Below are 72,089 nucleotides of genomic sequence, written 5' to 3' on the forward strand. Positions count from 1 at the left end.
TTTATTTATAGCTTAAGTTTTACATAATTTTCACATGTCATAAATAATACTCTTCTTATTTTTTTCCTATCCATTTAAAAATATAAAAACTCTTCTTAGCTTGCTGAGCCTACAAAAACAGATAATGGGCCACTGTGGACCAGTTTGCCAATTCTTGGTCTTGAACTTTTTTTTATGTTAGACCCATTGAAATTGAAGTTATTTTGTCCTTCCCTCCCCCCCCTTCCACTTTTTCCTACATTGGTTTTTTTTTTCCTCACACCTTTCCTCCTACTCTGATTTACCAGTACATGACTTTTCCTTTAGCTTCACTTATTTGTGAACCTCACAAGAGAATAAAGACTATTTGCCAAAGACTTCCCTGTAAGCACCTATCACTGTGGTGGCACTAACAAAGTGGAAGACACAGAATCTGTGGCTGACCATGTTGACATGGTCATTTAACCATTGTCCTCTTTTTCTTCCTTCCTGGTATGGTCTACTCCCACAATAGAGGCTGGACACTAGTCATCACTTTCCCACCTTTCCTTAGAGACAAGACATGGATATGTCTGTGATCTACTCCTAGACAATAACACCTGAGAAGTCTGTTTGGGTGCTTCTGGGAAAGTTCCTTTTTTCCCCACTGGAATAAGAAAGAAAGAGAGAGCAACACCAAGAGTGAGAGTCAACAGCAGAAGCCTTATTTCCTGCTTCCTACTTTTGGACAATGTCATGTAAAGATGTTTGGAGCTGCAGCAGTTAACTTGTAACCATGAGAAAAGTCCAAAAGCTGATCTAGAGGCATAACATTGTTAATTCACTGAACTACCCCTGCAACTCCGTCTCTGGACTCCATGTTATCGGAGAGAAAATAAACCCCTGGGATGGGAATTCTGTTACTGTCTTACACAGACAGGCTTCACTCTTGTGAAACTGTTATTAGAGGAGTGATGGGACACATAAAATGAAAACGATGACAAGAAAACACAAAATATCAAGGGGAGGAGTTAAGATGGCAGAGTAGTAAGGAGACCCTGGGCTTGTCTCATCTCTTGAATGCAGTTAGATCAACATCAAACCATTTTGAACACCTAGGAAATTAATCTGAGGATTAATAGAACAATCTGCATAATTTGAGGGAGAGAATATTTCAGCTTCTCTTAAAAAGCAGACCAAAACATACCTACAATGTACCTTCCTTCATATGGTATTTTTAATTTTTTTTAATTTTTATTTCATTCTATTATTTTCGTTATTGTTTTTTCTTCCTCCAAAGTGACAAGATGGAGGAATTCACCTCAAAGGAAAGAATAGGAAGAAATGATGACCAGGTATTTAATCATGCAGATATAAGTAAGATGTCTGAGTAGAATTTAAAACAATGATTATAAGGAGACTAGCTGGGCTTCGAAAAATCATGGAAGACACCAGAGAGTCCCTTCCTGCAGAGATAAAAGAACTAAAATCTAGTTTGGCCAAAATTAAAAATCCTCTAACCGAGGGGCACCTGGGGAGCTCAGTCGGTTTGGCATCCAACTCTTGATATCAGCTCAGGTCATGATCTCAGGGTCGTGGGATTGAGCCCTGAGTTGGGCTATGCACTGATAGCCTGAAGCCTGCTTGGGATTCTCTCTCTCTCTCCCTCTCTCTCCTTCTCTCTCTGTCCCTCTCCCCCTTGCACTCACTTCCTCTCTCTCTCTCTCTCTCTCTCTCTCTCTCTCTCTCTCTCTCAAAATAAATACATAACGTTTTTTTAAAAGTTTTTTAAAAAATGCTATAACTGAGGTGCAAATCCAAATGGAGGCCATAAAAACGAGGATGGATGAGACAGAGGAGTGAATTAGCAATACAGAAGATAAAATTATGGGAAAAAATGAAACTGAAAAGAAGAGGGAAAGAGGTCAGGGATCATGAAGGCAGACATAGGAAACTCAGCAATTTATTAAAATGTAATAACATTTGTATCATAGGAGTCCTAGAAGATGAAAGAGATAAAAAGGGGCAGAAGGTGTATGTGAGCAAATTATAGGTGAAAACTTCCTTAATCTGGAGAAGGACACAGACATCAAAATCCAAGAAGCACAGAGAACTCCCATTAAATTCAACAAAACCCACCATCACCAAGACATATCATAGTCAAAATCACAAAATACACAGACAAGGAAAGAATCCCGAAAGTAGCAAGGGGAAAAAAAGTCCTTGATCTACAAGGGAAGACAGATCAGGTTCACAGCAGGTTCACAAAAACTTGGCAGGACAAAAAAAAGAGTGGCAAGATATATTCAATGTGTTGAATGGCAAAAATATGCAGCCAAGAGTACTCTATCCAGCAAGGTGGTCATTCAGAATAGAAGGACAGATAAAGAGTTTCCCAGACAAACAAAAATGAAGGAAGTTTGTGACCACTAAAATAGCCCTACAAGAAATTTTAAAGGGGACTCTTTGAGTGGAGGGAAAAAAAAGATCAAAAGCATCAAAGACTAGAAAGGACCAGAGAGCATCACTAGAAACACCGACTCTACAGGCAACACAATAACACTAAATTCATATCTTTAAGTAATCACTCTGAATGTAAATGGACTAAATGCTCCAGTCAAAAGACATAAATTGAATGGATAAAAAACAAAACAAGATTCATCTGTATGCAGCCTACAAGGACTCATTTTAATCTTTTTCAAAAATGTTTATTTATTTATTTTGTGAGAGAGCACATGAGGGACAGTGAGAGAGAGAGAGAGAGGGAGGGGAAAGTGAGAATCCCAAGGAGGCTCCATGCTGTCATTGCAGAGCCTGACATGGGGCTCAATCTCAAAAACCATGAGACCATGACCTGAGTTGAAATTCAGAGTTGGATGCTTAACCAATGGAGCCACCCACGTGCTCCAAGAGACTCATTTCAGACCCAGAGACAACTGAGATTGAAAGAGGATGGAGAACTATCTATCATGCTAATGGGCGTCAAAAGAAAGCTCGAGTAGCCAGCTTGTCATATGTCAAACAAACTAGATTTTAAATGAAAGACTGTAACAAGAAATGAAGAGGGCACTATATCATAATTAAGAGGTCTATCCATCAAAAAGATCTAACAACTGTAAATATTTATGCCTCCAACTTGGAAGTGTCCAAGTATATAAATTGATTAATCGTAAACATAAAGAAACTCACTGATAATAATGCAAAAATAGTAGGTGACTTTAACATCCCACTTACAACAATAACAAATCACCTAAGCAGAAGATGAACAAGGAAACAATGGCTTTGAATGACACACTGGACCAGATGGACTTAATATATCTGGAACCTTTCACCCTGAAGCAGCAGAATACACATTCTTTTTGAGTGCACATGGAACATTCTCCAGAATAGATCACATACAGGGTCACAAATCAGCCCTCAACAAGCACAAAAAGATCAAGATCACACCATGCATATTTTTAGATCATAATGCTATGAAACTTGAACTCAACCCCAAGAAAAATTTTGTAAAGCTCTCAAATACATGGAGGTTGAAGAACATTGAACTAGAGAATGAATGGGCTAACCAGGAAATTAAAGAAGAAATTTTTTAAAATACATGGGAGCAAATACAAATGAAAACATGACAGTCAAAAACCTTCGGGATGCAGCAAAGGTAGTCCTAAGAGAGATGTACATTGCAATTCAGGCCTATCTCAAGAAGCAAGAAAGATCCCAAATACACAACCTAACCTTACACCTAAAGGAGCTAGAAAAAGAATAGCAAATAAAGCCTAAAGCCAGCAGAAGAAGGGAAATAATAAAGATTAGAGCAGAAATAGGGGCGCCTGGGTGGCTCAGTCGGTTAAGCATCTGATTTCAGCTCAGGTCATGATCTCCCAGTTAGTGGGTTTGAGCCCCGTGTCGGGCTCTGTGCTGACAGCTCACAGCCTGGAGCCTGCTTCGGATTCTGTGTCTCCTTATATCTCTGTTCCTTCCCTGCTCACGCTCTGTCTCTCTCTCAAAAATACAGATTAAAAAAAAAATTGTTTTTAATTAGAGCAGAAATAATGATATAGAAACCAAAAATAAAAAACAGTAGAACAGATCAGTGAAACTAAGAACTGGTTCTTTGTGAATAAACAAAATTGATAACCCCCTAGCTAGACTTACCAAAAAGAAAAGAGAAAGGATCCCAATAGATAAAATCAACAAATGAAAGAGGACAGATCACCACCAACACCACAGAAGTACAAATAATTACAAGAGAATACTGTGAAAAATTATATGCCAACAAACTGGACAATCTGGAAGAAATAGACAAATTCCTAGAAATTCACAAACTACCAAAACTGCAACAGGAAGAAATAGAAAATTTGAATAGACCAATAACCAGCAAAGAAACTGAATCAGTAATCAAAACTCTCCCAACAAACAAGAGTCCTGGGACAGATGACTTCCCAGGGGAATTCTATCAGACATTTAAAGAAGAGCTAATAACTATTCTTCTCAAACTGTTTCAAAAATAGAAATAGTCATTCTATGAAGCTAGCATCACCTTGATTCCAAAACCAGACAAAGATCCCACTAAAAAAGGAGAATTACAGGCCAATATCCCTGATGAATGTGGATGGAAAAATTCTCAACAAGATATTAGCAAATTAAATTCAACAGTACATTAAAAGAATTATTCACCAGGTTCAAGTGGGATTTATTCCTGGGCTGCAGGGCTGGTTTAATATTTGCAAATCAATCAGTGTGATACACCACATTAATGAAAGAAAGGGTAAGAACCATATGACCCTGTCAATAGATGCAGAAAAAGCATTTGACAAAATACAGCATCCATTCTTGATAAAAAACCCTCAAAAAAGTAGGAGTAGATAGGACATACCTCAACGTTATAAAGACCACATGCAAAAGACCCACAGCTAGTAACCTCAATGGGGAAAAACAGACCCTTTCCCCTATGGTCAGGAACAAGACAAGGATGTCCACTCTTGCCATTACTATTTAACATGGAACTGGGAGTCTTACCTTCAGCAATCAGACAACAAAAAGAAATAAAAGGCATCCAAACTGGCAAGGAAGAAGTTAAACTGTCACTATTTGCAGATGACATCTAGAAAATGTGGAAAACCCAAAAGACTCCATCAAAAATTGCTAGAACAATACATGAATTCAGCAAAGTCATGGGATATAAAATCAATGCACAGAAATCTGTTGCATTCCTATATACCAATAACAAAGTAGCAGAAAAAGAAATCAAAGAATCGATCCCATTTGCAATTGCACCAAAACAATAAGATAACCTAGGAATAAACCTAACTAAACAGGTAAAAGATCTACACTCTAAAAACTATAGAACACTTGTGAAATAAATTGAAGAAGACCTAAAGAAATGGAAAAGAATTCCATACTCATGGATTGGAAGAACAAGCATTGTTAAGATGTCTATACTATCTAAAGCAATATACACATTTAATGCATCCCTATCAAAGTACCCCCAGAATTTTTCCCAGAGCTAGAACAAACAATCTTAAAATTTGTATGGAACAAATTTGTATGGACTCCAAATAGCCAAAGCAATCCTAAAAATGAAAAATAAAATTGGAGGCATCACAATTCTGGATTTTAAGCTTTGTTACAAAGCTTAACATACAAAGCTTGAGGTCAAAGAAGTTACTGCCTGTGTTCTCCTCTAGGATTTTGATGTTTTCCTGTCTCACATTTAGGTCTTTCATGCACATTGAATTCATTTTTGTGTATGGTGTAAAAAAGTGGGCCAGGTGCATTCTTCTTCATGTCGCCGCCCAGTTTTCCCAGCACCATTTATTGAAGAGACTGTCTTTTTCCCATTAGATATTTTTTCCTGCTTTGTCGAAGATGAGTTGACCATATAGTTGTGGGCCCATTTCTGGATTCTCTATTCTGTTCCTTGATCTTTATGTCTGTTTTTGTGCCACCAGTACCATGCTGTCTTGATGACCTCGGCTGCAGCAACTTCTTACTAGACGTGTCACTGAAGGCAAGGGAAAGAAAAGCAAACATCAATTATTGGGACTTCATCAATATAAAAACTTCTGCACAGCAAAGGAAACAATCAACAAAATTAAAAGGTAGCCTATGGAATAGGAGAAGATAGTTGCAAATGACATATCAGATAAAGGGTTAGTATCCAAAATCTATAAAGAACTTAACAAACTTAACACCCAAAAAACAAATAACCCAGTTAAGAAATGGGAAGAAAATAGGAATAGACACTTTTCCAAAGAAGACATCCAGATGGCTAACAGACACATGAAAAAGATGCTCAATGTCACTTATCATCAGGGAAATAGAAATCAAAACCATGATTAAGCTCAGTCGCTTAAGCATCCGACTTTGGCTCAGGTGAAGATCTCATGGTTAATAGTTCGAGCCCTGTGATGGGCTCTGCACTGTTGGTGTGGAGCCTGCTTCAAATTCTCTCTCTACCTCTCTCAGCCCCTTCCCCACTTGTGTGCACTCTTTCTCAAAATAAATAAATAAACTTAAAAAAATAAAATGCTAACATCCTTTAAAAAAAATAAACCATGATGAGATATGACCTCACACCTGTCCAAATGGCTAAAATTAACAACACAAATAGCAGGTGTTGGCCAGGATGCAGAGAGAGGGGAACCCTCTTGCACTGCTGGTGGGAATGCAAACTGATGCAGCCACTCTGGAGAACAGTATGGAGGTTTCTCAAAAAAAAAAAAAATAGAACTACCATACAATCCAGCAATTGCACAATTAGGTATTTACCCAAAGGATACAAAAGTAAATATTTGAAGGGGTACATGCACCCCAATGTTTATAGTAACATTATCAATAATAGCCAAAATATGGACATAGCCCAAATGTCCATCGACTGATAAATGGATAAAGAAGATGTAGTATATACATATACAATGGAATATTCCTCAGCCATCAAAAAGAATGAAGTCTTGCCATTTGCAATGACATGGATGGAGCTAGACTATATTATGCTAAGCAAAATAAGTCAATCATAGAAAGACAAGTACCATATAATTTCACTCATATGTTGAATTTAAGAAACAAAACAGATGGACATATGGAAAGAAGTGGGTAGAAAAGAGAGGGGAAACAAACCACAAGAGGCTGTTAATAATAGAGAACAAACTATGGGTTTATGGAGGGAGATGGGTGGGAGACAGGTTAGGTGAGTGATGGGTACTAAAGAGAGCCCTTATTGTGATGAGCACTGGGTGTTGTATGTAAGTGATGAATCACTGAATTCTACTCTTGAAACCGACATTGCACTGTATGTTAACTAAAATTTAAATTAAAAGAAAATATCAAATATCAAATACATGATATTTGATACCTGTATAGACCAATACATGATGCTAGTTATACTTTTAGTGCCCCTTGATTAAGAAAAATGATGTATCAATGACTCCCTCCCTGGCAGGAGCTCTCTTCAAAATACATGAAAATACATTCATACTTCTCCCAATGGTTACTGCGCTATCTCCACCTTCCACTTCATAGGCAAGCTTTTTCAAAGTTACCTTACTTTTATTGTTACCCTTACTATCTCCACTGCCTATTCTGTGGTCCTCACTCGTTGATGGCGTTACTCTGCCTTCCTTTCACCCACACTACTCCATCAAGCTGCTTTCAACAGTATCACCGTTGACTTCTGGGTTGATAAACCCAAGCACGGTCTTTTAGTCCTTACCTTGCTTGACTTCTCAAAAGTGCTGATACTGTTTACCATTCCTCCCTGACACAACACTTTCCTTAGCTTCTTTTACATCTTTCTCTCTTTATTACTGGTTTCTCCTTCTCTACTGGCTCTGTAGTGTAGTGTTCATCAATGTTCTTCCCTGATCTTACACTTTTCTTAGGTAGTCTTATCTATGCCTATGGCTTATATAGGTACCTATATTGCTACCTATAAATTTATGATGTCAACCCAATTCTCTCCTAGTTACATACTCATGAAACTAAATGCCTAATGGATAGCTCCATTTGAATGTCTCGAAGGTGCCTTCACCTCAATACAGCCAAGACAAATCATCACCTCCCCGTCATATCTTGGTGGATGGCACTACAGTCCACCAAGTTGCCAAGGTCACAACCCCAGATATTGTCTTGATATGTCCCTTGATGCTCTTGCATATAACATGCATTTCCTGTTTGTTGTGTTCTTCCCTTACTTTGTCACATGGAGATTCTCATCCTTCATGATTCAAATGAAAAGCCAGCCCTTCTAGGAAGTCTTTTCCAATTCTAACTACAAGTTACTTTCTCCTAAGTATTTCCTTGTTTCTTAGGACACGTGTCTACTATAGATCTTATCATATTATTTACATCATCTGGTTTCCTGAGTAAACTGTGAGCTGAAGATCAAGAACTATGTTTTATTCATCATTGTATGGCATTGTCTAACAGCATGCTGGGCACATTCTAGAAGACTGTCAATAAATATTTGTTAAGTGTATTAAGTGATGGACACATAGTAAATATTTGTTGCTAACCTGATCACATTAATGAGAACAAACTCTCTCTAATTAAGATTTCATACCTGACAGGCAACTATTCTTTCTAGCTTAACAATTTTGTCACTGATTGGATAGCAACACCCACATAATTTTAGAATTTGGAATTAGAAAAATTGTGTATATCTAATCCAACTCTTTTATGAACTCATTAAGGCTCATTTGTAATTAGTTATACCAGTTTTCCTATTGATAGTTAACTAAGATCCTTTATATGTTCATTCTTTTAGTTAGATTAAACATGTCCCTAGGAATTCAAGTGATACTATTTGTTTGCTTACAAACCTTTTTTTTCCCATAGATAAACTTCAATTCAAATCAAATTATCCCGAATACTAAACCCCTGACATCCAAATGAATAGAATTTTAGTATTTATTACAAGTTTTCTTTATGTCCTATTATTTCATTGCACTTTGCATCATATGTTCTTAGCAAATATATTTAGACATCTGGCACTAAATTTGGTATTGTCCTGGCACAATAATCATTATTATCACTTGACATTGCAGGAACTACCATGCAGATGGATTAATGTATTGTTTAATGAAGGAGACAAGTTACTTTAAGAAATGCTAGTTTCAAAACTCTCCCTAGACTTCAAGTTGGGTAGACATAGTTATTTGTAATAAATGTCTGCACAACTGCATTTTTCCAAGAAATTTTTACACAGCATTTAGTAAAGTATATTAAAGAAGCTTAATGAGAGGTTTTTCTAAGAGTCTGCTTAGACTCTTAGTGAGATTGAAAATGAGTGATTTTACACATTTGTTTTCGCTTCACTAATCTTCAGTGCCTAAATTGCTATCTTTTAATTTCTGGGAAAAAAAGCTTTTTGCTTTTAACTGCACACTAATCAAAAGCCCCCTACCTAATTTACAGACCCTTATTTGTGCTAATGAGTTTCTAGAGAAGCTGTTTTCCTGTCACTTAATCAAGTACCTTCCTTTGTTATTAACATTAAACTACATAGGAACCCAAAGTCTGCATTTTCTTGTGCTGTGGCATAAATGTTATCACACATCATGGTGTAAACTATATTCCCTTTAAGCCATCTTTATTTTATTATATTTTTTTTTAGAGAGAGAGAGAGAGGGAGGGGCAGAGAGAGAGAGGGAGACAGAGAATTCTAAGCAGGCTCCATGCTCAGCACAGAGCTTAACGCGCGGCCCCATCGCATGACCTCGTGACCCTGAGCTCGTGACCTCAGCTGAAGTCAAGAGTCAGATGCTTAACTGACTGAGCCACCCAGGCGCCCCCAAGCTTTCTTTACATATTAATCATTATTTCCCATTTCCATTCCCTTCAAGAATTCAAGTGGAAAACTTGGCATAACTAATGATAACCCTATTCAAATATCAATTAACAAATATGCAAAACTTCTGCTTCGTTGTGCCCAATAGCAGTATGTAATATGAGTAACTTCTTGCACTTCTAAAGAACAGAAGGAGTAGGAGCAGATGGGTATCCCCACATCCAAAATGAGGTTTGGATATTGAGACTGATGATGTTGCCACGCATGTAGCAAAAGGGTTTGAAAAAGTTTATCACCCACATAATGAGGCTTTCTGGCGAGAGTAGGATGGGCTCCCAAGCTTGTGTGAAGATGGCTTCAGAGAGCAGGGAAAGGAGATGGTTTGGGGATTTTCGTGGTGGTTAGGGGGTGAGGCTGGGGTGAGGGTTCCTGGCTATAGTCTAGGGCTTGCACAGTGGAACTTCCTGCCAGCACCAAAGGAGGGAGCACCCAGGCTTTCTTCTCAGCTTGCTCAGATATGGGGCTGAGGGGGAGGGGAGTGGCAGACATTGAAAGCTGTGAGCAAACATAAAAAATGTTATATTCTGTGTTAAACAGTTACAAATGGAAGGACACCTAGTATGTCAGTTACCTACTGTAACTGCTACTATGTCAGTTACATAACAATCCTAAAATCTTAATGACCTCCAAAAATAAAGGTTTATTCGCATGTCTGGAGTCGGCTAGACAGCTCTGCTGATCTTGCCTGAGCTCACTCACCTGAGTCAGCTGACAGCTAATCTCAGGTGGCTTTGCCTAGGATGACTGTGGTGACTCATCTCTGCTCCATGTCTGTCATCCTCCAACAAGCTAGCACAGCCATGCTTTCATGGCAAAGGTAGACGTGAAAGAGAAGCAAGTGCAATCACACAAATACTTTTTAACCTCCTGAATGTGGCATATTTCCTAAAATCTATTGGCCAAGGACGTTACATGACCAAGCCGAGAATCATAGTGGGAAGGCAAAAGGTATGTAGATGGAAGAACAAAGAATTGGGACAGTTTTTTGCAACCTCTCACACAAATGGATTACTAACATATCACAGCCTCTTGTAACCTCCTTTGCTGCGAGATGAAAAATCAGTTCAGTGAGTTATTCACCAGTAGGTGCTAGGCACTATTCTTGCAATTGGGGCTACAAAAAAAAATAAGAGTCTTAGGGAGCTCATAGTCTGATATTGGGGTAAAATAAACAATACATTATTTTTTTTAATGTTTATTTTTGAAAGACAGAGAGACAGAGTGAGAGCAGGGGAGGGGCAGAGAGAGAGGGAGACACAGAATTTGAAGCAGGCTCCAGGCTCTGGGCTGTCAGCACAGAGCCTGACATGGGGCTCGAACCCATGAACTGTGAGATCATGACGCAAGCCAAAGTCGGACACTTAACCGACTGAGCCACCCAGGCTCCCCCAACAATGTGTTATTAAGATTAATTAAAATCCAGTGTGATAAGTGCAACAACAGATATTTTAATAAGGTGGCACAGAAAAGAAACTGATTAAGTTTTTCACCTCCTTGATCATAGATTTCATAGCCAATTTAATGGATTTTATTATAATAAAAAATAATTGATTTTCCTCTTGGTTCCTCCTCTTCCTCCCTTATGGAAGACATAAAGAAAAAGCTGGGTGAGATTCTCCAGTGAATAGTTTAATAAACATCCAGGCTCTTTAGCAGCAAAACTAGATTGTAAGTATGCTGGGCTAGCAGAAAGTCACTTGGTTCTCTTGCTGATCCATTACCCTTAGTAGTCATCCAATTTCAAGCAAAATTTATTGTGTGTCTACCTGGGCAAGCTATTTTGCTGGCCGTCTCCTCAGAATTGGGGTCACCTAGCAAAGGTGACTAAATGAAGATGACTAAAAACTGAGATCTGCCTCCAAATAACTGCAGTTATTGTGTCAGTCCATTGTAGAAGACATAAATAGGCAAAGCTGTTCTGCTTCTAGCAGAAGTTGGGAGCCTGGAGGCCGCTCTCACCCAGGCCACTGTCGGGGACAGTTTGAAGATTTGAACATTCTTCAGTCATCTCATTGGTTTACAGTTACATTGCTAGAAACACATGCCCTTTTTCGCTACAGTGCACTCTCATATGTAGAGAAGCGGTACCCCATTCCATAGAGTGGCGTTAGTGTAATGTGGCATTAAATAAAACCCAGAACTGTGGTAGACCTCAAAGAGAAGCGATATCCTAAGATAGCTTGCAAATCTCCAGGTCACCAGCAATGGCTGGAATCATAATAGGTGAAGGGTTATTCTTGCACAGCTTGAAAATAAGATGATGGGTTCATCTTCCAGCTTGTGGCACATAGCTTATTAACCTTTCAAGTGACATTCTTTGAGACATGACGACAGGGATAGAAATACTTTGCTGGATCTTCTCCATTACTCAAGACTCTTTAACAGGGAAACATTTTGCCATTGTTCTGAAATATCTTTTCCTCTGGTTAATCCGCATTATCCTAGGGGGCTTCGCTTAGGAGAGAGATGAATTCCTTATGTTCCTTCCCTCTCTTTCGGTATGCTCCCTGCTCCCAGACCTTCAAACTGTCACATGGAATCTTTTGGGAGGACGCAACAGAAGCGGGCATGCAAGAGTGGAAACCAGACTGAAAATAAACCGTCCTCCTATAAACGGTTCTGTCCGGATTGATTCCTTGAGATGTGTTTTATTTCCGTTAAAAACTCAAAACTTTCAAACGTTCACTGTTCGTGTCTTAAAACTTGACGGGAAAAATATTCAACATCCGAGGCACTCAAGAAAAGCTTGAAATAAAAGAAACCAATTGCTGTCTGGACCGCTTTAGGAGGCAGGAGAGTCTTCAGGGTTCATTCTCAAGGGAACCTACGACGGGCTACGGGCGTTACAAAGCCTCTCCAAGCGCGGTTCTTTTTAGAAAACAGAAGGAGGAAAGAAGGGGGGGGGGCGGACAGGGTCACTTCATCTCTCCCCCGTCCTGTGTGCCTAGAGCAGCCCTGGCTGCCCCGCTCTCTCCCAAGAACCCTCTCCCGCCCAGGTCCCGCTAGACCGCGTCTCCTTCCCCTCGCCACACGCAGTCCGTCCCCTCCGCCGCCCACGCTCCCCGCTCGGCCGCCCCCTCTCTTCCCGGCGAACCGGCTTCCCCGCCAAGGGGGCCGCCCCGGCCTCGGCCCTCCCCCGGCTCCGGCCGGCCAGACCATAAAGAGCCCGGCGCCAGCGGCGGAGGCAGCAGCTAGTGGGCTCAGCTCTGCACCGCCCCCGACGGCAGCCCCGGAGGCCGCGCCCCGCGCACCCTGCACCTGCGCCGCCCGCGGGGCCCGACGGAGGGTCAGCGCGCAGCTGGGGACACCGAGGCACGGCCAAGCCGCCTCGCTCGCGGGCGTCCGCGGCTGCAGGAAGAGCCAATATGCTGGCCCCGCGCGGAGCCGCCTTCCTCCTGCTGCACCTGGCCCTGCAGCCGTGGCTAGGGGCCGGCGCCCAGGCCACCCCCCAGGGTAAGTGGGCTCGCGCCGGGGCGGGGTCGACGAGCCCCGGGTTCCTCCTTCGCGCTCCGCTTGGACGACAGGAGGGACCAGCTCCGCGCGCTGTTTGGCCCTTGGCTCCCAGGGCCTCCGTCGGTACTTCTCTGACCCTCTGGGGTCCGAGTCCCAGCATTTTGTGATTGGAAGTGGCGATTAGAGTACAGCATTTTCTGAGAGACCATTATCCAGCCATGAGACCACTTCCCTAAACAACAGCTTAGGGGATTCGAAACTTATTTTCAGTCCATGCAAAGAAGTGGAGTTCATTTCAGAGCTCACCCTGCGCTAGACCTCTAACACATCCTGAAATCCAGGTTGTATCCCCTGCGGTTCTCTCTGGCCGGCCATCCCCTAAGCCTTTGCCCACTAAACTCCGACCCGGCGGGAGCGAAGTTCTCGAGAAAGGCACACGCAGCTTTACTCTCTTTGCCCGGCTACTGGCTCTTTGCTGCTCTTTGGCCCCCAAAACCATCTTTGGGAGTCGGCATCATCTCTTGATTCCTGAGATGAATAGAGCAGGAAGGACCAAGAAGTCGGTGTTTCTCTTCTAGAGGTAAAAATTCGATAAATGCTTTGAAAAGACAGCTGAATAATCTTCAAACTTCTGTGTGAAATGGGGTGAAAATGACCATTGGGCAGAATGCACTTAAGTTTAAACTGATTTTTTTTTTTTTGTAAAGGTCAAAAGGAAGAAATTACTTAAACAAGAAAAGATGTTAGGGCTCTCACTGGCCATCCAGTGATGACCTTCACCTGTTGACTTATTACTGCGGCATGAAATAAAGCTGGAAGGAGTCAAACAGGTTGAAGTGAAAGTTGTTCTTCCTCACAAACCCAGGGTGAAGCATGCCTCTGAGGGAAGTCTCCAATTCCTCCCTCTCCTATTGCAGTAATAACCCATTTAAACTTTGCATGTCACCAAATAACTCCTTTTGATTTCAGACCAGGCAACCAGAATAGTGGTTTCAGGGGGTAGGTAATAATACACTGCATTTAGTTTGCCTTGAAATATTTGAAATACTGTAGTGTGTATTTATTCATTGTGACCTCTCTTCGAGGAAGGTAAGAAAGCTTTTTTAAAATATTGAAGTGTAATTGGCACAGAAGGATATATCAGTTTCAGGTGAACATGAAACATAATGATTCCAAAATTGCATACATTGTGAAATGATCACCACAATAAAGCCAGTTAACATCTGTCACCATACGCCATTACAAAAAAAAAAAAATGACTTTCTGCAATGGAAACTTTTGGGGTTTTCTCTCTTAGCAACTTTCAAATATGCAATACTGTATTATTAACTATAATCAGTATGCTGTACTTTAAATCCCCATGACCTATTGGTTTTATAACTGGAAATTGGTACCTTTTGACACTTTTCACCCTTGCCTCCACCCCTACCCCACCCCCCACCAGTATGCTCACTGTCTATGAGCTTGGCTGCTTGTTGTTTTAGTTGCCACATAGAAAATGAGATCATACAGTATCTGTTTTTCTGTGTCTGACTTATTTCATTGAGCATAATGCCCTCAAGGTCCCTCCATGTTGTCACAAATGGCAAGATTTCATTCCTTTCTTAGGTTAAATAATTTTCCATGATACACATATACCACATCTTCTTTATTCATCTATTAATGGACACTTCGATGGTTTCCATATCTTGACTATTGTACGTAATGGTTCAGTGAACATGAACCTGTATATATCTTCTTTTAGTGTTTTTAGGGTTTTTGGATGAATACCCAGAAGTGGAATTGCTGGATCATAAGTAGTTCTATTTTTAGTTTTTTGAGGATCCTCCGTACTGTTTTCCATAGTGGTTGCACCAATTTACATTCCCACAAACAGTACACAAGAGTTTCCTTTTCTCCACATCCTTGCCAACCCTTGGTATTTCTTTTTATAATAACCATTCCAAACGGTGTGAGGTGATAACTCATTGTGGTTTTAATTTCCCTGATGATTACTGATGTTGAACATCTTTTCATGTGTCTGTTGGCCACTTGTATGTCTTTTTAATATAATTTATTGTCAAGTTAGCTAACATACAGTGTATACAGTGTGCCCTTGGTTTCAGGAGTAGATTCCCATGATTCATCGCTTACCTACAACACTCAGTGCTCATCTGTATGTTTTCTTTGGAAAAAAATATCTGTTCAGATCTTCCACCCACTTAAAAATCAGATTCTTTTTTTGCTATTGAGTTGTAGGAGTTCTTTATATAGTTTGTATATTAACCCCTTATCAGATATGATTTGTCAATATTTTCTGTCATTCAGTAGGTTGTCATTTCATTTTGTTGATGGTTTCTTTTGCTGTTCAGAAGCTTTTTAGTTTGATGGAGTCCCACTTGTTTGCTTTTACTTCTGCTGCCTTTACTTTTTGATGTTAGAAAGGAAGCTTTTCAGGGTGCCTGGGTGGCTCAGTTGGTTAAGTGTCCGACTTTGGCTCAGGTCATGATCTCAACTTTGTGAGTTCAAGCCCCACATCAGGTCTCTGCTGTCATCGTGGAGCCCACTTCTGATTCTCGGTCTCTCTCATTCTCTATGTCCCTTCTCCACTCAAAAATAAATGAACATTAGGGGCACCTGGGTGGCGCAGTCGGTTAAGCGTCTGACTTCAGCCAGGTCACGATCTCGCGGTCCGTGAGTTCGAGCCCTGCGTCAGGCTCTGGGCTGATGGCTCGGAGCCTGGAGCCTGTTTCCGATTCTGTGTCTCCTTCTCTCTCTGCCCCTCCCCCGTTCATGCTCTGTCTCTTTCTGTCCCAAAAATAAATAAAAAACGTTGAAAAAAAATTTTTTTTAAAATAAAAATAAAATAAATGAACATTAAAAAAAAAGGAAGCTTTTCAAAACAATTCAAAAGTTTCCTGATTGTACATAGGATTTGGCAGTTTTAAACTTAGGGGTTAATATTTTGTGTTGTATGAATTCCTGACATGTGAACACACAGCCTCATGGTGTGCTGCAGGTATGGATTTTGCTGCTTCTTGGAGCTGCCTGTTTCATAGGACTCAGAATAAGGCTATACTACCTAAATTATCTGGTTTACTTAGTTGCTGTAGATTATCAGATTAAGTTAAGTTTCTGATAGATTGTTTTATTGAGTTAATTAGTCTTACCATCATCAGCTCAACTGAATAATAATTTGTATCCTTTCTCCTGTGAGCTGCCTTGCTAGTCTTATTGGTATGTATTCAATTGTCATACCGTGGTAGTTGGACTGATTCGTAGTAGTAATTTCACCTCTAACAGTAGAAGGTTGTGCTTAGATCGTGGCACTATTAATGAAATGTAATAACATTAATAGAAAATTGTGTCTCATTTCCTTTTCAAAACACTCTCCAAACTCATTACCAACTAATCCCAACTCTGCCTCTTGAGAGAGAAGCCAGTGGGTTAGATGAGCCTTGAAGATTGAAATAGGGTAAATTTAGCTTGAGCTAAATCATGTGCATAATCCTAGTCAAAGCAAGACTCCAGAATAGCAAGAGTTTAGTGTTGAATGCAGTTCCCATACCTTGAACACACATTGGCAGATGGTTTGTCCTGAATGGAACTTTTAGACATATTGTCTCATTTTCCCTTGTTCTTACTGATGGAAATGTAAAGCTTGCAATTCTCTGGAAATTAAAAAATTCTGTTTCCTTTTTGAAGTACAGTAGGCAATAGTCTTCATGTTTGGGGGGGGGGGGAAGCAGAGTCCTAGAAGGAACATAATAGATGTTTTGCTTTCCAGTATTTCTAATAGTAAATACATTATTTTGTAAGGTCCTTAAGTACATGGGAAAGAATACATATCCAGTATAAAGACAGATAGTTTCTTAAAGAGTAGAAATTCTTGAGTAATTAGGGTTTTGCCTGTTTGTTTTATAACTTTTATTTATTTTTTTCTTATTACAAAAGTAACACCTGTTCATTGTAAAAAAAAAAATAAATAAAAAATTGCATAAGCAAAAAAAAGGAAATAAATGTATAATTATATGACCCAGAGATAGGTACTATTCATGTTAGGTTCTGTTGTGCTGTCTTTCAAATGTTTTCACTTGGAAATATATATTTCAAGTGGGGTCATGTTACATGTATAGTTTTATGATTTTTTCAATTCTATATATCATGAACATCTTCCATATCTGTAAGTATTCAGCTGCATTACCATTTTTGATAGATAATAATCCACTTCTCGGAGGGACTAAAGTTTATTTATTGAGCGCTCTAATAAAGGACCCTTAAGTTGCATGCAGTGTTTTGATATTATAAACAATAATTTGTTGAACAACTGTAGTGCTTCAGGATGGCTTGGATGGCTAAAATCTCTTTGATCTCTGTCAAGCCCTTCTTTCTCTGCTAAGGACAGTTGATGTTTTCATTAAAAAGTGCTATGCTAACGAGGCTTTGGTTTTCCACCTCTTCCAGTTAGATTTTCTCCCATTTTCTTTGGATATCTTTGGGTATCATTGTATTTTTTGTTTTTACAGTCAGATGGTGAGAAAAATACCTTATTGTTCAAGTTAGCAATTCCTTCATCATTAGTTAAGCATATGAACTGTGTGTGTGTGTGTGTGTGTGTGTGTGTGTGTGTGTGTGTGTGTGTACATACCACAGCCTGCAGGAACTTCGGCCTCTAAACCTTTTTCCTAGATACAGTAATGTGTATACACACACACACACACACACACACACACACACACACACACACAAAGTACTTATTTGCCATTGTAACTCTTTTTCTGTAAATTGTCTGTAAATTGCTTTTTCATATTCTGTGCCCATTTTCCTTCTCTTTTTAAAATTTTTTTTCTTTTTACTTTTTTTAATTACATCTAACTTAGTTAGCATATAGCGCAACAATGATTTCAGGAGTATATTCCTTAGTGTCCCTTACCCACTTAGCCCATCCCACCTCCCACAACCCCTCCAGTAACCCTCTGTTTGTTCTCCATATTTAAGAGTCTCTTCTGTTTTGTCCCCCTCCCTGTTTTTATATTATTTTTGCTTCCCTTTCCTTATGTTCATCTGTTCTGTGTCTTAAAGTCCTCATATGAGTGAAGTCATATGATACTTACCTTTTTCTGACTGCTGTGTCCATTTTTCTATTGCTTTTATTAATTTGTAAGAGCTCTTTATAAATTATGGATTCTATTACCCTTTTCATAACCAGATTATTGTATCTAGAAAACAGCTTTAGAGGCTGAAGTTCCTGTAGGCTTTGGAATTGTTCAAACAATATTAGTATAAACCAACAAAAATACTGAATAACTTCTAGTGAGTATTACCCATTTGGCCTTTGCCTTTTAAATAATTATGGATGTATACTCTTAAAGCTCTCAAAAATATTACAAATATGTATATGTATCTATATCTCTAGATAGATAGATAGAAAAAGAAAGAAAGAAAAAAAAAGAAAAAGAAAGAAAAAGAAAGAGGAAAAGAAAAGAAAAGATAGAGATAGATGCATCCAACCTGGGGCTAGAACTTAAAACCCTGACACCAAGAGTCTCCTACTTTACTGGCTGAGCCATCCAGGCACCCCTGCATCAGGATTTTTAACAGAGAAATATGGGAGAACTATATATGCACAAGGGGAACACTTGGGTCTGACAAAGACAGCAAATTGTTTGCTGACACACTGTGTCCCACCACATCCATTCTTTCTGCTGCATGCCTGGTATCATTTATCACTGACCTGGAAACTACAGTCAGCTCTGGTCCAGGGGGTGCATGAAAACCCTAAGGCAGGCATTTACTACTTGGAGACATAAGAGAAACAATGACTTGCATGCTCTCACCTGTCTCCCTTATAGCCTTTAGTGCTTTTCCTAGTGGGCTTTTTCAGAGCCACTTCTTGGGCCAAATGTGATTTACGGTTTGCAAATTTGTCTTCTCTTGGGGGTTCATGACCTAGTGATGATGATTATGCTGTATTTTTTCTGGTTCAAATGTCCAGCCACTGTAAGAATGATAAGGAAGAACTGGTGAGTTTAGCAATGTAAATGGTAACCGTGTTCATGTACGTTATATCTTACTGTCAAATTGTGCCCCCTCAAAAAAATGTTTGTCCCAAACTTCTTTCACTGATTATCCCTTTCTCTCCATTCTCCCTAGTCTTTGACCTTCTCCCATCTTCCAGCCAAAGGCTGAACCCAGCTGTTCTGCAGCCAATCCTGACAGATCCCACCTTGAATGAGGTCTATGTGATCTCCACCTTCAAGCTGCATTCTAAAAGTTCATCCACCATCTTGGGCCTTTACTCTTCAGTTGATGGCAGCAAATATTTTGAATTCACTGTGATGGGACGCTTAAACAAAGGTAAGCACATTTGCAGAAATCATTTTTCTAAGAATCTTCTTTTCCTATTTGAACATTTGGGACCTTTTTGCCTTGAGATGGTTCCCTCCTCCAATTTTATACTGATCCAACATTCATGTCAGTTTTCAATACAAAATTCTTCTGATTGTTCATTGACCTGTCTGGGGAGGATGAGTTGATAATTTGGAGAGAGGATGAAGAATTGTTTGTGGCCAAAATGCCCTTTGACATTGTCCCACCTCCTGTTATTCTGAGTCCAGTTTGGGAAGGGACAGGACCCAGGACCATTAGGCCACTGACTTAGTTCAAGCTGCTACAACAAATACCATAGACGGGGTGGTCAAACAAGAGACATTTATTTCTGACAGTACTGGAGGCTGAGAAGTCCAATATCAAGGTGCCAGCATATCTTGTTCATGGAGAAAGCCTGGGTCCTGCCACCTTCTTGCCATGTCCTTCCATGGCCTTTCCTCAGTGTGTGCCAGTGAAGAGAGCAAGCTGTCTTGCCTTCCTTAAAAGGAAACTAATGCCATCGTGAGGGTCCCACCCTCATGACCCAATTTAAACCTAATTACTTCCCAAAGGCCCACTGCCTAATACCACCACACTGAGGGGTTAGAGCTTCAACATCTGAATTTGGGGGGGGGGGGGGGGAGGAGGGACACAAACATTCAGCCTCTAACAGCCACCCACACCATTCTTCTGTTCCCTCGGAAGCATGTGGCTTAGCAGACCTAACTCCCAGCTCTGCAAGAACCTCCCTGGACTTGATGCAGAGAACATACCTCAGTCAGTAGAACTAAATGAACTTTGTTCTTTTCCACCTGTTTCATCCCAGTTTACACAGGTCTGTCATCTGTTTGGTTGCTTTGCTGTCAAATGTTTCATTGTCACAGTGAGTTACTACAAATACTAAGAAATGATTCTCAAAGAAACAGGTCACTATTTTTTCATCTCCTTCCCCTCCACCCATGCCCTGGGGACAACACCTGTTCCTGCTTATTGAGGAATGTGACAGATTCGTGTTCCTGCTGCCTCATGATTTTAATAAAAAAAGGGGGGGACTGGTCCTTCTGGCTAGATGTTATATTTATTTCACCTTGCTTTACTTTAAGTGCTTCAGACTCTATCAGATTCTAATTGTGATTGAACATTTAATTTTCAGATATTAGGAGCTGACAGAAATTCCTAATTCTTAGCTTTCATAGGACTACAGAGTTAAAAGCAGGAAGGAATGGGTTTTTAATTCCTTTTATGTCAAGTCCCAACCACCCCCCTGCCCCTTCCCTCCCCACTCATATGTGCTCTCTCTGTCTGTACCTCGGGCCTGTCAGGGGCTGTGTTGAGGTCCCAAATAATGAAGGGAGTCTGGGGACATGGTGACATGTCTCAGCTTGGTGACAGAAGGGCCTTCTGTGGAGTGAAAAACTCTGCTCCTAGCTTTTCATCCTCACTGAATCTCCCCCCTCCATTTCACAATTGTCCAGTATGCGTGAGCCCATTGTGGAAAATCTGTGTTGCCTGGAAACACAAGGCAGCACATTCCCCAGAACGGATTCTTTTTGTTGACTCTATATGGGCAGAGGTAACACCAGATAGCAAGATGGAGAGGTAAGGGTGTTTTTAGTGCTTCCTTTGAACAACCAGCAGTCATGTGATTCAGCTGTAAATACCAGCTGATCTCCGTGTTAGAGGAGAAGACCCCAAGGTTGGATGAACACCTCTCCACCTTTCTGGATTTTGTTAGAAAATGAAAATTAAAGGAAAACAAAGAGGAATTTATACCAGAGTTTGGAGAGTGGACGAACTTGACATAGAGAATTTTCACTGGAGCAATAGAAAAAAGTATAGAGAGTTGCCAACACGGTGAATCTGAAGGTTCTGCGAAGGAGCAGTAGCCTTCAGACTGGAACGAGAAGGAGAAGTGACTGGGTCCATCAGCTCCATGGAAGAGACGGGGATGTGATTGTGACTCCCTGTCGAGGTATTTGATAGTGGCTGTGCAGGCCTGACCTGGAGGGTCGAGGAGAATCATCTACCTTGAAGGTGAACCCCAGTCACTGTCTAGGGATCTAGATGAGCTCCTACAGTAAAGTGAAGTGTATTCCGTGAAGAATGTGAAGCACAAGTTGGCCACTGAGCTCCCTGCTTCTACAAGTCAGCGTTTGCATGGCCGCCTCATTATTGTTCATAAGCATAACTTGGATGGAGTTAGGCTGGATGGCAGAAACCTTTAGTAGCTTCCCATTCCAAACTGAATAAGATACAGATGTCCCTGCTGAGCTGTCAGAACTTTCTGTGGCATGATCTCCCAACCGGCCTTTGCAATTTATCCCTTCTTCCAACCCTCCATGCAGCCTATGCTTGAGCTAGATGGACTAGTTACCATTTCCTGGGCCCACTCATGCTGTCTGTCCTTCTCTATCCTTTTACTCTTGTCCTTTGCTCCCTACAGGTACCTTTCCTGCATCATATACAGATACCAAAATCCTCAAGATGCAAGACCGTTCTCAAATTCTTTTTGACATCTTTTATTACGATTTCTACAGAAGGTACTAATCTTAGTTTGCCTTGTTCTTGAATTCTTCTCTCCAGTAAGTTGTAAGCTCCCTCAAAGCAGGAACTGAGCATCCCTGAACTCACCTTTGTGTCTTTTGTAGCCCCTAGCACAGTGCCTTGTACATAAAGTAGCTCATGAGCAAAGTGAATAGAATAAATGGAGGCTGTGAAGAGTAGCCTTGTTTATTAAAGAAGATATATACTGTTGTGAAAATTCTGGAAGTATACAATGTCTGGCACATAATAGTTCTGGCTCAAATGCATTAATGAATTTTGAAGACCATTTGGATGAGGACATAAGGGAAATGGACTATTTCTGATATAAATGATCTATCAGATTGTTAGTAATACAGGTGGTACAATCTTGGTAGAAATAAGCGTTCTACAGAAATCACCTGGCTATACAGAAGATCTGGTTGATATTTTTCTTGTACCTGGCATAGAAGCAACCTTCCAGTTAGGATTTTGAGTTTGAGTCACAGTTAAATCTCTTAACAGCTCTGTCCCCATGAATATGTCTCTGAAGTGCTTAGCCTTGGTTTACTGTCTCTACAGTGGGGTTGATTGATTGCAAGAACTGAATTATATAAGTATACTTTTTATAGACTGTGAAGCTCAATAAAAATTTCAGGTTCTTCCATATGCTTCTATAAGATAGGTAGAAAGAAGAGGAAGAGAAAGATCTCTGTTTTTTTAGGTGACTGTCTTCCAGAGAGGATTTGGTGAACTCTTGGCTTGCCTTGATGAGACCTTTACCTTTCAGAAAAAAACAATAAGAACTGCTTCTTTAGTCTTAGTTTGTTTGCCACAGAAGAACAACTTGGGGGGTGCCTGGGTGGCTCGGTCGGTTGAACGTCTGACTTTGGCTCAGGTCATGATCTCACGGTTCATAGGTTCAAGTCCCATGTTGGGCTCTGTGCTGACAGCTCAGAGCCTGGAGCCTGCTTAGGATTTTGTGTCTCCCTCTCTCTCTGCCCTCCTCCTGCTCACAATCTGTCTCTCAAAGATAAATAAACATTAAAAATTTTTTTTAAAAGAACAACTTGGTGCTGTGGAAATGAAGGGAACCCCAAGAATTTGCAGTAATAACTGCAGACAGTCAAGCTCCTTAGCATTAAGATAGGACATGTCAAATAGTTCAGAGTAATGGTTCACAGAGAAGTCTGTGGGCTAAAGAGAAACACAGTATAAGAGAGCTAGATGAGTTTCAAAACTAGAATTCTGGGGGCACCTGGGTGGCTTAGTCGGTTAGATGTCCAACTCTTGATTTCAGCTCAGGTCGTGATCTCATGGTTTTTGAGATCGAGCCCCATATTGGACTCTCCACTGGCCATGGAGTCTGCTTAAGATTCTCCCTCTTCCACTGCCCCTCCCCCCCCCAAAAATTAGAATTTTGAACCCAGTAATGAAGGGGGAAAATGAGGTGCCTCAAACACTAATAATAATATTTATGGGCCCATCCAGTGTCCCAAGACTGTTCTAAAGGCTCAAACCTCATTATCTCTTGTGATCTTCACTGTATTCCTATGAGGTGCCCTTGAATTGCTTGGTTTTAAAATGGTCATGTATAGAAAATTGAAAGAATATTAGTGAACTTTAGGACAAACTCCTGGAGGGTTATATTATTACTCTTGTATCTTGGGATTACCTGGAAAAGAAAGAGCTGGGATTATTTAAAAGAAAATGAGTTCACTAAAAATAAGTCATGCAAACTTTTTTTAAAGTAGTTTCTAAGCTGAGAGATCAAAAAGATGCTGTGAGCATAATGTATCTTGATATCTGAAAAGAATTTTTTGAAGCCACTCATTATATATTTCTGGATAGTATAAAAAAGAATAAGCTAGATAAATAGTACTATTAGGGGTTAGTAAGTTGTTTTACAGCAAATCTAGTGGTTTTTGACAAGGCTCTGTCTTGGGCATTGAACCGTTCAGCGTATCAGTGACTTAGGTCAAGGCATAAATAGTATTTTATCATGTCTGCAAATGGCACATAGCTAGAGAAGACCGTTGAACATGTTGGATGCCATCATCAAGTTTAACAAGGTCCTACCAGTCTGCCACATATGCCACAATGATATGAAATTTAACAATAATAAATGTAAATCTATCACCTAGGGGTGAAAAGTAAATTACCAAAGTACAGGCTGTGGGAGAACTATCCTCAGAGGTCTAGTCAACATTAAGAACCAACTAGTGTTGAGCACAGTGCCTGACACTTAGTAGTTGTTTAGAAATGTTTGCTGAATGAATGAATGAATTAACAGATGCAGTAATGCAACAGTTTTTTAAATCTTCTTAAGGGGTGCCTGGGTGACTCAGTTGGTTGAGTGTCTGACTCTTGATTTCAGTTCAGGTCATGATACCAGGGTTGTGGGATCTAACCCCGTCTCAGACTCTGCCCTGAGCAAGGAGCCTACTTGGGATTCTCCTCCTCTACCCTTCTCCCTCACTTGCATGCTTTCTCTAAAAATAAAAATTAAAAAAATACATATCACCTGTCATCATTAAAAAAAAATCTCCTTAAATTTTAGACTTTATTAATGCATTCATGTAGCTGGATTAAAGGAGCTAATAGTCCCACCGTACTTATTCAGGACACATGACACAAGGACACTCTCAAGTCAGAGATTACCTTGAGGAGAGTCACCAAAACAACAGCCCTTTGGACCTCATTTTTTATGACATCAGAAATCAAAATGTTAAAGGATCTGGAGAAATAAAGGAGCCAAATAGAAGACATGAGAGAGATGAAAGTTGCCTTAAAATATTTGAAGAATATCATTTGAATTAAGGATAAGACTAAATCTGTCTATAGTTTTGAAGAGCACAGTTAGGACTCATTGTGGGAAGTCAGAGGGAACAACAGATATTGGTTCTGTATTAGGAAAATCTTGGAGAGCAATCCAAAAGTGAAATGGGTTTCCCTACAAAGTAATTAGTTCCTTCTTCCTGGAAATGTGCTGGTAGAGGCTAAACTTTTATTGAAGGGATTTGTGAAAGCGGATATTGAGCTAGATAACTTACAGTGTTCATATTCTGTGGCTCTGCTAAGACCAGAAGATTCCATGGGTGCTTAAGGAATTGCTTTGGAACTCCCTCCTATAAGATGACCTTGGGATTTTGTGCGCACTCAACAGCTTTTGTCACCTACCAGATAGTTGCACACTTGAGGAATCTCATAACTTCTTAAAATATCAAGCCCTCTGCAGATGTTTAATATAATTACTGTGCTTCCTTTCACTGGATGGTTTCTTTGCAGGGTGTGTGTGTGTGTATATATATACATGTACTCTGTGTACTTTACATTTGTTCAAACTGCTATAAGAAAATTTCAAAACCTCCACACGGCATTCATCCCACTTGGGAGTCACCCAGGGTACTTTCAGGAAAAGCAATTTGACGGCTTACCTTTTATATGTATTTCCAAAGCACTAAAGTTACAAAGACTCAGTGTATAGGGCATGAAGATAAATAAGCAAAGGCAAACAAGAATATCCATCACAAGAGACATTAATGGCAAGAAGACTTTTTTTTTAATGTGCAATTATTTTAAAAGAAGAGGAAAGGTTGACAGCAATGACTTTCATCAAATATTGAAAAGTGCCAAAGAGCAAAGCCATTTGCCAAGCAAAGCAGAAAGCCCCGGACTACGGCTTCACGAGTTTGCTGCCTGTGGGCCAGGTCACTCTGAACTCTTTTGCCCAGGCAGACAAAATATTATCATTTCCAGTTCTTTAAAGCTGGCGCCCTACTTCATTGCTCTGACATTCAGTACATCATAATATTTTTGACTACCAAGTCCACTGTTCCGAAAAGCACCCTTTGAAAATTCTTTTCCAAGAAAGCAGTATTTCACATCTTCATTGCTTGGGTTTGCTCTTTCATCTTTTGCCAGTCGCGGAGATGGTATTTAGTCAGGCTAAGTTACGTGGTTTCTGTGTCAAGCTGGTAGCCAGGCATGTAAATGGAGCTATAAAATCAAGCCCCAAATTGTCTGGGATACAAAGATGCTAAGTTTAGAAGGAAAGGATTTGTAAAAAAAAAATAAATAAATAAACCAGTAGAAACTGCCCCTCACGTTGTTTAAGAGATTGTGGGTTAAAAAAAATCAGAGTGGATACATGAATACTCTATTTTTCATCCAATAAATAGCTGTATTTTGCGTTTTCAGATGCTATGGTATGTGAGAAAATTGATAAAAATTAGAATACTGGCCCCAGACTTTATGCTCTAGTAGTGAAGATAAGAAATAAATACAAATAGATAACACTAATACCTACATTTGCATAGCAGTTGGTAGTTTTTGCATTTTCTTATTTGACCACCACTGAAAACCAAAAGAGATAGAAAGGAAAACTCTTCTTAGCTGCATTTAATAGTTTAAGAAATGGACAGCTAACAAAATTAACAGGCCCAGGGTCACATAGCTATTAAGTATCTGAGCCAAAACTGGACTCTGAGTCCTGGAAAAGTACAGCTGGAAAAGTCCCGACAAAGTGTTACAGGACTAGGAATGAAGACAGCTGCCAGCCATTGGGAAGAAGGAAGACTTCGGGAAGTCGGGTGCATTTGAGCTGGATCATGGTTTCAGATGAGTAGCCGTGATAGATCAGGAAAGAAAGCGACGGAGCAGAGGGCACTCCACACAGAGGGAAAACCTAATACGGGTTGTTCAGCTTGGCTGGGTAATGAAGGCAGGGGGAAGGTTGCAGCTAGTCCTGGGATCAGGAGGTTAGATGTTATTTAGGAACCACTAGGGAGCTATTAAAAGATTTCAGTTGCTTGCTTGTGTGCGGCTTTGAGAAGGCAATAACTTGGTCAGAAGAGTCCTTTAAGGAGCTCAAGCTGTCGGTCTAGATAAATTGTGCAGAGAGAAGCTTTCGGTGGGAACGTGAGGCAGGAATGTGGTGGACAAAGCCAGCGACAGAACAGAGTGGAGACAGAAACGCCGTTTGAAGACGTGCGGTTTTCAGGCAGTTATCACCAAACTGGTTTCAGCTAGTGGTGAGTGAAGAGGGAATAAGAGAACGCAGTGTGCCGCAGCTGAAGAAACAAAGCTGTACCGATGACTGTTTTCCTGATTGCGGTGTTCCTGGAGGTGGTGATGGGCAGAGGTGTGGTTGACCCAGGAGAAGACCACTCTTAGCAGCTTCAGGGGACTGGCTTTGCACCCCTCCTGGAGGGGGGGACCTGATTATGTTATTACCTCTGTAGTATCTCTGCTCCATTTTGCCCTCTCTGCTGTGTGTATGTGTGTTGCATTAAGATAGGGCAAGGTGAGCACTGGAAAAGGGGGCCGGAGAGAGGGAGGCAACTATGTCTGCCCTCTCCTGCTCCAACGGTGCTGTCTCTGGAGAAGGTCGGGGAAACTTCCACCCCACAGGCTGCAAGCTCCTAGAGCCAGAGCTTTAGAATGTGTCTCAACTCAGTGTGACCGATGTGACAACAGTGAGTTTCCTGAGCAGGTGCCTGTCTGCCCTCTGGGGTAGTCTTACTGCTCTGAAGATAAAATAAGTATTGAAGCACTGAAGCATTGAAACTCCTTACTTTGCAATAAAAAAGAAAAATGAAAAATGGAAGTCGTAAGAGAAATGAGAATCACTGGATCAAATATGAAGAATGGTAAATGTCAAAGCACTTGATAATTTTTCTGCTAACGGACGTTTTGAAGATGGAAGTTTCCGTGATTCTTCTTTTCCTTTTGTTTCCTCTTGCCATTGTCACAAGATCTAGGAGCATGAGGAATTTGTCATTTCAGCACTGCGCTGCAACACAAAGCCAGGCAGAAGTATAGAAGCCCCTTAAATAACAGCATGAGCACAACAGTAGGTTTTGCTCTCTGCAGTAGATATTGAATTGCCCCTCTCTAAACTTCATAATTTATATATGGAACACTTTCCATGCAATCATTTTATTATTCATTGAAAGTTCATGTTCACAACATTTAATGTGCACCTGCTATGTGTAAAGTGCTCCACTGGGTACTATTTATAAAATTAAACTTAGTGATTCAGTTATGAAAATAAATCATGGCCCACATGCCCTGGAAAGCCTGTTAAAAGCAGGCAAGATGCCCATGAAAATATGTTTCCTTTGAATTCCGCAGAAATCTCAGTTTGAGGAAGAAAACCAAGGCTATCTGTTTTAAGCCACTGTGTGTATCCTCTTAAACTGTTAATTTGAGGCACTGAGGTTGTGGTGTGAAGAGAATAAGGAGATGTTGAGTATACATGTCTATGACCTAATTGAAGTTTGGTGGCCCAAGTGGTATTCTCACTGGCCTGTAAAACTCCAGGTATTTGTAAAACTGTTCAAAACAATAAAGAAATGAGCTCTGAAAAGTTGAATTAGTCCATAGGTTTTGACCAATTTTCTCCCTCTTTTGGGTACCATATATGCCTTCAATTTCCAGCTGTGCAGTTTTTGTTTAAATTCTGAACAACATTAAATAAAGAGGTAAAAATTCTGGCGTATCCCATATTTATAATGCCTTGAGAATGTCTACTCATGTCTGCTTTCTTCCCTCCCATTCTTTCTCTTCATACCACCATATATAAAATACTATGTTTTATATTAGAGTCAGAGAAAGGTCTTTTAGCCAGTCTGTCCTGCCGGGTCTTACCAATTGTTTTCTCTTGGTAAGCGAGTGGTGGTGAGCACATAGGATCTTAAAAGAAGATCTCCTTACTCCTCCCGGCATCTCTGTATATCACAGAACCTAAGGCTATCTGGCCCTCTCCAGTCATGGTCAAATGGAAAAACAGATCTGGGCAGATTTTAGAAGCGGTGGGAATATCCACCTAGATGGCCTTATACATTTGGAGGAAGTCGTCAAATAAATCCTGAAAGTTTCATAGTGGTGATTATTTTTTCTGGCAGTACTACAACATCAACAGGCTGGTTACTCCACGGGGAGGCACCAAGTTGGCATTTACACTCTTCAGAAAAGGTACCTGTGGTAAAATAGTCCAAGTTACTTGCTACAAATCATACAGCTTGACAGCAGCATAGTCTGGGTATATGTACATAATTCACTTCTTCTTAATTATTTTTTTGTATACTATAACGCATGTTTCTTGTGAAAAAAATTAGACATTGAGGATGAGCAAGAGGAAAACATCATCCAAGCACCCACCAATGACCGTATTAAAGTTGACATATTTCCTTCTAAATTTCTGTATATTTTTTTCTGAACGAAATTATACTGTGACTCAACGTGTTTCTCACTCCACAAAATACCAGGACTCTTTCTGTGTTTTTAATGCGCACCTATTCCATAGTATCCCATTTCATGATTACACTAAAATTAAAGTAGCTAGCGCACCCTCTCTTTTTATGCATATATGTTGTACCAAATGTTTCTTACATATTCCTGAAATGATTATTTCTGGCAGCGAACTGGAGTTTGGCAATGGTACCTATGGATGAATTTGGAGGTGTTCTTGGGTCGACTCACTAAGCCCTTGGAAGCAAATCGGTTTGCTCCCGAGACCAAACTTGGGTCTTGAGAGCAAACCTCACCCGATGGGCTTTAACTCCCAAAGGCTCAGCTGAACAGATTTCAGCTCAGGGCTCAATAAATTCAAGAAAGTAATGGAGTAAAAAGCAAGACAGAAAACCAGAATCTTAAAGTTTGTAAGAATTTTTATTTAACAAGAAGTGGAAATGCTTGAGCTTAAGGATGTATGTGAATAGATAGCTACCTACGTAAAAAAAGAAAAAATCAAACAGAAAATAAGATAGTAGATCTTCTTCTTAGTCCTTCTTTTGCAACCATGGATACCTTAGGTTTTCTGAGCATTGTTAAATTGAAGATGGGTTGCAGAGGGACAGTATGACAGATAATACTCCATTCAATATATGTTTACAAAGGCCTAGCCATAGTTCGCATTCCTTTAGTCATGAAATAACCCACTCTCAGTTTCTTTTTTTTTTTTTACTTTTTTTTTTCAATATATGAAATTTATTGTCAAATTGGTTTCCATACAACACCCAGTGCTCATCCCAAAAGGTGCCCTCCTCTCAGTTTCAAATTCTAGTCTTGCCACTTAGATGTCCTTGTGTAAGTTCCTTCACTTACCTGACGTTCACTTTTGTCATCTGGAGTTATTCCACTTTGATAGGATTGCAGTGAATAGAAATTAAGTGTTGAAAGCAACTAAGGGCAGCACCCAGCTCCAATGTAGTGCTTTATAAATGAATTGGTGAATTAATGGATTTATGCGTTCAGGAGCTTATTTGGATTTCAACTGACTTTTGATGGATTCTGCTTGCTTATTGTACTTATCACTGTCTGAAATTGTTTGTTTTCAGATGTGCTACTTAGTGTCTGTCTTTCCATGAGCACAAAGCATCCTCAACAACAGAGTGGGTTACAGGTGTCTAGAATAATGCCTGGCACACAATGTGTTGAATATTTATGGTTCCAACTTGCTTGCATTCTTTCTAGTGACCCAGCCTTGTGACCTACAGGCTGTTTAGCAGAGACTTGCCCTTTCTCATCCTTTTCTCATCCTTGGTTGATATGTGCTTGGTTTCAGCTGTACTCCGTTACCTGAAGAACGATGGGAGGATTCATTTGGTGGTTTTCAACAACCTGCATCTGGCTGATGGCAGGCGGCACAGGGTCCTCCTGAGACTCACCAACTTGCGGCGAGGGACTGGCTCTGTAGAGCTCTACATGGATTGCACCCAAGTGGATTCTGTTCACAATCTCCCCAGAGCCTTTTCCGGCTCTTCCCAGAGTCCTGAGTCCATTGAATTAAGGACCTTCCAGAGGAAGGCACAGGTAGAAACCCATAAGCCATTCTCCAAAGTGGAAAGAGCCCAGGCTCAGGGAATGCAGAGGAGTATGCTGAGGTCATGTGTGGGTCTCATTCTGGATGCATAATTAGCATTACCTGTAAAACTTAAAAACCTATTGAAAGAGGGCCTAGGCTCAAGGCAAATTGAATTAAATTCTGTAGAGGTGGTGCCTAGGCCTAAGTATTTTTTTTAAACATTTTTTTTTTAATTTTTTTTCAACGTTTATTTATTTTTGGGACAGAGAGAGACAGAGCATGAATGGGGGAGGGGCAGAGAGAGAGGGAGACACAGAGTCGGAAACAGGCTCCAGGCTCTGAGCCATCAGCCCAGAGCCCGACGCGGGGCTCGAACTCACGGACCGCGAGATCGTGACCTGGCTGAAGTCGGACGCTTAACCGACTGCGCCACCCAGGCGCCCCTAGGCCTAAGTATTTTTAATAATACTGATTCTAGGGGCGCCTGGGTGGCTTGGTCGGTTAAGCATCCAACTTCGGCTCAGGTCATGATCTCACGGTCCGTGAGTTCGAGCTCTACGTCAGGCTCTGTGCTGACAGCTCAGAGCCTGGAGCCTGTTTCAGATTCTGTGTCTCCCTCTCTCTCAGCTCCTCCCCTGTTCATGCTCTGTCTCTCTCTGTCTCAAAAATAAATAAACGTTAAAAAAATTTTTTTTAAATAATAATAATACTGATTCTAATCAGAAGCTAAAATTGAGAGCCTCTGAAGTTGGAAAGGAAAAGCAAAAATTTAAAGAACAATCTTAGCGGGGCCCCTGACTGGCTCGGTTGGTAGAACATGCGGCTCTTGATTGTGGGTTCTTGAGTTTGAGCTCCACATTGGGCCTAGAGATTACGTAAAACAAAAACAAAATCTTAGAGCAATAGGATGATCTATTTTAAATCTTTCTATAATTTTACTGTTTTTAATGAAAGTGAAAAAGAATGATTGGAAACTCCAAGCACTAGGAACATTTTTCATGTGTCTTATTAGAGCAATCCTAGCAAAAAAGACCTTACTGCCAACTTAGTTCCATGAGGCCTTAAAAGTCTCATCACCCCTTTTCTGTTTTATGATATGTTGATGGTATTTTTTATTATATCATGGCACCTCCCCTAGAAATTGCCACATATATTGCTTTTAAATTTTTGTGCCAGGAAATAATGTGTTTCCTATAAAGAACTAGCATTCTTTGTCCTTCCCATTTATTATAACTGGTCATAGTTCTTGAATTTTACCTTCCATTGATGTAGAAGTTAATGCCAAAATCAGTAACTGTGTTCATCTGTTATGGCCCATAATGTTATCTTCTGTGTCTCAATCTTCATTTCCATTTCTACTTTATTTTATTGTATGTGCTTTAGTTACAAGCTGCTCTGATCCCTTTGTACAAAGAGACTGGGTATAAGCAATAATTTCCGTTACAACTAGGAATGCTGAGAAGTTTTACATAATAATATAAAAACAATGAATCTGATACTAGAATTTTGTGTTTGGAGAATAGGAAGCATTTTCAAGCAGAAACTGCAAGAAAGCTAAAATGCAAGGTTCTTTTGTTTTTGCAGAAAAAGAGAAAAACACATATAGACTTAGTATAGATTTTTATATAGAGAAAAAAATAGTGAATAGAGAGATATGCAAAACTTTATTTCTGAATCCCCAAAGTAGCCCAAATAATCAGAATGACAGTCACAAATTGTGTCACTGACCATTTCAGAATTTAGTGTGTACCACTAAATAAGTCAATTTCTAAAAGCCAGGAGTCAGCCATGTCAAGGTCATGAGAAACTAAACTCATTGGAATTTTTCCAAAAGTTCTAAATCCTTAGACTATCAAAGACTACAGTATTCTATCTTCATAGTCACCTTCTTATTTATTCAGTCAGCTAACAAATAGGCATATTCTAGGCGTTAAGGAAAGCATAGTGGGCAAAACAGTCATGGCCCTGCCTCCATAGAGCTTATAGCCTGATGTCCAAAACAATATCTGTTACATAGCATGTGTTGCGTATTAACTTAGCAAAATTAGAAAACAGAATTACTCTGAAAATATTTAGTGTCCTTGTTTTATTTCTTTATTACTTATATATTTTTTAATTTAAATTTTAATCAACATACAGTGCAGTATTGGTTTCAGGAGTAGAATTCAGTGATTCATCCCTTACATACATCACCCAGTGCTCATTATCACAAGTGCCCTCCTCAATACCCATCGTCCATCTAGCCCATCCCCCATCCACCTCCCTCCATCAACCCTCAGTTCTCTGTTAAGAGTCTCTTGTGATTTGCTTTCCTCTCTGCTCTCCCCCACCTTCCTATATGTTCATCTGTTTTGTGTCTTAAATTTCACATATGAACATCCTCATTTTTAAAATAAGGATGATATGGGAATGCAAGCTTGTACAGCCACTCTGGAAAACAGTATGGAGGTTCCTCAAAAGACTAAAAATAGAACTACCCTACAACCCAGCAATTGCACTACTAGGCATTTATCCACGGGATACAGGTGTGCTGTTTCGAAGGGACATATACACCCCCATGTTTATAGCAGCACTATCAACAATAGCCAAAGTATGGAAAGAGCCCAAATGTCCATTGATGGATGAATGGATAAAGAAGATGTGATATATATATATATATATATATATATATATATATATACACACACACACACACACACACACACACACACCAGAGTATTAGCAATCAAAAAGAATGAAATCTTGGCATTTGCAACTACGTGGATGGAACTGGAGGGTATTAAGCTAAGTGAAATTAGAGAAAGACAAATATCATATGAGTTCACTCATATGAGGACTTGAAGAGACAAAACAGATGAACATAAGGGAAGGGAAACAAAAATAATATAAAAACAGGGAGGGGGACAAAACAGAAGAGACTCATAAATATGGAGAACAAACTGAGGGTTACTGGAGGGGTTGTGGGAGGGGTGATGGGCTAAATGGGTAAGGGGCACTAAGGAGTCTACTCCTGAAATCATTGTTGCACTATATGCTAACTAATTTGGATGTAAATTTAAAAAATAATAATAAAATAAGGATGATAACTTTACACTGGCAGTTAACATAAACTTTTTCTGTCACGAGTATACAATAATGAGTAGATTAAATATTATAAAATAGGTGAGGAAATTGACTTTGTGACTAGAATGATTGATATCAACCAATAATGTGAAAGTATGATTCCAACTACCTGATAATCAGAGAGTATACTGTTTATTCATTCTCCTAGCCCAAGGAAATCAGGGTCTTTGCTAAAACCTGGAGCCGAGACATCCTAAAAACAATAGCGTTTAAAATTGAGATCAGTGTCTTATTTATTACAGTCTAACCTCCATAACTAAATTCCAGACCATTCTTAAGAGGTGTCTGCCACAAAATAACTTGTTTACCATGAAAGCAAAAGCCTTTCCTCTTCTCGGAGACACCTTGATGAACCCTCAGGCCAAGTTGGATGCCAGCATTTTCCTAGGTTATTGGCTACTTCCATATTTGCTTCAGTCAGAAGGATAGGGCTGGCAGGTTTTAGGAAAAATCAAACCCACAAAATTATGCAAGCTGTCAGAGTCTAAGTACACAGGGCTACTTACTCTGTTATGAAAATTATGTGAGTATGCAAGCACATTGGTTTTTTTTAACAGTGTCAGCAATGTGTGGTATGAATGTGATTTCTTCCAGGATTCCTTGGAAGAGCTGAAGCTGGTGGTGAGGGGCTCACTGTTCCAGGTGGCCAGCCTGCAAGACTGCTTCCTACAGCAGAGTGAGCCACTGGCCACCACAAGCACAGGTATGGGCTCTTGGGCAATTTGCACACCTTCATCAGTACAGATAAACCCTGAGCCCCCAAGTGGGCTGGCTCCCATCACTGAAAGGTGAACTTCAGTAGAGCACAGGTACAGGATGTGTCTACAGAAATCAGGCTCTTGTGCCAAAGAGCGGGACAAGAAATATTTCCATTGTACTTTTATTTTTATAACTCATGAATTTGGGCTAACAGCCAATGGCATCATTATCATTTTTTTAGGTGAATTAGATGAATTACCCCAAGTTAAATTCCTCTCCTCGGGTTTTTGTCATGATGATTCTCTGGGAAACCATTTGCTTTTGAGCCATGGTAGAAATGTCTGTTAGTGGCTGAATACTCCTTGCCTTTTGCTATTGCTACAGGAGACTTTAATCGGCAGTTCTTGGGGCAAATGACCCAACTCAACCAGCTCCTGGGAGAGGTGAAGGATCTTCTGAGACAGCAGGTAACAAGGCCACAGCGTCGAAAATCCCTAGTCCTGTCAAAAAAGCTCATCATACGAGCTAGTGGAGCTGCTGAGGCAGCAGGGGCAGGGAGATGGACCTGGAGGCAGACCTCAGGTGGCCCCATGTGGCCCACTACCCCGGAGGTCTGTTCAAAGGGCTCTGGAAGTGGGGGACAGGTATGTGATGGCTCTCCTTGGAGCCATGAAAGGCTACATTAGCACTACCTTAAGAAGTGTTTACTAGATTGCTACACATGGATTCTTTCATTCCTGGATTCTATATCAGATACTCCTTTTCCATCCTGTTTTTCCCTTCCCATTTCTAAAGGTCAAGGAAACATCATTTTTGCGAAATACCATAGCTGAGTGCCAGGCTTGCGGTAAGTGCTGTTCTAGTAACTGCTTCATCCTGAGTTGGACGAGCAGGTGAGGACTGATGAAGGGCCATGGAGTGAGGCTACACTGACTATGGTTTCTGGAGGTTTGGCACAGAGTTGGAGGGAAGGGAAGTTCACTGGAAAATCAAATAGCATTTTGAATCAGCTACGTTTTTCTGGTGGTCAAAAAGTCTGCGGATTATTGGTTTTCCTCTAGGTCCACTGAGCTTTCAGTCTCCAACCCCAAACACGCTGGTGCCCCCTGCATCCCCAGCGCCCACGACATCCTCGACACCCCCAGTGCGCCGCTGTGATTCTAACTCCTGTTTCCGCGGCGTCCGATGTACTGACACCAGAGATGGCTTTCAGTGTGGGCCCTGCCCCGAGGGCTACACAGGAAATGGGATCACCTGTTCTGATATTGATGAGGTAAAAGTTCAGCTTCCCCGGGACAGGGGCTCCCTAAGTATCTTGTACACCCTACAGCTTATGGAAAAGGAAGCCAGGTTGATGATGCTGGGATGACATGGGCTGTTCTCCAGGTGACATAAATACTCTCTCCCTCGTGAATCCTTAGCGACCACAAGACCATGAGCAGCAGGATGAAGGAGGCATGACACCTGATTGTGGCTCTGTTTGTAATATCTCCTCTCTGTGTTCCCGGCGGTTCTGCTGGGCCATGTCACTATAATACTGAGATTTGTACCCCAGCATAGATTATTTCTCTCATGTAGTCAGTGTTACAGTTTGGATTTTTCTACACTTCTGCAAACACGGGAGGGGGAATATCTGTGTGAGGGTATATTTCAGGGGTTGCAACTAACTTCTTCAGGTTAGATGTGCAGAGGGGAATCTCAGACCAGCAAAGCCTGTTGAGGAGATCCTATAACCTGTGAGTAACCAAAAGTGCTGAGGGATGGAGCCAGAAGGACATACAGCAAACACAGGCTGTTTGGCCGGCTTGCAAACGCCTCTAAAGGAGATTGTTTCAAGACTGTGGTTAGCCAGTCTTTAGTCTAGTCCCAAAGCAGTGTTCACAGTAGGTAGCAAGGCCGCCACCAGAATATGCCTTTCCCCTCCCACCAAGCCAGAGGAGGACTAGAAGGAGAAAGAACGGTGCCTGCAAAGAGGTTAGGTGTGTGTGCATACACACACACACACACACACACACACACACACACACACACACACACTCAGCTCCTTCAGGCTTATGGTAGCACTCAGCTGATTACTTTCCCAGGTAATAAGCAATTAAGATGGTCTGTAGTAATCCCTCACTTGGAGAGACGTCTGTACATGTTTCACAGAACTGCATCTGGTTTTTATCTGTGAGCTGGAATTTTCCTCCTTTTGAAAGGGCAGGAAGTGGTCATGTTTTTTACATTAGTTGAAGCGGTTAAAAAAAAAATCAGAACAAATCTCCTAGACTACCAAGAGCCTTAGAACATCCGTGGACTCTATAGGGCATGAAGGCAGGCACAGACCCTAATAGATCACATCTTGTTGAAAAAAGCAACAGCTACCCTGGCCTTGTCTTCTTGAGATTTTTTCATTTGAGAATTTGGTTTAGTAATGCATTTGGATTCATCTAACAGCCACCTGACAGGCAGTCCAGGAACACTGTCCTTCCATGGTGGTTTTAAGTTACAAGGTAGAATATCAGAGAATTTACACTGGGAGGTAGACTGATTATCGTTAAGGACCTTTTCCACTTGGCCATGCCATTATTTGTAATACAGCAAAGCCCACTAGAAGTCAGCCTTATACTGTGTGTGTCTGAGATTCCATCTATAACTATGAAATTAGAAGCCTTTATATCCTTTTACCATCTTGGTCACCAAGAAATAGTTAAGTAAATAAGCATGTACAAATAGATGAATGAGAGTTTGTGTTTTCTCCATGTGGCTAAAGACTTTGGTTTTTTTGTTCCCAGTGCAAATACCATCCCTGCTACCCAGGTGTGCGCTGTGTGAACTTGGCTCCCGGCTTCAGATGTGATGCGTGCCCCATGGGCTTCACAGGGCCCATGGTGCAGGGTGTTGGGATCAGTTTTGCCAAGTCAAACAAGCAGGTGGGCTGAAGTTACGGTATTTCTACTCATTTTTTATCTTAATTACCAACAGAAAACCTTGGGTTTGTTCCCACCTCTTTCATTATAACCCTTTACCTCCTTGAACAGCCAATGCCATGTGGAATGTCATGGTGCACAAAGGACAAATAGGGAAGTTTTCCAACTCATTTCTGAGTATAGATGTTCATAATATCTAGTAGGGAGGAAGCTATTAAATCAGGATAATAGAGTATCACTAGGAAAACAATGAGTGGGGTAACACTAAATATGTGGTATGATTTCAGACTTATTCTGTTAGCCATTGAACGTTTTGTCCTGCAGAATAACTTGAGAATCAAGGAAACAAATAAAAGCTTTGAAAAATTAGGTCACTTTTATAGAGTCATTGTTGCTGATAAGAAGCTGTTTTAGAGATGAGAGGATTTCAAGAGTAGAAATAATCCCCTGAGGAAACCCCCCCTTCTTCTTAGATAAGCTATAAACTGCCATAAAGCACTTGAGCACTTTGTGACAGTCTCCATTTATTTCCAAATGTTCTACTATATCCTGGCCATTATTTAACTGACTGACTGTGAAATTCTTTTTGATGTCTTCAGCCCTTAAAAGTGGTTGGTCTATAAATATATTTTACTACCTTAGGGAAATTATTAGGTTTGAAGAAGGGCAAGGGTTCATTATTTCCTAGCTGCCTATCAAAGGATTCTAGAGGGCATCATTTTTTAAGACTAGAAAAAGGAGGCAAGCTGGACATAGACGAGTAACAAGAAACCATTAGAGTAATGACCCAAAGTTTTTCATCCTCTCCTCTAAAGACAAAAGTCTCCAAGACGAAACCAAGGAAAACAGACGAAATGAAATAGACAGTGCTTTGTGTAAGAGAGTAAGAAGCAGTGCCCAGTGGATTTCCAGTAATATGGTAGACTCAACTGAAGTAGAAGGAGCCACCTTGCTAAAACTTAACAAATTAATGCTTATGGGAGGTAGGAGCTGGGTATCAGTCCTAGGAGTGGGAATCAGGGGTTTTAGCACCTGTGTAGGTATAGCAGATGTAGTCCTGGACCTTTAGAAAGACCTACCACGCCTTCATAAAGCCATGAACCCTACCCATGCATTACAAGGAGATGAGAAAACTACTAGCCCCCAAAATCAACAAGGAAACTTCATGTCACCTTTGGGACATGGTTGACAAAAAGGAATATTTCCCGCAACAAATCAGAGCTCCAGGTTTGTGCCGTATACCGTTATGAGCTTCAAATCTATGTTACTAATACCACATGGAAATACAAGCCAGAAAATTAACATAAAAATTAGCCCTGGTGCAGTAAAATCCCTGGGGCCCTGGCTAATGTCAAAGCCATACCAGAGACTCTGAAACCCAATGCCAGTAGAACATGCAAAAACAGGGCGCTAAAGGTATGTTGTTCATAAACATTTTGTTCATAAACAAAAATGGTGATTTATGTGAATGGTGATTTAAGCTACCCTGAGGATACATGATAAATATAAAACAGTTCAAAAGGATAAAGAGGCCAAGGAAGGAATAGATATCATAATTTAAAAATAGGGCAGTGTGAAAAATAAAAGGCAACCTTGAAAAACAGGTTAAACTTAGTGAAAAATGTAATCACTGACATTAAAAACTCAATAGGTGGGCAAGACAGCTATCGGAGAATATATAGAATGGAAGGTGCATCTAAGGAAATCATCCAGAATGCAGCACAGAAAAATAAAGATATGTGAAAATATGAACAAGAGGTTAAGAGTCAAAAGGAGAAATTAATGAGAAAGTCCAATATTGGCTTATATTGGTAGTCCCAAAGAAAGAATTCAAAGAGTAGGAGCAGAGGGAAGCTGAGAATTTTCCAGAATTGAAGAAAGCTAGGAATCCTCATACAGAAGTACATCTAGTACCAAACAGGATATAGAAGTACTTTCCTGAGTAAAAAGGTTGCAGGAACAGATGAATCATACCCGTTCTGTTTTCTGAACAACCTTAAATCCCAAGGCGGCAACTATCACTTGAAATTAGGTCAAGTACAGATTGGTACAAACACAGGGAGGTGGCTAAAGCAACGCTCCTGTTATCATTTTACCTGAAATCCCATGTCTTCACCCAAAGCTATCAAAGCAAAATTTATTTGCATTTCTGCTTAAATGGAGTATGTCTTTAAACTTTCCTGTACTAGGTCTGCACTGACATTGATGAGTGTCAAAACGGAGCGTGTGTTCTCAACTCTATCTGTATTAACACTCTGGTAAGTATTTTTCATGGATGATGTTATCAAAGCAGACCAGTTATTGAAACAATCATATGTTTATAAATCATAACACCAAACACACCTAGAACAGGTGGGTACAACATATTTGGTTGGCAAATGAAGATAAAAGTTTATGTTGAAAAATAGTTTTTCATGTGAGAGTAATTTTATAAGTAATTTTTATATAAGAATTATTTTCTAACTGCTATATTTTAATCATAGTTGCAGTGTTGGGCTTTTAGAATATATTTTTGAAATATTCTTTTATTTTAAAAATATGAAGAGCTTCTTAGTTTATACAGTTCAGAATATACATTTTATTGGTGATGACACAATCCCCAAATAGTATTCATTATTTTTATAAATCTCTCCAAAAGTCATTTGTATTAAAATGCTTAGCTCTTAAGAGGTCTAAAGTGTATATATTTAGATACGGTTTTATTTCTGAAAGTTCTTGTCAACTGATTCCGAGATAGAGGTGTGGCCCAGTAACCATCAAGAGACCTGCTGATTCCATTTGTGACTACTTCTAACTTTGTCCCTAGGAAAATTACTCTAGTTTGCTTGTATGTAAAAACATTTTATAGGGGCACCTGGGTGGCTCAGTTGGTTAAGGGTCCGACTTCGGCTCAGGTCATGACCTCACAGCTTGTGAGTTGGAGCCCTGCCATCAGGCTCTGTGCTGACAGCTCAGAGCCTGGAGCCTGTTTCGGATTTCTGTGGGTGTGTCTCTCTCTCCCTCCTCCACTTGTGCTCTGTTGTTCTCTCTCTCTCTCTCTCTCTCTCTCAAAAATAAATAAACATTTTTTTAAATTTAAAAACATCTTATAAATATCAAGCCCCTTATTTTAGTCCTCACAACAACCATGTCGCTAGGCACTATTATTCCCATTTGACAGTTGAAGAAACAACTCCAGAAAAGTAACTGGGCCAAGACCACCCCTCTCCTAAGACTTCCAGCTGCAGAGCCTGTGTTCCTATCCACATACTCGACTACCTAGGAATATATAGGGATTGTTGCTTCTTAGGTTTTCACCAGGCCCTTATCAGTGAGTCTGCAGATAGAGATTTGGGAGACACTGACATAAAGGTAATAACTAAAGTCACCCTGGAGGAAGAAAACTAGATGGTGGAACCATCTAGAAAGTAGAACTCCGGAGAACCTCAAAAATGGGCCGAGGAAAAAGAGCAAGAGCCAAGAAAAGGAGAGAACCGACCAAATGGAGCAATCCGGTAAGGCCAGTAGATCGAGGAGGACCACTGAAGAGCGTCCCTTGGAGCTGGCAGTAAGAGGTTGTTAATGACCAAAATCATTGAACCCTACAGGTGACATGGGTGTCTTTCCTGAAATGTAATTTCATCTCAGTAAAGCTGTTAAAAAAAAGTCACGGCCGGTAGAAGGGCTGCTGTAGCAGGGCTGACAGCTCATTTGCCAGACTTCTCCACGGAGCCTACCTCATCAAGAATTCTCAGTGCAAGGCCATTGACATTTCTCTGTACAACTGTTCTTTGTCATTCCATTTTTAAGAAGCCAAAGGAACAGTTAAAAAAAAAACACCTTGTTTTTTCCTAACATGCTTTTCAATCAAACCGTCTCCCTTGTCCTGAGAATAAATGCTCTCTGCCTCCCAGGGCCTCACTGGCGCCATCAGCCCCTTCCCCTTTTGTCTTCCAAGGCAGAGCTGGCAAGTCCTGGTGACGGTGGTTCACTCTAGCCTTCTTCTGCCCTCCCCACTCTTCCCTCATGTCCGTGTGGCTCGCTGCAGCTTCCAGGCTGGCGGTGTCTTCCTCAACATTCGCACAGTCTTCCAAGATGTACACATGGGCGGAGAGGCAGGCATGGGTGTCCCTAAATCTTGGCATCACTGAGTACCTACAAAAATAAACACAACTGCAGTCGCCTCGCTCACAGTTCTGAGCCCCAGCTCATCATCTGATCTTTGCAGGGATCTTACCGCTGCGGGCCTTGCAAACCGGGGTACACTGGTGATCAGACAAGGGGATGCAAAACCGAAAGGAGCTGCAGAAATCCTGAGCTGAATCCTTGCAGTTTGAACGCACAGTGCATTGAAGAGAGGCAAGGGGATGTGACATGTGTGGTAAGTTGTCTGTCACCTGCTCAATGATTTTTTTCCTCTTCCATTTCAAACACCAACCCCTCCCCAGTTTCTCCTTGCTTCCAGGTAAAAAGTACTCAGAAGTGAAAACATTTCCATTGAGATAAACACAGAATTTAATAGTCACAGGGTCAGCTGAGTTCGCGGAGAGCAATGTGAAGTCCATTGAACATCAGCTGCCTTTTCTCTCCCTGTCAGTCATGGGTCAACACGATTCCCTCGGGCACATCAGTGGTAGAGCCCTCACTCCTAGATACCCTCTGTGGAGGGCCAAGAAGTGGGAGGCAAGAAGCGAAGGGGCCGCCTTCCCTCCCTCCCATCCACCGCCCTATTTATTCGGGGAATGTATTAGCATACTGCCATCCTTTCTAGCTGTCCTTAGAATCTGGCCTGATGTTCTAGAAAGCAGGTTGGAGGGAAGTGGTAGGCTGTTTCAACTCTCAGAGAACCCTCCTGTCTCCCGCCAGTGAGCGCGAGGGGACAGAGGGCACTTTTCCGTCTCCACCTACACCCAGATTCAGGAATAGCTCAGCGGATGGTCACTCTTCTCCCTATGCATTACCCAACCCTGGAGCCCATCTGGGGAGGAGCTGGCTGGCAAGAGAGTTGACATGGGTCTCGGTCCAGGTGGGTGCATGCTGGGCCCTTGGTGAAGAAGAAGGCCCTTTCTGACACCCACTCCTAAATCCCAGGCTCCAGAGTCCTCAGGGCTTCTAGACACTGAGAAGTCAGCCACATCAGCTGCTTCCCAGTAAGTCAGGCCCATGGCAGGTGGCCCTTCAGACTGTGGGACTCACAGGTTCACAACGGTCACTCCTGAGCGGCAGGGTGGATTCTGGGAGACACTTTCTCTCTTCTCTATACCTTGAACTTAGGCTTCTTTATCATTATGCTCACAAAATTTTCTACTGGGAGCATATCGCTTTTCAAGTATTGGAAAGGAGAAGAATCAGAATGAAGTTGAAGAAATGTAATAACACGCATTCTCTCTGGCAGCACAGATAGTCTGTAACAAGGTCCTGACAAAGGAGCAAGCTGGGTCAGAGGGAAAAACCCCACAACTTGCCTAATTCCTGTTGCCTGGGCATGTTTATTACCATTGAGAGGCGAGTGTAAATCTGTGTTTAAATCCTAATTTTCTGTGAACAAATTAATGACTTCCCTGGGATGGTGGGTGATGGAGCTCTTAATATGTTTTTGAATTTGTAATAAGGCACGACGACAGATGGTAAAGGATTAATACACTTGGTGTGACTACTAAAATAATTTAATCTGCCAGAAAATGGCTCATTAAAAATGTATTTGTTCCTAGAGGAAATTTTTTCTTTCATTAAAATGAGTCAAGGACCATACCCCATGGCCAAGCTTTCCAGGCCTTCTGAAGGCCCGCTGAAGCAACTGCACGGAAATAGGGGCACTTACGGGAGGGGTGTCTTTGGCCTCCTGCCTTCTAAATTCCTGGTTGCAGAAGGAAAGCATGGATGATTGAGAACAGGCAGGCTGCCACTTAGGAAGTCACTGGTCTTCAATCACCTTCTTTTGATTAGCAAGGCCAGGAAATTTAATGTTTATTCATGTCAAGTTCTTTTTCCCTAAACCCTGCTTCTGTTCCTCAGGCTCTCTGTCCTCTCCCTGACTTTCTGGTTCCCTGTCCTTTTCCAGGTCCTCTTCCTCACTGTTCCTTCCTCTGTTCTGCCTTTCCCCTCTGCAGGTGCCTGTCCTGTTCCTGGGCTGGGCCCCCAGGTCCTACCTCATGCCCAGGGCACCACTTACTGAATAACTTCTTTTGTCTTCAGTTTGCCAGCGATCCTTGCTCAATAGCCTAGTTGTCTCACCTACAATGGGGTAACAATGACCTTGCAGTGTCATTGTAAGGATTGGAGACAATGGGTGTAGGGTCTGATACAGAATAACTATTGATGCGTCTTATGCTGGCAATGAAGTGAGGGCTGGTGATGACAGGGTACTTTGGGTAGACTTTTCCAGGGATGGAGAGAACACACAGGCCCAGCCCTGGACCTGTGGGAATCTTCTTCTGCTACAGGGCATGAATAAAGGTAAAGCACCTTGGAAGGTTACTCTTTTGATGGAAATTGATTTAGAAGACTGTTAAAATCAGAGATATGACTGCGGTTCAAGAATGATAAGGGAAGTGGCACAAAAGCCACATGCATTCGTTTCTGCTGGGAGAGGAAATTGAATAATCATGTGGAGAACAGGTTAACAGTAACTCTAAATTACAAATACCCTTTGAACCAGGAATTCCACACTAAGACACCAGTACATGTGCAGAATGACCTATGTACTAGAGTAACCTGTTGTAGCCTTGTTTGCAATAGAAAAATGTTTTAAAAACCAGACACCCATCAGTAGAGGACTGGTTGAATTCATTAAGGCACATGCCTACCACTTTGGGTATGATAATCTGTGACCACTAAAAAGAGTGACGTGATCTACATGGAGTGATATGGAAAGAGCTCCAAATAAAGTACAGAACAGTGGATATAGGTGCTGTCAGTTGTGTTAAAAGTCAAAAGAAAAAGAATGCGTGTATTTGCTTGTCTGTGTGTGTTGTATCTGTGGAAGTATACATAATAATGGATGGCCTGAGCCAAAAGAATAGGAATGGGGAGGAGTCTTGATTCTATCTCCCTTTGTACCTTTTGATTCATAAGACTATTCAAAAAACAATCGTTTTAAAATCCTACCCAACAAGGTGGTGTAGCTCTGGGCCCTCCCTCTGGGGAAGCATATATGATTAGCAGGGATTCACAGGGTCAGAGCTGAGGCCCTTGTCAGCCACCTGCCTCCTCCCAGGCCTGGCTTCCCAAACTTCTCCTGTGCTTTCCCTTCACAGTGTGGCATTGGTTGGGCTGGCGATGGCTATATCTGCGGAAAGGATGTGGACATTGACAGTTACCCCGACGAAGAACTGCCGTGCTCTGCCAGGAACTGCAAGAAGGTAAGGAGGGCACACAAGAAAAACACCACATTCGCTGTGGGCTGTCCAGAGCCAGAGCTTATATGGGGGAGGGTTCCATTTAAAACTGCATTTTGAAAGTAGCTGCATGTCAAACGTAGCCAAACATCCATCAACAGGAAAGTCAGGCGGCTACAGTCAGTCTTGAGGTTAGAAATCATTTCCGACCTAAGACAGATGTAGATGGGGGTGGGGAAATACGGAGAGGTTGATAAAAGGGTATAGAGGGGATACGAAGGCATAAGAAGAATAAACCTGAGGATCTAATGTATAACATGGTGACTATAGTTGTTAACCCTGTATTGTCTAACTGCAGTTGGCTAAAAGGATAGAACTTAAATGTTCTCACCCACACACAAAGAGCCAGTGAGATGTTGGATGTGTTAACTCAATGGTGGGAATCCTTTCACAACATAAAGGTATATTAAATAATCACAGTGTACACTTCAAATATATTAGAATTTTGCCAGGTATACATCAATAAAGCTGAAAAAAAAGTCAGATGTAGATGTTTCTCTGAGCTCTTGTTTCTTCTCCTTAGGATAATTGCAAGTATGTGCCAAATTCTGGCCAAGAAGATGCAGACAGAGATGGCATAGGAGATGCTTGTGACGACGATGCTGACGGAGACGGGATCCTGAATGAGCAGGTACTTGCTCTGCCAGCCGGGTGCATGAATTGCCACATACCAGGGATGCAGAAGAAAGCCTGTGGAGTCCCCTATTGTATTAGTCATCCCCCATGAGTTGCCATGCCTGTGATCCCCTGGCATTGCGGCTCTCTCTCCTGAGTTCTGACAGTGCATGACAATCGGGTGGGGGCTGGCTGGCATCCAGTGCAGGACCAGAGACCTTGGAGGGATTCAGTCAAGTCTGATTAAATGGTCTTCTGATCCTTTAGGATAACTGTGTCCTGACTCACAATGTGGACCAAAGGAACAGTGACAAAGATATCTTTGGGGACGCCTGTGACAACTGCCGGAATGTCCTGAATAATGACCAGAAAGACACTGATGGAGATGGAAAAGGAGACGCCTGTGATGATGACATGGATGGAGATGGTGGGCTTGTCTTGCTTTGTCTTTTATGTGGGACTCGTGTGTCCTTTTGCCCTTGTTCTCTGTTAGGAGCAGAAATAGCATTGCTAACTCAGAAGGCCTCCCACATGGAGTGGTTTCCTGCAGCTTGTGTCTGGCCCACCTCTTTCTATGGAAGGAGACTCCATAGCCCACTCCTCTATTTAATAACCCCGGGTGTTTCTGGAATTCTACATCTTTGCCAGAAACTTTGTGGGGATTACTTCGAGTGGCGTCTTTGTAGGCCATGTATCTTCCTAGAAAGAGTAGATCTCCCCCACCCCCACTTCCCACCTGTGAGATTCCTGGGAGCAGAGAATTGAATGAGGGGGCCTTGAGCAGGGTCACAAACTACAGGCCCTGGGTCTGGCTCCTCCTGCGAAGAATCAGGCATCTCCCGGAAGACAGGCCCTTCCCCTGCCTATTCTGGGAAGAGTGTGGAGGCAGGAGTGGGCCAGCTCTAGGCTCCACTGAAGAGGCCTTCTAGTGTGGGCTGTGTGAATGGCAACCCCCAGAGCACAGTTTGAGCTCTGGAGCCTCTCAGGATGGGAGGCAGAACATTTGTTTCTGCGTAGCTTCCATAGCATATAGATGACTATCATCAAAGTATAGGCTGGATGTGATAGTTTTTGAAAAATATTTCACATCACAAGGGCCTTGAAGGAAAATCTTTAGAAATACACTCCCAGCCCTCCACCTACTCACCCACCACACACACACACACACACCACTCCAGAATATCCACACCTCCCTAAAACATGACCTCATCCTCTGCAAGCCCTACTGATGATCAGATCCAGTGGTATGCTGGTAAACCAGTTCAACAAACCAAAAAAAGCTCCAAGATGTAGCATTTGCCAGTTTCTATGCTATAAATACCACTCCCACCATGACTGATTACAGGCTGCTTGCATGACAGGACATAGACAACAGTTGGGAAGAGGGGGGGCACGGTGGGCCCAGCCCTTGGGTCCCAGTCTTTATTCACATCGTCCCAAGGTCCTCCCTCTCCAGGGCTGGCCCACCTAGCCCTCATGACCTTTTCATCTGGTTACATGATAGTCCTTGACATCTGGCACAACTTCTAACTGCATGGAGAAATGCCTTAGACCGCTGTTCATTTTTAAGTCTCCCAGAATCCATCCTTTGAGGGTACATCCAGATGAGTGCTGAGAAAGGTAGTGTGGCTCTTGGAGGACAGCTCAACAGAAGTCACTCACCCCAGGCCTGGGTAGAGGCTTGATCTCTTAGCACCCAGAAGCCTGTCTTCTAGATCTGTGTGTTCACCTGACTCAGGGAACCATTCCTTTCTTGTAGGAATAAAAAACATTCTGGACAACTGCCCAAAAGTTCCCAATCGTGACCAACGGGACAGGGATGGTGATGGCGTGGGGGATGCCTGTGACAGTTGTCCTGATGTCAGTAACCCTAACCAGGTGAGTAGCGTTTGAGGGCCTCATACTCTAGGCTGAGCTCCCCTATGTGAAGATTCTTTAAGACCGGTGCCTAGAAAAACAGCAGAGCACACTGGCTCAGCTCCTTGCTGTTGCACTTACCTACCAGAGCAGACATGGTAGAATTGCACACCTTAGGTCTGGAGGTGGTAGGAAGAACGCTTCACGAGACCTAAGGCCCTCTGGGCTAATCTCATGGGCCGTAGAGTGCCTATGTAGAGTGCCTTAGTAGTAGGAATTTAATGATGCCCAAAACAAGTCCCTTTGCTGGAAGGAAAATGTAGCATGGAAACTAACCTTTGGGAGCCTGTGCCCTTTTAGTCCCCAAGCCCCTATACAGCCTATGTCTGGACATTTCAGATGAAGTTCAGTTAGCGCCGTGTTGTTTCCCTCCTCGCTTCCTGTCTGGATAATGGGGTATGATGTGTCATGTATTTTTAAAGCCCTGAGAGAGGGGCGTCATTGTTGCCCTCTGTGACTCACTCCCATTCTGGCTTAATTCCAACATGCAGAAGCAAAGCCAAATCAGTTTGCCTTGTCCCCATGCCTTTGGCTGGCTCTCCTCAGACCCGTGCCAGAGTTCCACGTCTCCACCTGCCACCATCCTGCCCCGGCGCCCTTTCCAATCAGCTCATCTGGTGTGTAGGCAGCCCAGCCATGTGGCTTGATATTTTGGAAGGCTTTTTTGACAATTCAGCATTGTGCCTACACCAATATGGTGCTGTCCTTTTGCAGTTCTGCACCAACCCAATTCCAGAGAGACTTCCTGAGATGTAGTGGTGAGGGGCCAGATCTGCCTTCTCTGGAACGTTCTGTGCATAAAGGCCCAGGGATAAATAATTACATGCTCTGTTCTCTTTGCAGTCTGATGTGGATAACGACCTGGTTGGGGACTCCTGTGACACCAATCAGGACAGGTATGGCACATTGCCCAGTTGCATTAAGGCCCGATGAAAAATTTAGAGGGAATTTTAACCTTTGGAGCTTTCTGCTGCTACCTTGCTTTGGGATCTCTCTGAATAAATTGAGAGAGATTGAGCTACTGGGGGGACAATAGCCCTGCCTCTGGCCAGGGTCACCGCACTTCCTTGAAAGTTCTCTATAGCCAGGTGACGGTGTCAGGAGGGGCCACGAGGCACTCCACCAAGTGAGATTCTAGCACAGGAGAGGCAATAGAGCATCATGCTTCAGACACGGGCTCTGGATGATACACAGCTAGATAAATCCCAGCCCGTTCACTTACAAACTACCTAACCTTAGGCAGGTCATCAAATCTCTGTGCCTCAGTTTTCTCATCTGAAAAATGGGGACGACAATGGCACGTAGCCAGGTCTGTTGTGAAGATGGAGTTAATTTATGGAGAGTGCACATCACAGCTTCCCTTACATAGCTAGCACTCAGTAGGTATGAGCTCTTTTATTATTATAGTCTTTCAGCTCAGGGAAGCTTCACCATCATCCCAAAATAGGAAACTGTCAGTTTGCTGAGAGATCACTGTTATTTCATTGTCCTTGGAATTTTTTCGTTTTGTGTCCCTTTATTGGTGGTATTGTCCTGTGCAAACGAGTTTTGTCAACCCGTCTAGCCCCACACGATGTAGTCCTATATTAAGACACAGGGCTGGAGCAGATGCTGTAGCAACATCAGCAAGAACACAGACAAGTTTATCTCTGCCCTGGAGGCGCCTGTGGTCCTAGGCTCTGTCCCCTTTCATTTCCATCAGGGATGCTTGTCGGGGCGGCAGGACAGGGATGAGAGAGGGAAAGGACCCTGGAAGACAAAGCAGGGCCTCCCTTCTCAACCCCTTGGAGGTGGCCCTGCCCCCAGTGGTTCTTGAGCCCAACCTTGTGCAAGGACAGCTGTCATAAAGTCCCATTTCTGTCCTTGTGCTCAGTGTCCTTGCTGCAAAGTATGTGTCAGCCAAGTGCACTTAATCCTACTTCTCAATGGAGTCTCAGTTTCTTCATCTGCAAAGTAGAGAGAATTAAATGCACCTTGCAGGTTCTGTAAGAATAAAAGCTAAAGTAGGTAACGCTCCTGGCAGAGTGCTGGTCCACAGGTGACCTGCACCAAACGGTGGCTGTGTTATTGTTACCACCACACGAGGAGAGGGCCACAGAGTCGGCCCTAGGAGGTCTCCATTTCTAAGTGGAACCTTCCCTAAGGGATGGACATCAAGAGTGTTCTTTGGTGCAGGTGGTCTTGCACCGACTGCCATCTACGGAATCTCTAAAATATCCTATCCTGTCACCCTCTAGATATTTGCCTAAAGTAAATGACTCATTCTGCTACATTTTAATTCCCATAAACTTGAACCTTCGGGAGGAGGACAGGAACTGCTTGTTTTTGCATAAAAATGTGCAAGGCCGTATAGAATGGCTGCTGATGGAAACAGCTCGATCTTAGGATTTAAAAGTCAGCCCTGCTACAGGCACAGGAATTCCGCTGTTTGAGCCATGTCACCGTCTACTTGCCCAGGCTGGCCTCGTTTTCTCTGGGACCCATCTGGGACATGTGGCCTGGAGGGCATGGGCTGGTGTCTGGCTTCCCTCCCCTGTCTGGGATAGGCCATGGGTAGAATGAGGTGAAAGGGACATCTGCTCTGATACAGAGTAGCCAAAGAGGGCCTCCATCAACACGGGGAAAAAAACTCTGGGGACAGGGCAGTCTCCTCCTCGAGTGGCTCTAAGGCCTGGAAAAAAGAAATGTCAGGTGGAGAATGAGGGTTCTGAGAAGTGCTTTAGAGCAGGACTGAGCCCAGCCTCCATGCTTACCTCTCAGGCAGGGGCCGCCCCCTCCTCTCTGCCATTCTTCCTGAGGCATGCACATCTGATCCTTCTTGGGTCTGCTGGCCAGGGATTGTGAAGAGGAATGGAAAACACTGGAGGGCTTCCTAGGAGCCAGCACATCCAAGTACTCTGTCATAGATTAAATTGCAATATGCAAAATTCTAATCACAGAAGCATTTAATCTTCCTAACAACGCAATGAGGTAGGCTCTGTTACTCCCATTTTACAGATGTGGACACTGAGCCACAGAGGGGTCAAGTATCACGCCTGGGGCTGCATGCTAGTAAGTGGCTGAGCCAGGATTCACTGAGCAGCCTGGCTTCACTGCCCCTCACTTTGTTCCCTTTGCACAGTCTCAGCTGGAGGTGGTGGGGTGTGGGGAGGTGATCACAGTCCCCAGGGACTGATAGGAACATCTGGTCACAAAATCAGAAATCAACCTTTATCTTCTTGAGTAGGATATGATGTACTTGTTTCAACAAGATGAAGAAGTGGAGAAAATGGTCCCGGAGGCCCACAGGGCAGCCCTGTCTAAGGACATGTGGGTCAACAAAGACCAAGCCCCCACACCCAACTCTCTCTTCCTCCCTGCTCGCTGGTCACCTGTGCCACAAACCACCTCTTCCTCCTCCCACAGTGATGGAGATGGACACCAGGACAGCACAGACAACTGCCCCACCGTCATTAACAGCGCCCAGCTGGACACTGATAAGGATGGCATCGGTGACGAGTGTGATGACGATGATGACAACGATGGCATCCCAGACGTGGTGCCCCCGGGACCAGACAACTGCCGGCTGGTCCCCAACCCAGCCCAGGAGGATAGCAACAGTAGGCGGGCTCAGCCTCGGGTTGCACGGGGGCCCCCAGGCTCCCTTCTGCCAGGCACACGGTGGCACGCTTCTCCTAGGGCCTCTCTGAGGAGCCACAGTTTGGGTGGTCAGCAGACAGCTGGTAGACACCACTGGCGAGCTCCGTCAGAGAAGCACTGCCCGGCAGCCTCTGAGTAGCCCTGGGATGAGGTCACGTGGGCCAGGGAAGCAGCCACACGATTCCCCTCAAAGGGCTTGGGGAGCTGCTCTGCCATCTTGCTTGCTCGTCTCACAGGAGTCCCAAGCTCAGATGGCTACAGGGGCGAGGCCAGTAAGGAAGAGTGTGCACAAAGCCAGAAATGACACAGAGTAGTGAGGGCCTTGGCGAGTGGGGGAGGGTACGCCCATCCACAGCTCAGCAGTATTCAGTTCAAATATCTTAATACCAGGTCAGCTGAACAAAACAAACCATGAGCCAGAGGAGCCAGAGAGCCTAAGGATCACCAGATGGTCTTAGAGACTGTCTGGTGATGATAATTTCCCTGTTTTTCATATGTTCTAGAGAAAGTACTATAGATGTTTGCTTATGTAAGATCAGCCTTAAGATTCACCACTTGGTGAACCCCAGCATCCTGACCCAAGGTTTCTGACAAGATCAGTTTTGTAGAGTTGCCTACCACACCACTCTATCCCCAGAAAATTCTTTTGGTCACCTACAGTGGGGTTCAGCAACCAACCATGATGACTCCAGGATGGGGCTCGGGGCCACCTCAGACATGGCTGCTGCTGGGCTCCTCTGCCCACATGGGTGGAGAGTCATAGCCCTGGAGGTGGGGTGTGGGCTCCCTCCAGCTCCTTGCCCAGCCCTGTCTCCGTCAAGCACGGAGTGGGCGGTAGCCAGCTCCTCTCCTCCTCCCCCGCCCCACCCAGGCGATGGCGTGGGAGACATCTGTGAGACTGACTTTGACCAGGACCAGGTCATCGATCGGATCGATGTCTGCCCAGAGAATGCGGAGGTCACACTGACCGACTTCAGGGCCTACCAGACAGTAGTCCTGGACCCTGAAGGGGATGCCCAGATCGATCCCAATTGGGTGGTCCTGAACCAGGTAAGCGTCACGTGGTCAACAGCAGCTCAGCTCTGCCTCTCAGCACAGGTCGTTCTGGGAGAAGTGGGTAACAGTGACAGGGGGCACTGTTTCGGACTGCACTTACTCCTCATAATCACCCTAGGTCAGAGCACTTTCATTAGCCCTGTTTTACACATGAGATCAAGTCCCATCAATCTGAAATGATTGCTCCGGGTAGCAATGCAGGTGATGGCTAAGAATGCTGGAACTGGGACCCAGGCAGTCTGACCCCAGAGCCATGCTACTGATCTCTCCAGGGGACTGCCTCCCGCATGTCTTCCTTATTGTGTAGCTACAAAGAGCAGGCACAGACAGGCTTAGGTTTTTTAGTGTCACCCAGGAAGTCACATTCATTAGAAGTCTATGTTCTCTCGATTAAGCTGATTCAATAAACCCTTAATTACAGTTTTAGCAAAATAATCTCTATTCAGCTTCTCTTTCCCCCCTCACAAGTATGTGCTTTCTTTGAGGACATAACAAGGTAGAACAGTTCCTCAGGTAATTAAATCTTTGTGTGGAGGTCAGACCTTGCTGACCACTCACCAATGCTGCTGAAGGCTCTGGGCTTCCTTGAGCTTTCTCCACCCTCTAAGATGGCCTTCAACTCTCTCTGCAGGGCATGGAGATTGTGCAGACTATGAACAGCGATCCTGGCCTGGCAGTGGGTATGTCCAGGGCATCAGGAGCACGTGTATAGAATCCACTCGTTGCAGCTCCTCAGGTGGCTGGTCTGCCTCTCTGATCTTCTTCTGATCCCTGCAGGGTACACGGCATTTAACGGAGTTGACTTTGAAGGGACCTTCCACGTAAACACCCAGACAGACGATGACTACGCTGGCTTCATCTTTGGTTACCAAGACAGCTCCAGCTTCTACGTAGTCATGTGGAAGCAGACAGAGCAGACATACTGGCAAGCCACGCCATTCCGCGCTGTGGCGGAACCTGGCATCCAGCTTAAGGTACCAACAGCTCTAAGATACTCATCTCGCTTCGGAGCCCTCTTTTTAAATCCTCTGTTGTCCCATGTGGCATTTAGTTCATCTGTGAAATCGAGGTGTTTGTGCTACAGCACACCCAGGGCTTGGCCTTCATTCTTGGGTACAAGCTGTGTCCTAACCTCTGGGTGACTGATGGTGAAAATGTCAGTCTGAGTAGGGCTCAAGAGTTGGGAGAGATCTGGGGGTATGTCACCAGGCATAACATACCAGTTTAACTGGCTAATCTGTTCCCTTCATGGGGCCAGCTGTGTACAGGAGGGCTGAGTGGCTGCCTCCCTCACTCCTGCTTGGAGAAAAGGCACACGTTAGAGCTCTCAGAAACACATGTGGAGCAATGGATTTACAGCAGGAAAAAAAGTGGAATGGGTTAGTGGGGTATCAGCCAGGGCTGGTTATTAAAGGGTTAAGGGTCACCTCAGGAGAAAGGGCATTTAAGTGTTTACGCTTTTGTCCAAATCCAAAACAGCCAGATTCTAACCATGAAGTCACCACCCCAGGGACCCAGGAAGGGTGGTCTGTGTATTTGGTTCTACTGTGCTCGTGTCCTTTCCAGGCTGTTAAGTCTAAGACAGGCCCGGGGGAGCATCTCCGCAACTCCCTGTGGCACACTGGGGACACGAGTGACCAGGTCCGGCTGCTGTGGAAGGACTCGAGGAACGTGGGCTGGAAGGACAAGGTGTCCTACCGCTGGTTCCTGCAGCACAGGCCCCAGGTGGGCTACATAAGGTACGTGGAAGACATCTCACCTTGCACTTGAAGCAAAGCACATCCTCATTGTGCGTCACAGAGCCTTCACCGCCCTGAGCAGTCCTGACCCCGGATGGCCCTCCAAGGGCATGCTTCCAAGACCCAGGCCATGGCTCCCAGAAAAGTAGTAGGAGAAAGACACCCAAGCTCAAACTAACCAGCTGGACATTACGGCCCAACTGGGAGGGACTTTCTGCACGGGAGGTGTCAGCATTGGGGAAGGAGGTGCTTGAGTGGTGACCCCCTTTCTGCCATGCTGACCACTGTGAGGCAAGGCCTGGGTAAGCCTCCTATCCACACCTGCCCTGTATGGTGGCTTGTTCACGAATATTCATGCTGCACTGCGGTGGGTCCCTTTTGTGGTCTCTTCCCCTCTGGACTATCAACTCCCTGAAGACAGTGCCTGTATCTCCTTTTACGTTGGTCTCCCCACGGCCGGGCCTGTACCACAGGCGGCAGGAACGGATCTTCACGTGAGCCAATGCCATCTGCCTCATTTCCCTATAGGACTATTTAAAAAACAAGCACTAAAAACTCTTCTCAGAAATGAGGATGACTTAGGCTACATCTTTGAAATTTAGACCGTGTACTTACTTGCTCATTCCTCAGACGTGCAGATCGACAGCAACGACAGCTTATGTAGACCAGTGGCAGTCTCCTGACCAGGAAACCAGCCTGGTGGAAAAAAGAAAATCACGGTGGCTAATTCATGTTTTGTTCTTCTTTGAGCATTTAGTCAAATGTACTGTTTGTCGCACAGTAAGACGTTCGTGTTCTGAGCCTTATGAAGCCTAATGCCTTCTTTTCTGTCCCAAAATATATAATCTGCCTGCACATAATTTGCAAAACTATCTAATTCCCTAACACTGTAAGAGAAAAATAATAATTTATGACAAAATCATGTAAATGCTTAAACACCACTATTTCACAACACAAAATGAAATAGAGGCAGTGACATTCTAATGCAGGTTGTTCTGCTGGTGAGTTAACTTCTAACAAGGTGAACACCTCTTTTTAAGCAAAACAAAGTAGTCGTTTCTCAATTTACCGCCGCCCCCCCCCCCAATTCAGTATATATTAAAACAGTGCAAAAAATACTTGATGTTCTTAAGTAAACGGAAGTTAGGGTCTAGGCCCGCCCTGATAATTGTAAGCAGGGTTTTCACCTACCCAGGTGTCTGAAGGAACACTCCAAAGGAGTATAGGATGCAGGACAAGTTGTGACTGTTCTCTCCAGGGCTTTGTAAGCCATTCAGCATCCCTGGCTTCTGTCATAAAATGCCAGACAAAGAGCCACAAATTTCTAAAGCCCTTGTTTAGGGGAGGGCTGTTGCTCCCCTAAACACGAGGAGGATCACTATTCTGAGATTGCACCAGGGGCTACCAGTCAGACCTCAGGAAAAGCAGTGATTTTTCAGCATGTTGTCTGGACAAGGTAACTCACAGGACAATGAGGTCACAAAGCCTCTTGGCCATGGTTCACACTGTGGTTTCTCTTTAACTCATCAGCAAGTACCCATCGAATAGGACTCTGTGCCCAGCACTGTGTTAGGCTTTTGGAGAGAAAGAATATGGGAGGACAGGAACATACAGTCCTTGACCTCATGGAACTTCCAGTCCAATAGGGAAGGGGCCACAGCTGGAGCACAACCCAGGGCTGTGAAAAATGGAGTATGAAACAGCAAAGATGTGAGTATTTAAGAAGTGAGGCCCCTCAGGAGCACCTGGGTGGCTCAGTCAGTTAGCTGGTTGGCTCAGGTCACGATTTTGTGGTCCGTGGGTTTGAGCTCCCTGTCAGGCTCTGTGCTGACAGCTCAGAGCCCGGAGCTTGCTTCGGATTCTGTGTCTCCCTCTCTCTGACCCTTCCCACCTCATGCTCTCTCTCTCAAAAATTAAAAAAAAAAATTTTTTTTAAAGTGGGTCCCCTGGGTCCCACAGTGGGTGCTTCACCTTGACTTGGGTTTGAGGTTCCTGAAGACCGGCTTGGGCTGTGTTGTCCGCAGAGTGCGCTTTTATGAAGGCTCTGAGTTGGTAGCTGACTCCGGGGTCACCATAGACACCACCATGCGTGGAGGCCGGCTCGGCGTGTTCTGCTTCTCCCAAGAAAACATCATTTGGTCCAACCTCAAATATCGCTGCAATGGTAACGTGCATTCTTGTTACTATACGCTATTATTACTATCATTAATCAGAAAACGCCGCCTTATTTTTATAGCACATTTTCTTCTCAGGAGCTCCAAGCTCATGCGGCATATTCATTAAAATGTAACAGTCTCTGTGTAACCAAAGTAAATGGTAGATCTCATTTTTCCTACTTGGTAGATGAGGACATTGAGACCCACAGAATTTAACTGCTTGGCTTAGGATTTGGGGTTCAGTGAGAAATTCAGTCAGATTTAATTTACGGCCGCCTTTATTTTCTCATGGCTCAAACATAATCACACTCAAAATCCATTCTGCCTGCTAATTTCCTCTAGGCCTATGAATGAGCACTCCCGGGCTTTAAGCCAACAATTTGCAAAGCAGCCTGAAGTAGAAAATGGCTGTGGAGGCTTCAGGGGCCTGTTGCTTAGGCTGACAGTGACCCCTACAGGATGCTTGCACAGCACGAGATGGACCCGGATTCCAGGTGGAAGGAGCTTGACTAACCCCGCTGTGCCTGTTCTGGTTTGCAGACACCATCCCAGAGGACTTCCAAGAGTTTCAAACCCAGAATTTCGATCGCCTGGATAATTAAACCAAAGAAGCAATCCATAATTGTTTTTCCAAGCACTAAAGCCATCTATTTTTTAACTTACTACACCTTTTTTTTTTATATACACTGTGCCTGCCTTTTACCAATCCAAATAATATCAAACTTTTTATATGGATGTGGCAATAAAGAAGAGATAATTTCTAAAACCTGGGCTACTCAGACATTGCTGACATGTGGCTCAGGCTTTGATGGTATGTATGTGGTTCTCTGAGGTATACATCTTGAACTTGTAGGGGGAACTTTTGCTTAGACTGGGTGAATCAGTGACATTGAGCAAGTGCGTGAATCAGGAGACTCAGGCTGAAGGTCTGATCACTGGTCCCTCAGGTTATCTTCACATAAAAGCCTAACAGTGCTATTGCTCACCTCAGCAGCCTCAAAAACACATGCTCAGGGGAACCTTCCCCAAGATTTTTCCTGACCAGTCCTGGAGCCAATCTAATTCCTTCTGACACCCTCCCCCACTCCACACACACCTTTCCACACCCGCACATTCAGCAGCCATTGTGCTTATTTATATATTTGGCTCCCCCCAGTGGAATGTAAGCTTACTGACATCAAAGACCATGTCTTTTAACTGTAATCGGTATTCCCAGTACCCAACATAGTACCTGAAATATAGTAGATATCCAATAAATGTTTGCTGGCTTGATGGCCGAATGCCTCTTAAGTAACAAGGACAAAAGTGTAGATGGATCATATAAGCCCTTCCACAACTCAAAAAGCTCTTCACAGGGGCGCCTGGTGGCTCAGTTAAGCGCCCGGCTCTGAGTTTCAGCTCAGGTCATGATCTCATGGGTTCTTGAGATTGAGCCCCATGTTGGGCTCTGCACTGACAGGGTAGAGCCTGCATGGGATTTTCTCTCTCCCTCTCCCTCTGCTCCTCCCCCACTAATGCGTGCTCGCTCGCTCTCTAATAAATTAAAAAAAAAAAACCCTCACAACATATGCTCTATGATTATATCAGTAACCTAATTTCAGTGCCTAATTTAGACATACCATTCCATTTGTAAGGCAAAGATCCAGGCCCATTTTTATAAACTCCCTAAGAATTCTGTTTTAAAGAATATTGCTGGGTAGTAATATATCCTCCTATTCCAATACTCCTGGAGGTATCTTAAGTCATAAATAGAGGATAAACACTATCACCACAGTTTTATGATTTCAATAGTCCTAAAATACGACGCATATGCGTGAGCAATAGGAGATATGCAGGATTTCAAGACAGCCCCCTACACATGTAAAGCCTAGAGGTGTCTGTTGCCTCCTGATTCAGGACACTAGATCTCCCACTTCAAGGTCTTCAGTGAGTGGACAGAATTCAGGCCTGTCTACCAATTTTTCCCTCTGCTGACACTGTCTAGTCTTCCAGCGGGACTATGTTACAGGAGATACTGTTCAAGGATTTCTGGACCACACTGCTGTCATGGGCTTTTTTCAGTTTGTGGTTTCACACCTATAATTCTTTCCCAATTCCAAAAAAAACTAAAAACAAGTTCATTTCATTAGAGATCAGCCTCTTTCAATCTTAGTCCTTTTCCTTTTTTTTTTTTTTTTTTTTTTTTATCTCACTGAAAGGTTATTGTTTCCTGAGCCCTTAGGGCCTCTTGGAGCTCTCTGGCCCATTTGGTCTTCCACACACTCTGTCAACAATACAGTTAGGTTACACCTTTATAGCTATTTTCATGCCCTTCTGCTGAGTCTTTGGCACTTTACTAGGCAGTCTGTGATGAAAACCACAAATCTGTTTCTTCAGAGATCTCATTCTCATCACCAAAGTATATACCAGATCCTGGACAGGAAATAAACTACTCTGTAAGTTAAAGAGAGTGTGTTAATCAGATCTGGTTGTGAAGCTGAGCTGAATTCTTACAGTATTTTGATCGGACTTTCAGTGAGCCCGATTTCCTTATCAAAACCATCCTCTGGCTCCCATACTCTCTCCTTTCCTGCCTCCCTGATGCTGGTGGAAAGAGGAGGCAGCCTTCCTGTCCCCTCCCCACCCCCAAGTCTCCCTGCTGTTAGCAATACAGCTGCTCTAGGAAAGCAATATACCCATAGGAAAGTTTGATACTTTTGTGTCTATAACCATGCTAGTACCATTGGCCTATAAGAGATCAAGAATACAATTGTATCCCTTAGGGAGCATATTAGACCATTGGGAAGACAAAGGTCATTATATACAGAGAGCAACAGACCCAGTGATGTGCTGAAGCCAGTGCTTACCAGCTCAGGAGAGCCAACTATTAGGTTTTGAAGACAGGATAGCCCGTCAAGCTGTTGATGGTTTGATATTAGCCATCATGAGAATATTTACACCACAGAAATTGGCAAACACTACAAAGCAGGGCTCCAGAGAGCTGATGGTCATTTACCAACACACAACTGGGTGGGGTATACTATCCTATTTCTGGTTGCTCCTCCTCAGTATCTTGGGAAATGCTGTAGAAAGCTTGAAACTTTCAGAAAACTTCTTGTTTAAATGGAGAAGCAACAGGAAAAAAATGTAGAGAAGAAGCTTCTGGACACTGGTCTCGGCAGTGATTTGAATATGATGCCAAAAGCATTCAGCAAAAGCAGAAGTCAGCAAATGGAACTACATCAACCTCAAAAACTTCTGCACAGCAAAAGAAACTAAATGTACATCAGATAAGGGGTTAATATTCAATACGTGTAAAGAATTCATACAACTCAGTAACAACAACAAACCCTGATTTTAAATGGACAGAACTAAACAGACATTTTTCCAAAGAGGACATCAAAACGGCCAGTAGGCATATGTAAAAATATGCCACATGACCAACCATCAGAAAAATGCAAATCAAAACCATAATGAGTTATCAACTCACACCTGTTAAAATGGCTATCATTAAGACAAGTGCCGGTGAGAATGTGGTGAAAAGGGAACCCTTTTACACTATTCATATGAATGTAAATTTGTCCAACCACTATGAAAAACAATATGGAGTCTCCTCAAAAAAATTAGAAAGATCTACCATATACCCAAGGAAAGGAAAACAGGAGTTCAACCACATATCTGCACTCCCATTTATCACAGCATTATTCACAATAGCCAAGATATGGAAACGTGAATGTCCATCAGTGAAGTAAAGGATAAAGAATATGTGGTAAATATACATGGTGGAAAATTATTCAGTCATGAGAAAGAAGGATATCCAGCCATTTGTGACAACATCACAGTCCTTGGGCACAATATTCTAAGCAAGGTAAGTCAGAGAACGAGAAGTACTGTATGATATCACTTACATGTGGAACAGTAAGTGCCACTGGGTGGCACAGTTAAACATCTGACTCTTGGCTTTTGCTCAGGTAATGATCTCATGGTTCATGAGTTCCAGCCCCACATTGGCAAAGAGCCTGCTTGGGATTCTCAGTCTCCCTCTCTTTCTGCCCCTCCCTATGCACGTACTCTCTCCTCTCTCTCAAAAATAAATAAACTTAAAAAAAAAAAAAAAAGATTGGGGCACCTGAGTGGCTCAGTTGGTTGAGCATTCGACTTCGGCTCAGGTCATGATCTTGTGGTCCATGAGTTCGAGCCCCACATCAGGCTCTGTGTTGACAGTTCAGAGACTGGAGCCTGCTTCAGATTCTGTGTCTCCCTCTCTCTCTTCCCCTCTCCGGCTCATGCTCTGTCTCTCTCAAAAATAAACATTTAAAAAATAAATAAAAAAGATTGATGGTGTTTAAGGGCACAAGCTTGCAACAAGTAGTAAATAAGTCATAGAGATCTAAAGTCTATACAGTATAATGAATGTAGATGATATTGTACAATATTGTACTACAATCAAACTTACTATGAGACAAACTTAATTATCCCAACTGCTAAAAAGAAAGAATAATTATATAACATGATAGAGGGGTTAAATATTGCTACAATGGCAATTATATTACAATATATAGATGTATCAAACTAATAAGTTGTATGCCTTAAATTTGCACATTACATGTCAAATATATTCAATATTTTAAATGTGGAAAAGTGGAGAAAGTTGTGAGAATCAGGAAACACTTGAAAAAGGCTAGCCAGATGCCTGCGACAAACTATAGCAATGGCCTAGCTGGTGTGGTGCCCTCTCCCCCAAATTGAAACCTGGGAGTTTTTAATATTTATATTCAACTCCAGTGCAGAAACTCAAATTTCTTTTTTTTTTTTAATTTTTTTTTCAACGTTTATTTATTTTTGGGACAGAGAGAGACAGAGCATGAATGGGGGAGGGGCAGAGAGAGAGGGAGACACAGAATCGGAAACAGGCTCCAGGCTCTGAGCTATCAGCCCAGAGCCCGACGCGGGGCTCGAACTCTTGGACCGCGAGATCGTGACCTGGCTGAAGTCGGACGCTTAACCGACTGCGCCACCCAGGCGCCCGGAAACTCAAATTTCTATGAGAGTTCCATCCATGTTAGCAAGGTCTTCATTTGAATCTTATTAATGGCCTTTCCCCCCCTTGCTCTCCCTTTCTCTCAAAAATAAACAAACATAGGGGCACCTCAGTGGCTCAAATGAGCATCCAACTCTTGATTTCAGCTCAGATCATGATCTCACAGTTTGTGGGTTTAAGCCCCACATCAGGCTCCGTACTGACAGTTCAGAGTCTGCTTGGGATTCTCTCTCTCTCCTTCTCTCTGCTCCTTCCCAGTCACATTCTCTCTTTCTTTTCTTTTCTTTTTTTTTTTTAATGTTTATTTATTATTGAGAGACAGAGCACAACAGAGCATGAGCATGGGAAGGGCAGAGAGAGGAGGAGACACAGAATCCGAAGCAGGCTCCAGACTCCGAGCTGTCAGCACAGAGCCTGCCGCGGGGCTTGAACCCACCAACTGAGAGACCATGACCTGAGCCGAAGTCGGACACCCGACTGAGCCACCCAGGCGCCCCATCTCTCTCTAAATAAATAAATAAATAAACTTAAAAAAAAAAAGTAACTAAAATAAACACTTTTTTTTAAAAACATAGAACAATTGCCTTATAGAAATAAACATAAAAGAAGAATAATCTTATTAATACCTCTAAGAGTGTGAGCAGCCCTCACTCATTCACGATTTCATTCTATTGTCTGTCTTCCTCCTGACTGTTCACTGAGATCAAGGGTTCTGAGGAAATGGGAGGAGTGACGGAAAAATGAGAATGTCACTGTGGGGAAAGACCATTCCAGGGTAGACACCCACAAGATGAGGGAAGAGTTTGGGGGGGGGCAGGAGGAGGGCCCTGGGCCATGAGGAGAAGCCCCAGGGACATGGGAGGAGGGGCTGAGAGGGAAGTAGAGCACCCCCAAAAAAGGAAGCTCTTGCTTCTCTCTTCCCAGGTTATTATTCCCATATCTCAGAATTATCATGGGAGGTTATCCTTAGCTTAATTTTAATTCTGGGCTATAGAGTCAAAGAAAATGAGAAAGATGCAACGTCTAGTCACCCATTATTGAAGTATCTGTAAAGCATTTTTTTAATGACCCAGACTAGGAAGATAATTCAGAGTATATTCAAGGGACAGAAAAGAATCTGGTCTAAAAAAAACTTGAGAACTAAGTCATTTATATGAACCTACAAAAGTGGGATATGAGGTGCCCTTGTTTGAGGGCACACAGTCCACTGAGAAGTTTACCCTAAATTTCTTGAGACAGTATAGTTTCCTTAATCGGTAAGGATTTTTAATTCCTAAAAACACTTAGAATTAAGTATAGAGATACTAAACCTACTGTCCTAATATTTTTGTGTAGTGTTTAGGAATTATTTTTGAATATGTGGTATTTAAAGTACTTGAAGGGTGCCTGGCTGGCTCAGTCAGAAGAGCACATGACTCTTGATCTCAAGGTGAGTTTAAGCCCCACGAGTGTAGAGATTAGTTAAATAAACTTTAAAAAATAAAATACAAATAAATTACTTGAAATATTTTAAATAATTTGGCATATTAGAGAATCTAATAAATTGAACTTGTGATTCAATTAAAAATATATCATTCTGGGGCATCTTAGTGGCTCAGTCGGTTAAGCATCCAACTCTTGGTTTCAGCTCAGGTCATGATCTGCCAGTTTGTAGGTTCAAGCCCATGTCGAGCTCCACTTGTACGGTCCCACACTGAAAGCACTGAGCCTGCTTAGGATTCTCTCTCTCTCTGCCACTCCCCCACTTTTGCACTTGTGCATGTGCACATGTGCTATCTATTAAAATAAAGATACTTTAAAAAACACACATTTGAAGCTTCCTCATTTAGGCATGTTTTTAAGTTCCCACTCACAACTAGAGTTTCCATGCTTAGAAACACATTTTCTGAAATTCAAAAGTCTTTTTTCCTCACTTATTTGTTCATTTGAAAGCAAAATTGAGCTTCCTATGTTCTCTGCACTCTACTAGGCACCTGGGATGCAAAGATACCAGACTCCTCTTCCCTAAAGGGCTAAGAACTCCAGAGTCCTAATAATTTACTAACCTCTAATGTAGTCGCTCCCAAACCTTTGGCTTTCTTTTGAAATTTCAAAATAAATTTCAGAGGATGATAAAGGATTGCTGATTTCTTACTTTGCCCAGTTAATTCTCTTGATAAAAACAAACACCTGCTAAGTCTCACTGTCATTTTAGAAAAAGATCATTTTGGGGAACTGGGTGATTCAGTCCACTGAGTGCCCACCTCTTGATTTTGGCTCAGGTTACGATCCCTGGGCCATGAGATTGAGCCCCACGTTGGGCTCCATGCTGAGTGTGGAGCCTGATTAAGATTCTCTCTGTCCCTCTCCCTGGCTCTCACTCTCTAAAATAAAGGAATGGGATGGGATGAGATACAATGCAATGAGATGCAATGGGATGGAATCGAATGGACCACAATGCAACACAATGCAACATAAATAAAATATAATAAAATAAAATATAAAATATAAAATATAAAATAAAATAAAATGGTAAAGGTAAAGGTAAAGCATATTCCCAGTCTCAGAAAGGTCGTTCTCATTAAAATTGCAGATAAAAATCAGTTGGGGAGGGGTGCCTGGGTGGCTCAGTTAAGCGTTTGACTTTGGCTCAGGTCATGATCTCAGTTTCATGAGTTTGAGCCTTGTTTCAGGCGAGCTCAAGCCCCACTTCGGGTAAACCCTGCTTCTCTCTCTCTCTCTCTGCCCCTCATGGGATATTCTCTCCCTCTCTCTCTCTGCCCCTTGCTCACTTGTGCCCTCTCTGTCTCTCTCTAAAAAAAAAAAAAAATCAGCTGGGGAAACTTAAAAAATAAATCTATGCCCTGCCCCCAACCAATTAAATTAGAATATCTGTGGATTTGACCACAGCATCCATTATTTTTTTTTAACGTTTATTTATTTTTGAGACAGAGAGAGACAGAGCATGAACGGGGGAGGGGCAGAGAGAGAGGGAGACACAGAATCTGAAACAGGCTCCAGGCTCTGAGCTGTCAGCACAGAGCCCAATGCGGGGCTCGAACTCACGGGCCGTGAGATCATGACCTGAGCTGAAGTCAGACGCTTAACCAACCAAGCCACCCAGGCGCCCCTACATCCATTATTTTTAAAAAAGCTTTCAGGGTTGGGGCACCTGGGTGGCTCAGTGGTTAAATATCCAACTCTTGATCTAGGCTCAGGTCATGGTCTTGTGGGTTCCTGGAACAGAACACTGTGTGGGGCTCCATGCCAGCAGTGCAGAGCCTGCTTAGGATTCTCTCTCCTTCTCTCTCTGCCCCTCCCCCGCTGCTTGCACTCTCTCAAAATAAAAATATAAACATTTTTATTTATATATATAATATATATATAATGTATTACGTATTATATATACATATGTACATATAGTTGTGTATTTGACTTTAGACTTCTGATTTTAAGTTAAAAGGTATGGAAGAATTTGGTTGACTATATAAATAAGAGTGAGGTGATTAAGATAAATTAAATCCACAATATTTATAAGTTTGTTATATTTACAAGAGTTACTTGAGTACCTAGGTAGTTTTTGCCAGACAAATGATACAAAAACTAATTTTATAAATGAAATTTAAACATATTAAGTTTGGGGGAATCTAGGTGACTCAGTCAGTTAAGCATCTGACTCGATTTCAGCTCAGGTCATGATTTCATTGTTCGTGGGATCAAGTCTCACATCGAGCTCTGTAGTGACAGCACAAAGCCTGCTTGGGAGTCTCTCTCTCTCTCTCTCTCTCTCTCTCTAAATAAGTAAACATTTAAAAATAAACATATTAAGTTTATAGTATTTTATTATATTAATATAGTATTTTAGATGCTATAAATTAATATATTCAACTTATAAATGCAATTTAAAATTTAAGTTTGCAAATGAGACTAAACATTAATCAAAAGCTTAAAAGTGATGATAAATTGTTCTAGAGTACATTTATAAGTACATTTGTAGTGCATTTATAATACATTTATAAGTACATTTGTATATTTATGGAGTATAGAAGAGTAAGAAAATTTTTAAGTTGAACTTATAAACTTAAGGTTTTGCAATTTGTATCTTTAATTAATCAAATACTAATTTTAAAAACCTCAGGCACCTGGCTGGCTCATTGGATTGAGCATCTGACTCTTGACTTTGGCTCAGGTCATGACCTCTCAGTTTGTGAGAGGGAACCCCATGGTGACAGCGCATGGTGACAGTAGGATCTGACAGCACAGAGCCTACTTGGGATTCTCTCTCTCCCTCTGTCCTTCCCCCTCCCTCTCTCTCTCTTTCAAAATAAATAAATAAATTTTTTTTAAAAACATAAAAGCCACTAATAGCTTTCTATGTACAAAAATTGCCCTCATAAGCAAAAAATAAAACCAACAAAATACAGTCCAGTGCTAGTCTGGGGAAATACATCCTCAACTCCAAATAAGGAGTGACAGTTGTTCTAGAGCACAGCGCATTTCTACAATGGGGACCGTCACCGCACAGAGGGGAAAAGAGCCTTGGTACCGCTCCCTATGGCTCCCCAGGCATCACCAGGCAGCTACTACAGCATATCAATGGCCTGGGTGATGTTGCTCTCAGCAATCAAACCCTCATTTGTTGGCCATTTGGTCCAAAGAACATTTCATGCTGGACTCGGGGCCTCAGGTAGGGATGTGGCAAGAAGCACCCCTCTTTTGTCGTCCTCCTGCCACCCCCCCCATGTTAAACCTTAAAAAGAAGTGTAAATGCACCTACTTACCTGGAGGGTTGGGGGTGAATGAGACCTGCAGAATTAAAGCTTCCTTCTCTGGCTAGATGCCCCAGAAGTAACAGTGGCCTCTTCCTGAGCCTGTTGTAAATCAATGACAATTATTTTCCTCATATCACCTGCCTCCTCAGCCATGTAGTAGACATGAATCAGCCCTTGAACTCAGGTTTGTGAGAAAACCCACTTTAATTCCCAAATTCCAACTTGTTTTCATTTTGAAAACTCATTCTCCCAGACTCCAGACAAGTACTACTTGAGTCTTGCTTGGGGTTTCCACTCTTCTCTCAGAATCACCCTAGGATGCCTTCTCAGTACCAAAGTGTTAGGGACTGGGGAGTGGCTGTCCACACAGATTCCTCCTAACACGACCATGGTCAGCACTCACCACCACCCCCATTCTCAGAGGCCATAAAACCACAAAAGGGCCCCCAAATCTGAATGAACCCCTGGAGCCATTTCTTTACTGGCCCTCACCTGGAGGGCTGCAGGAAGCCCCTCCTCTCCCTCTCTCTCTAGCATGGGACAATCTGTCCCTAATCTGAGAAGGAAAGCCTTATGTCCGCCCGCCCTCCTTGCTTTTGGCAAAGAAATTCTGTCTGTTCCCAGTCTTCCTTTACTTATGGCCCCTAAGTTCCCCTAAAGGCTTAGCTTGCAGGCCGGCTCTGACTCACACATGCCACATCCCCTCTGAGGTAATAAGCTCAGAGTCCACCCTCTGAATGGAGAATTGGGGAAGAGGGAAACATCAAAGGGAGATGGGCTCAGTGTCTTCTGGTGCTAACCCACCACATTCTGAATGAGCCCAAATGATGATGACCTAAGGTGTAATATAGGATCCTCTTTGGGTTTATGGAGCCTATCAAAAAAAAAAAAAAAGCCACCAGGAATACTGTTTGGAAAAGGCATACTTACGGAATGAAATTGCAGGTGCTCAAGAGGCAGAAGGGTGTGGTGGCAGAGGAAGAAGAGAAAGGGATTCCCCAAGGCTGGGGGAGCAGAGGCATGGTGGAGTCTGGAGTGGACTTGTCTGTTCCACTCCTAAATGGTTTGAGAAATGGAGAGAAGCCTCTGATGGGAGTACCTGGTCATGACTGTGGATGGACGCTTAGCCGGCACCCTGGAGCAGAGTTGAGGGCTCTAGATGGCCAAGCTTACAGCAGCAGGCAGGGTGATCTCGAGGAGCACCAATGCAGCCCTCCTAGAGGAAGCACCACCTCCTCCCCCCAATACGCCCAGAGAACCTGTAGAATGGGGCTGAGGAAGGAGCCCCAGTAAGGACTGACATTGCAGGCTGGCTAGGTGAGAGGGCAGGGGGACAGAGTGAGAGCAGGGAGCAGGGCTCTGCTCAGCTCTAACAGAGGGGAGCTGACCAAAGAAAAGTTGAAGAGCAGAGGCCACAAGGACCTATGCTCAGGGAAGAGAAGGGGGCCATACGGAGAGCCAGACAACCTCCAGGCCCCACACTCCCAACTCCAGAAGGTGTTTCTGGCGACACTCTCCATCCAACCTCCAGTCACCAGAGGCAGAAACAGGCAGCCTTGGACCCACATGCAGAAATGGGGACCCCGCCAAGCATATTCACTGTTCTAAAACTCCTGCACATGTGTTCTTTCTATAAGAAGAAATGGAATAAACATTAAGAAAGTACCAAAGAAACCAATGAGCCGTTAAAACTGATTCAGCAGCATGGGGCGCCTGGGTGGCTCAGCTGGCTAAGCGTCTGACTTCATTCAGCTTAGGTTATGATCTCACGGCTTGTGGGTTTGAGCCCTGCATCCATCTCTGTGCTGACAGTGTGGAGGAGTGTGCTTCAGATTCTGTGTCTCCCTCTCTCTGCCCCTCCCCTGCTTGTGCTCTCTCTCTCTCAAAAAAATAAACATTGTTTTAAATAAATAGATAAATAGATTCAGCAGAATATTACCTAAGAGAAGTATGGGTGATTAAATGACATAAAGGGAAAAAGATAAAATGAAAATCAGACAAACAACTTGACCTTACCTCCCAACTCACATCACCAAGGCTGGACCCCAATGCAGTTTCTTCAGCCACTATTTGCTGGACCTGGATTATTCAGTTCCTACTGTTTGGATTTGTTCCTAAAATGAAAAGATGCCTATGTTTAGACCAGGCCACGTCCTCCACCTAGAAATTCTACAAACAGCCCCTGAGAAGTGCTCCAGGTGGGTGGAGCACCCTCAAGGGGCAGCTCCTGAAGTCACAGCTTTGGTTCAAAGTACCCTGAAGAAAGGATTCACTTCAAACCCTTATCCAAGCTATGATCTAGCACACATGTCTCCCCTTCACTAAGGTTACCTTAGTAAGTAATATCAGGTTTATACATTATAAAACACAATAAGTAATCACTGTGAGGCCCATACATCTCTGCAAAAAAGAGTTGTCCAACTATATGAGCATCTCTTGCCATATTTGGGGGGAGGGTTCTTCTAAACAGCTGTTCATTAATTGCTTATTTTATAGCACCCACTAGAAAAAAACAGTAGCAGATATCTCAAGTCTAAGAAAAACTTATGGAAGTAAGTTTTTCATTGAAAGTGTTCTCCATTAGGGGCACCTGGGTGGCTCAGTGGGCTAAGCATGGGACTCTTGATTTCAGCGCAGGTCAGGATCTCATGGTTCCTGAGATGGAGCCCCCTCCGCCCTGGGCTCTGCGCTGACAGTAGGGAGCCTGCTTGGGATTCTCTCTCTCCCTCTCTCTTCCCCTTCACTGCTTGTGTACTCTCTCTCTCTCTCTCAAAACAAACATAAAAGAAAAAAGAAAACAAAAGAAAACAAAAGAAAAAGGTATTCTGTTATCTTCACAAGAAGCCCTTTTTTTGTTGTTTGATTTTTGTTTTGTTTTGTTTTCCCGTTGAATTCATTTGGGCAGAACTGGAGCCAGGGAGGCTCTGCATCTAAAAGAGGGTGTTCGGCCTCTTGGTCATGAAATGTGGGTTGTGCTGGTGACGCAGGACCCGGTGGGGCAGTGGGAACTTGATTTTTGGAGTCGTGGAACTGTCTGACTGCTGCTCGGCGGCACGTGCTGGCTGCAATCTCGTCCACCTTCATGATCTGGATCCAGCGGCCCGGGGAGCGGTGCGAGGTGCCCATGTCTCGGTCGCACTGGGTGACGGCGCCCTCGTCGTCAGGTCCCTATACGCCCCGTACATGTTGTGGGTGCCACTGCGGGAGTCATAGCGCAGCCAGATGCTGAAGTTCTTCACCCCCAAGGGGAATTTCTCAAACACCTGTCCACAGTAGACAATTTCCCCTGAAGCCTTCTTCATCTTCAGACACAAAGTACCAGAAGCAGGACTTGACGACATGATTAGGTGCAAATACTAGCAGGAGATACAACAGCGGAGTGCGGCATTTCGGGGTGGGCAGGCAGTGCTCCACTACCTTGTACCCCGAAGTGTGCCATCATGGCGCACTGTCCGCTCTCAACCGCCACCCAAGAGAGGACCGCTCCCACCAGACTTCTGAGGACCAGGGGTTGAAAACAAACGTCTCAAAAGTCGAGCTCTGTGGTTTCTGTGAGCTGCTGGAGGATGAGTAGTATGCAATATTCTTATCTGTACCCTACCCTCAGCCCCTGAATAAAGTATTTGTTGAACTGGAAAAGCCAGTTGCCTCCATTAAGCCAAGAGCAGGAGGCTTCAAACTCTTGTCTTTCTCCACTGAATCCACGAGGGGGCGGCAATCCTCCAAAAACATGCCTATTCTGAGCAGGCTGCCCTTTTCTAGTTAAAAAACAACACCTGAAGTTCATTAAAAATCAAACAACTACCATTTATTACTTATTTTACTCCTAGTAACAACATTGCTAATAGTTCAGTGCTTAAGAACTCATTACCAAAACATTAAATTAAACAAAAACCAACAACCACACATGAAACAAATGATATTTCAATTATTACAGATGAGGCTGTGAATGAACACAGAAGCCTCATTTTTTTTTCTCTCTTTTTCTGGAATTGCCTAGAGAAGACCTTCCTTGTGCCTCATCCTAAATTCACATGCCGGTCTTCTCTGTGAGCCAAACAAAGAGCCATTCATCCACCCATTCATCATTCATTCACTCACTCACACATCAAACCAACACCTACTGAGCAACTGCTGTGTGCTAGGCACTGTGCTAGGCACTGGGAGGAACGCAAAAAAGTACGTCAATCCAGTTGACATTAGTCCAGGTCTCTATTTGAGTGAGAGCCATTTTCACTCCAACACTGTTAATTGCAAAAGAATAATTTGTTTTAGGACTAGATGAAACTTTATTAAAGCAACTTGCTGGATTCCCTTGCTCTCTGACTCTATTTGTAAAGCATTTGTCTACTGAAAGAATCCCCATTTACTTAATGCTGAGAGTTTTTAGCAAAGTCAAAAAAAAAAGACTTGTCCTAAATGTCTCACCAGAAAGAATGACTTTCCAGGGAACACAACATAGCTTACCAGGCAGGGACAGGTGGCTTGACAGAAGTTAATTCAGTCAAAAACTGATCTGCACAGTGTTTTCACTGTTCTTGGGGCTTTTTTGTTTGTTTTGTTAACTAATGCAAACTTTAAAAACTGAGACAAATTTGGAGCTCTAGTCTAAGATGACAATGTACAAAGACCCTGAATTCACCTCCTCCACAGATATACCAAATCTACCCCCATTTGTAGATCAGTTCCTCCTGGAGAAGGACCGAGGGCCGTCTGTACAGCTTCTGCACAACAAATGATATAAACAACCCAGAGAGAATGGCAAGAGACGGAGACTGAGCGACAAGGGGAATCCCCATCCCCAACACTGCCAACTGAACTGGGGAGGGATGGTACCCACAGGCTGGGAGATACCTCTTCCCTGGAGCACCAAAAAAAAAAAAAAAAAAAAAAAAAAAAAGCTCAAGTTTAAAAAGGCAACTAGAATATCAACAAACCAACCCTAAAATCCTGCCAGATGGTAGGAGAGTTGCGGGAACACTCTCGAGGTTAGAGGGACTAGTGAGCAGCACAGTTTACATTCCCCCTCCACCTTGACAGTGTGGACAGGAGCAGGGCCCAGTGCCATAGCTGGTCTGCTGCCTCAGTGAGCCCCAGGCCCCTAGCCCACACCAGTCACAGCCATACCACCAAGGCCACCCCACCATGGTGCACCAGGACATCCCTGGTCGATGCTCACTACAACTAATGGCAATTTCACCAAGGCGACACAGGGACAAAGCACCCTGCAACTCTCCAGACCCACACCACTTTGGCTCCAGACAACTTGCCAGGGAACCCCTCCAGTGCAGAGCAACTGGGGGTACACTGACCTTGGCTCTAAGCACTCTGGCACAAACCATCTATACAAAGGATCCCAGAATCCCCTGGCCTGTGCACACCTCAGCTCCAGCCATGCACAGGGTACCCTGGAATACCCTGGCTTGTAATTTCAGCTTCAGCTGTCCTGCCAAGGTACCTTCTGCAGAGAGGGTCCCAGGACTACTCTGGCCCACACCTACTTCAGTCCCAACCATCCCAACAGGGCAGCCTAGTATAGAGTGTCCTGGGACCCCCAGCCCATGACAGCCACATCTCCAGCCAACCAACCAAAGTCACCAGGAACACACAGTATTCACAGGGATGGCCTGTGATAAATAAAACCATTTCATCAAGGTTAGGATAAGTAGATGTTTCACCTAATTCACAGAAACACAGTAAGTCAAGCAAAATGAGGAGACAGAGCAATATGTTCCAAACAGAAGAATAAAACAAAAATCTCAGAAGGACTTGAAGAATGTAATAACTGAAATGAAAAATACCCAAGAGGGAATTAACAGTAGATTAGAGGATGAAAAAAGAAAAATCCGTGATCTGGAAGGCAGGATAAGGGAAAGCACCCAAGCTGAAAATAAAAAAGATTTTTTTATTTTATTTTTATTTTATATTTTTTAAGCACAAGCAGGGAGCAAGGGAGAGGGCAAAGGGGAAGAGGATGAGAGAATCTCAAGCAGGCTCCGTGTACAGTGCATTTGGTTGATCATGACCTGAGCCAATCCAAGATTTGGATGCTCAACCAAATGCCACCTCAGCACCCCCAAAAAAGATTTTTTTTGAGAGAGAGATAGAGATAAAGAGAGTACAAGCAGGGGAGGGGCAAAAGGAGAGAGAGAAT

At 42.9% G+C, this 72,089-nt stretch overlaps 1 protein-coding gene, 1 long non-coding RNA gene and 1 pseudogene across 2 annotated transcripts; 1 reads left to right on the forward strand and 2 right to left on the reverse strand.

The window, feature by feature from the left end:
* The first annotated feature begins 12,975 nt into the window (after nucleotides 1-12,975).
* Nucleotides 12,976-56,930, forward strand: THBS4 (thrombospondin 4). Its single transcript, XM_047872751.1, has 22 exons — nucleotides 12,976-13,255; nucleotides 19,388-19,591; nucleotides 30,693-30,940; nucleotides 34,650-34,758; nucleotides 35,139-35,221; nucleotides 35,550-35,601; nucleotides 35,816-36,027; nucleotides 37,532-37,669; nucleotides 39,856-39,924; nucleotides 41,874-42,026; nucleotides 44,902-45,006; nucleotides 45,566-45,673; nucleotides 45,925-46,084; nucleotides 47,417-47,535; nucleotides 48,418-48,470; nucleotides 50,980-51,173; nucleotides 52,085-52,263; nucleotides 52,901-52,949; nucleotides 53,047-53,243; nucleotides 53,836-54,008; nucleotides 56,033-56,172; nucleotides 56,705-56,930. Exons 1-22 carry the CDS (start codon nucleotides 13,168-13,170, stop codon nucleotides 56,764-56,766), a joined length of 2,895 nt encoding a protein of 964 aa, XP_047728707.1. The 5' UTR covers nucleotides 12,976-13,167; the 3' UTR covers nucleotides 56,767-56,930.
* LOC125173519 (uncharacterized) lies at nucleotides 41,086-56,101 on the reverse strand. The gene is made up of 6 exons (XR_007155062.1): nucleotides 55,980-56,101; nucleotides 54,624-54,704; nucleotides 53,490-53,565; nucleotides 52,828-53,040; nucleotides 50,328-50,471; nucleotides 41,086-41,800 (listed from the first exon to the last, which is right to left on the reverse strand). It is a non-coding gene; the product is annotated as an uncharacterized LOC125173519 (long non-coding RNA).
* Nucleotides 56,931-68,865: 11,935 nt separating the features above from the next.
* LOC125164456 (60S ribosomal protein L18a-like) lies at nucleotides 68,866-69,667 on the reverse strand (annotated as a pseudogene).
* Between the last annotated feature and the right edge of the window lie 2,422 nt (nucleotides 69,668-72,089).

This window comes from Prionailurus viverrinus, chromosome A1, assembly GCF_022837055.1.
Source record: "Prionailurus viverrinus isolate Anna chromosome A1, UM_Priviv_1.0, whole genome shotgun sequence".
Taxonomy (NCBI): Eukaryota; Metazoa; Chordata; class Mammalia; order Carnivora; family Felidae; genus Prionailurus; species Prionailurus viverrinus.

Coding starts and splice junctions, on each gene's coding strand:
- THBS4 (XM_047872751.1), top strand. CDS start 13,168: ATGCTGGCCCCGCGCGGAGCCGCCTTCCTCCTGCTGCACCTGGCCCTG. Junction 35,222..35,549: donor AGGATCTTCTGAGACAGCAG/GTAACAAGGCCA, acceptor CCATTTCTAAAG/GTCAAGGAAACATCATTTTT. Junction 56,173..56,704: donor CCTCAAATATCGCTGCAATG/GTAACGTGCATT, acceptor TCTGGTTTGCAG/ACACCATCCCAGAGGACTTC.